This window comes from Oratosquilla oratoria, chromosome 31 (genome assembly GCF_046742065.1).
Source record: "Oratosquilla oratoria isolate Oo_2021 chromosome 31, ASM4674206v1, whole genome shotgun sequence".
Classification (NCBI taxonomy): Eukaryota; Metazoa; Arthropoda; class Malacostraca; order Stomatopoda; family Squillidae; genus Oratosquilla; species Oratosquilla oratoria.
In genome coordinates, this window is record NC_134807.1 from 3,064,453 (window position 1) to 3,136,541 (window position 72,089).

General features: G+C 38.7%; 3 protein-coding genes across 4 annotated transcripts in view; 2 read left to right on the forward strand and 1 right to left on the reverse strand.

Annotated features, from left to right (window-relative positions):
* LOC143041409 (MAPK regulated corepressor interacting protein 2-like) overlaps window positions 1-19,261 on the forward strand; it is a 71,737-nt gene extending 52,476 nt beyond the window's left edge. Inside the window, exons 4-6 of the mRNA XM_076213250.1 lie at window positions 15,601-15,660; window positions 16,969-17,019; window positions 17,482-19,261. Of these exons, the coding sequence (XP_076069365.1) occupies window positions 15,601-15,660; window positions 16,969-17,019; window positions 17,482-17,552 (182 nt within the window). The 3' untranslated portion in view covers window positions 17,553-19,261. The remainder of the gene's footprint in view (window positions 1-15,600; window positions 15,661-16,968; window positions 17,020-17,481) is intronic.
* Window positions 19,262-31,539: 12,278 nt separating this feature from the next.
* Window positions 31,540-58,795, forward strand: LOC143041411 (BOS complex subunit NCLN). Its single transcript, XM_076213251.1, has 12 exons — window positions 31,540-31,816; window positions 35,810-36,000; window positions 36,393-36,537; window positions 37,806-37,900; window positions 39,109-39,192; window positions 39,451-39,603; window positions 39,973-40,137; window positions 40,471-40,614; window positions 40,716-40,865; window positions 46,663-46,784; window positions 48,892-49,069; window positions 49,531-58,795. The coding sequence occupies exons 1-12, from the start codon at window positions 31,645-31,647 to the stop codon at window positions 49,594-49,596; spliced, it is 1,665 nt and encodes a 554-aa protein (XP_076069366.1). The 5' UTR covers window positions 31,540-31,644; the 3' UTR covers window positions 49,597-58,795.
* A 4,737-nt stretch (window positions 58,796-63,532) lies between these two features.
* LOC143041412 (uncharacterized) overlaps window positions 63,533-72,089 on the reverse strand; it is an 11,928-nt gene continuing 3,371 nt past the window's right edge. Inside the window, exons 2-4 of one of the 2 annotated variants that reach the window (XM_076213253.1) lie at window positions 68,858-68,993; window positions 65,904-66,116; window positions 63,533-64,906 (exon numbers count right to left, since the gene is read on the reverse strand). In XM_076213253.1, the coding sequence (XP_076069368.1) occupies window positions 64,721-64,906; window positions 65,904-66,116; window positions 68,858-68,993 (535 nt within the window). In that variant the 3' untranslated portion in view covers window positions 63,533-64,720. Of the gene's footprint in view, window positions 66,117-68,857; window positions 68,994-72,089 lie in introns of both variants that reach the window. The other variant, XM_076213252.1, reaches the window with a different exon arrangement.

A 72,089-nucleotide genomic window follows, 5' to 3' on the forward strand; every position in this document is an offset into this window, starting at 1 on the left:
TACATACGTACACACATACATACATATACACATACGTACACACATACATACATACGTACATACGTACACACATACATACATATACACATACGTACACACATACACACATACGTACATAAACACCAGAGCTTCGTTCATCATCTTCCTCTTAGTACGTAAATGGAATGAGCCCATGGCTTCATCACGTCTGCACTCAATTTCTTTTCATTTGTGTAATAGAGTAGTGACCCTAGTATGGAAACTCCAAGGGCAGGTTATCTCATTTTATTATTAATTTATTAATGTATGTATATATATATTTATATATATATATATATATATATATATATATATATATATATATATATATATATATATATAGCCCCTAAGTATATGGGCTTGAGTTGTGTCTGTTACATCTTGACGCGATGTTTTCGGGTTTCTCCTCCTCCTCCACCTCCTCCTCGCACACCTATGGTATGGCACGGAGGGCGTCACCTTCCCCTCGGGTTCGAACGGTCACGCTTTGGACTCCTATGGCGGGACCCCCGGAGTGCCTCTTGTGTCACGGAAAGTACAAGTGCCACTCCCTCTTCCTCCCTCTCCTCCTCTTCCTCCTATCCTTCCTCTTCCTCCTCTCCCTCTTCTTCCTCCTCTCCCTCTTCTTCCCCCTCCCTCCTCCTCTTCCGCCCCTCCTCCCCTCCTCTTCCTCCTCTTCCTCCTCCACTCCTCGTCCTCCTCTTCCTCTTCCTCCTCCTCCCCTCCTCTTCCTCCTCCTCCTCCTCCTCCTCTCTTCCTCCACCTCCTATTCCTTCTCTTGATCTTCCTCATCCATGTGGCATTTATCATTCTTTAATCCGCGCCTAGATTAATCTGGTTCATTTCGTTCTTCTCCCCCCTGTTCCCACGTTTACCGGTTTTATCCGGTTTCTGACGACGATATGTTCAGAGATGAACATTACTCCCCCGTCTCTCCTAGTGTAGGCCTTATGGTCTCATGCAGTCTCCTTCGTTCTTATGATGTTACATGATCGAAAACAATAGGGTCACTGGTTGTATCGAGGCTGTGATCTTTACTTTTAATTTTATTTTACTTTATTTGATATATATATATATATATATATATATATATATATATATATTGGCGCCGCTCTGGGAGCAAGCGTGGCCATTTTGTGGCCATGAACTTGGACCTTCGCGAGCGGTGCCAGAACCAGGAGCGCCCCCCCCCCCCCCCCGACGCCACAAACCTCTACCAACTGTTTGCATCAACCGGAATAAGATGTAGTTTCAAATATTTCATATGTCGGAGGAACATTATCCATGGAATTCACTCAAAGAAATATTTCTTAATTACCTTGATGATAACGATTTTTTTTTCATTTATATTCGTACGTTTAATTTTACGTGGATATATATAAATTGTGTTTTTGTGTGTCGTCATCAACCCGGGTCTAAAATTATTACCAGAAATAATTTAGCACGGAAATTGGTTATATGTTTATTACAATGAAATTGAAATATATATATTTAAGAGGGATTGTGATCAAGATCTGGAAATTAAGTTTGAATATTGATATTGAAGATGTAGAAAATAGTAATGTAACTGTATGAAGATTGGCCGACGTGATTCGGCCAATTCTCTTTCTAGTTAAATCTAGATATAAGACATTATCCCACGAAATGCGTCAGAAAACAATAAAAGAATGAAAAGAATTAATACGTTGAGAAGGAAGATAACGCCTATCGTAATGTGTGTAGAGATAGGCAGCAAAAACGAGCGGTCTTGGACGAAAGCGGGTGGAAGGAGGAGGAGACATGGGAAAGTGAGAAGAACGTTATCTATAATAATTCGTCATGTAATTTCATGGTCTCCTCCCAGCACGCACACAAGCGTTAATCTGGTAAACTAACATTATTTAAATTGTCATTGCTTTTGTGCATGCCTCAGATTTTGTCGTTATGTTCGTATGCCGTTTTGAATCTTAACGACTCTTGTCGTCTGCTGATGCTACTTGTCCATCTCACGCTTAGCGCCCCCCTTCCCCAAAAAATCGTTGTTCACCCCAGATAAATGTAATAATACTAGTAATATCTTCATTAAAAATAATATAGAACTACTCGTAATAAAAGCATGATTAATGAATAATATTATTTACAATCGCATACTTTGTATAGCAAGACTTGTATTATTACGTATACATACTAGACCTCCGGGTAAAAATATATATTGGGAAATTATTTAAAGTGTTGGCTACATCCCAATTTCCCCCGTCTACCCCCTCTTTTTCACTCTCCACACTTCATTGACCTCCTTCCCCTCCCTCTCCCCCTCTTCTCCTTCATCGCCACGTGGACAAGTGATCAGTTTTGGTGTCGTCACTGGTCGACTTCAGCGTGTGTGTGTGTGTGTGTGTGTGTGTGTGTGTGTGTGTGTGTGTGTGTGTGTGTGTGTGTGTGTGTGTGTGTGTGTGTGTGTGTGTGTGTGTGTGTGTGTGTGTGTGTGTGTGTGTGTGTGTGTGTGTGTGTGTGTGTGTGTGTGTGTGTGTGTGTGTGTGTGTGTGATAACTGATAGCGGGGCCAGCCTCGTGGTATCGTTACTATGGATTAATTTTGTGTGGATATGAATGGTTTTATGAGATGACGGGGTATATGATTTTTATTTTAATAAATTTATTTATTTGTTATTATTTTATTCAATTCTTTATTTTATATTTTCAATGTCCAAAGGCCTTCTGTCGGCATTTCCTTTTTATGATTTATCATTGTAATATCACGGCGAAGAATATTAGACAATCGTGATTTAACTTATCTCGACCGTAAGTACAGATACTAGGCCAGTATGTTGTAGCTACCCTTGCCAAGAGATGTGACGTATTACCACCTCGAAGTCCACTCTAGGACTACCGGGCCATCAATTGGGATACGATACGGCGTTTGTGCGGAGTTGGTAAGACGACATGACGTCACAGCAGATAAAGGCGTCATGAAGTCGACAATAATTTGAAAAGGTTTGGAACAGTTTGCTACCATAGTAAGGTTGATAAACAAAGAAATAGATAAAGGAACAGATAAACAAACAAATTGTTGCGTTCTTGAACACTGTCGGCAAACAAACAAAAAAGGTTGAGTATTGGAACCTCATATGGCCTTTGGTCTTCTACAAACCGGTATGGGCCCCTTCCCGTGGAACGAGTTATGATGATAAAGGCCTACTCGTACCCAACACGAAGCTGCTCGTTCGGTAACATTTGGTCATTTTGAGTTCTGGCGCGTTAATTTAAAATTGGCAAAGAATTAGTTGGAAACAAATCATGGTCTGTTACAAGACATACCTCGTCGAAGTACATACATCTATGCAAGGGAATGTCAAGGAAAATTATGAATCAATTGGAATTTGAAACAAGTGCAGGTAATCGCATCGCAAATAAACGTGATTGACAAAATATAACACGTAGATAAACGAATAATTAAAATGAGAAAATAAAAATACTTAAATGTGTTAGGTGATATATTTATTACACACGACGTCATAGAGGAAAATGGCTCACCCCAGCCCCCCATTTCCTCATCCTTCCCTCCTTCCGTCCCTCCCCTCTTTCCTTTCCTCGCCTACTTCTCCCTGCCTTCTCTTCCTTTCCCTTCTTCCTTTCCTTTCTTTCTTCCTTCCTTCTTTCCCCTCCCTCCATTATTCCTTTTCTCAATTGCAATAACCGTTACACACGATCGACACTCGACATACATCCTCGTTCCAAAACCACACTATCCTTCCCCCCCCAAACACACACACACACACACACACACACACACACACACACACACACACACACACACACACACACACACACACACACACACACACACACACACACACCGTGGTGAGGCTGCTCCGTCTCTCCATGGGATAGTCCGTCGGTCCTGCATTGATCTTTCAAGATTAAACTCTTCACCACAGCAAGACAGAGGTTACGTGTTAGTAAATTTCGTATTGAAGTTGACCATATTTGCTCAGGTTTATCGTCTTTATATATATATATATATATATATATATATATATATATATATATATATATATATATATATATAATATATATATATATATATATATATATATATATATATATATACACACACACACACACACACCATTCTTCGTCAAATATTTATTTTATTACACCAGAGGACCTATCCTTCCACATCAAAACTGAATAAATTCATAAGGGGTCAGCAGGAATAGAACGTATAATTAAAACCGTATTAACGAACAGGAAAAAGCGAAACAGAATTTCATAAGGTCGGCGTAATTCCCGGCTGCTGGGCCGGGCCGGGCATGTCAATTGGGTTCGGTCGCTATTGCTTGGGATTTTAGCTCCGGCCTTTCGTGTGTGCAGGCATGCGCGTGTTTGTGATGGTGATGGTGGCTGTGGTCCTTCGCCACGATCACCAGCGATTCTGTCCTTTTGAGGGGGATAGTGTCTCCAGGAGAGAGATTTAAGGAGGGAAAGTAGATTTTTTTCTTCTTATTCTTCTTCTTCGTCTTCGTCTTCGTCTTTTTCTTCCACTTCTTTTTCTGCTCTTTCTTCTCCTTCTCCTTCTTCTCCTTCTCCTTCTTCCTCCTCCTCCTTCTCCTCCTTCCTCCTCCTCCTCCTCCTCCTCCTCCTTCTCCTCCTCCATCATCTTCCTCTTCCTTCTCCTCCGTGGATATTAGTCCTCAGTCATGAATGAGTGTTGTGCGGCTCTGGTCCGTAGGGGTTACTAAACTTAAGATATGGACTTGGCAATATACAACCCTTTCTGGGGGCTGTACGCATAGGTCTATTGTGTGTGTGTGTGTGTGCGCGTCCGCACGTGTGTAGTTGAGGAGCAGTAAGGAATGTACAAGTTCTCGTTAAGTTATGTGGGGTCAGCCTAATTATGCCAACCGTGGAGCTCAACACTATTTCCCTGGACTTAATGCCATCTTGCGTAATGTACTTAACATTGTATTGACTGCATCCAAGGCACTCCATTGCCCCCAAGGTTCATAATATCCTTCACCCCACGTTGCCCTCCCCACACCTTCCCTTCCTCACAGTCCCGAAACTTGTCCATACAGGAAGAAACTTGGAATAAGGCTGTCGTTTTGTCCTTGGTACGTCTTGGGCCGTTGTTGTTGTTGCTGTTGTCCTTACTTGAGCCTCTCCAGTAACAATCTCCAAATACTGCCGTGCTATTCGACCACTACTCCCCGAGCGTAACCGTCGCCAAATGCTGTCGTGCTGTTCGACCACCACTCCCCGAGCGTATGCAAGCCATCACCGCGACTCACCATGCACGGACATGCACTGTCATATTGTAATTTTCTTCATGCCAAAAGTCCTGCAAACTACCCTGGTTCTTATTCTACCTATTTGTTCGATTATTTAGCAAATGTAGGACTTGGACGTGAATTGGGGTTGAATCTAGAGTATAAAGACACGGTTAGGAAGGAGCTCGATTCCCTTGTATAACAGAATCTAATTGCTTGGTGGTGGGGAAGGAGGAGGAAGAGGAGGTCAACGCTCATTGTTACTTATTTTTAGAGAGTAACTTTCAGCTGTTTTGACTCTCTTTCTCCATCCTCTCCTCTCTGTCTGTCACTTCTCTCGCTCTCCTTCCTCTCCTTCCTTCCTTCCTTCCTTCCTCTCTCTCTCCTTCCTCTCCTCTCCCTCTGTGTCTCTTCTCTCGCTCTCTCTCTCTCTCTCTCTCTCTCTCTCTCTCTCTCTCTCTCTCTCTCTCTCTCTCCCCCCATCCTCTCCTCTATGTCTGTCACTTCTCTCTCTCTCCTTCCTCTCCTCTCTCTCTCTCCTTCCTTTCTTCCTTCCTCTCCTCTCCCTTTCTCCTCCCTCTCCTGTCTCTCTGTCTCTGTCTCTCTTCTCTCCTTCTTTCTCTTTCTCGCCCCTTCCCTCCCCATCCCCTCTCATCAATGTCATCTTGAATTAGCCAGAACCACGTGTGTGAAAGTTGTCAAATACTCAAGTTTCAGTATTGAGTCGTATCTGGGACCACTTTCCTCCGTCTTCTGTTACAGTGGTTCATAAGTTTCTTGTTCTTTTCATCATCATCATCATCATCATCATCTTGGCCTTCGTTGAGCAGACAGGCCCCGTCGTCTTCGAGACAGACTCGGGGGCACCCGTCCTTGGCTTACCACAATGTCCCACCACTTCCACCACTACCACCATTAACAATACCACCAACAGCATTGCCACCATCATCACAGCTACCACCACCACCACTACCACTGCTACAGTAAAATTCCATTTATCCGACCTTCGAACAGGCGATTAGTCCAAACATCCGATTTATTCATTCAATGTTCCAAGTCGGACAAAATGTTGAATTTGTCCAAACATCCTCCGGCCGTCGAGTGGTTGTTTAGTTGCTGTTTTCGCCGCTGTTGACTCGTGGCGCTCAGGTCGGCTGTTATTTTCTCGGGCATTTCACTGTTTGGTTACGTTTGGTCTTTGGTGACTATTTCTCCTCCACGTTGCTCTGTTGTTTATTGTGCTTTTATTGTACCGTAAATGAGTGAAAATGTCTCAAATCAATGAGTTAATATTTTTTTTATTATTATAATTTTCCTTCGTTTTTTTTAGTATGCATACAAACATCCGACCTAGGATAGGTCCCACATAGGTCGGATAAACGGAATTTTACTCTACCACGACCACCATCACCACTATCACCATCATCGCTCTCATCATAGCATCCTGAGGCATTGCACAAGCCACGGTGCCTTGATTGACCTCATAATCCCTCTTTCAAGGCTTGTTTTTGTAACAGAATGAGAACCAGAATGCCTTGCAGCCTAACGCTGTTCACACACATACCGCACACAATTAAGTGGTAGGCATAATAGAATTGCCCAAAGGCGTATCACACTGGACTAGTTTTCGTCCGACTGTTGGAACAAATTTACATCCCGCAGGTCTCGGGAAGGAGTCTGGTATGCTGGAGGAAGTTCATTTTCCTCCAGCTTAGCAGATGACACTCCAAGTATTTTGGTTGGGAAAACAAATTAGTGTTGTAATAATTTGACGGCGGAAAAGGGTCTGGAGGTGTGCGGTACCGTCGACAAATCGGAGGTTGGAGGAAAAATAGCCCAGTGTGATAACACCGTGTTCTGTCGAAGGTAGTGGGCGAGAAGCGAGACTGTTGATCGTTACGATTTCGCGCGGGAAAACAAAGTCGACATAATTTAAAACCACAACGAACTTTTCATTTTTTTTTTTTTTTTAACGGTGACGCCCTTTATACATTTTTTATGACGACTGAGGAAAAGCAATTTGGTTAATTTCAGGGGAGGGACCCCTGACTGAAAGCTGGTTTCAGTGATCGAGACCCCATTGAAATCGGAGCTCTAGTTATCGAATGTATAGAAAATGTGGTTAACGGTATATATATATGTGTATGTATATATATATATATATATATATATATATATATATATATATATATAATATGAGTGGCAGGGTGGTGTGATAAACAACGATTCTCGGTGTTTATCTCACCACCCTGCCACTCATTTTGTCGTCCGTTCCTCAACATATATGTATATATATATATATATATATATATATATATATATGTATATATGTATATATATGTGTTTGTGTGTGTGTGTGTGTATACCAAAGAGAAAAGTCGTATACACGTCCATTTTCCATCCAACCCCTCAATTCTTATTCCCCAACCCTATCTGTGTTTAAGAGTTCATCCTTAATAGTTCTATGCAGGACCACCGGTCTATGTCATGGGAGTGGGGATGGAGAGAGAAGTGTGTGTGTGTGTGTGTGTGTGTCTGTGTTTGCAGCGTTTGTACCTCACCACCTTGTTTTAACCCAGCTTGGAAAGGAGTTTGATAATAAGTGGATGTGACGCCTGGACTGTGCTCTAACGTGATTGTGAATTGAATCAGAAACTAGTGTAATCACCTCGACGATATGGACAAAGTGCTAATCAGTGCGCCTCAAGGAGTCTGTTCAGGATTGGGCATATGTCGCGCCAAATCAACCTTAATACGTGCCTTTCTCTTATTTATTACCTGTGTACTATTTTTTTAAATTCTGTATTTAGTTGAGGAAGCTGTATCTTACAATGAATATCACTTTTTTGGGATTATAATAACAATCCCATCCCGCCTATGTGACGTCGACGTGGCAACATGGGGAGGGAAAAAGCGCTGTTGCCACGTGTCATAGAATTGATTCAAATCGTTATTGTAATCCTAAAAAGTGATACTCATTGTACTATATAGCTTCCTTTACTATATACACAATTTAGAAAAATAAAATAGCACATAGACGGGAAATAATAGAGAGGGAGAGGGAGGGGGGGGTCATGAATTAAGGTTGATTTGGCAGAATGGCTGGAATCACGACGTATGCCTGAACGGACTGCTTGGAGCGTACAGGTTGTAGCGATGAAGTGAGATTGACTACATCATCCACTCAGTCTCGCGTTCCAGCCCCTATGTACAGTCCGAACCCCCCTCCCCCCCCCCACCCGTCGTCCTTAACATGTCTGTACCCTCCGTACACTCTGTCGCATTTAGACAAACCGGTTCACTCCCTGTGGTCCACGACCCCCCTAGTGGGCCATAGAGGGCCACAAATTGGGCCAGAAACCCAAAACTAGTGGTAGTTAGTGGATGCTTAGATAATCCAGTGTTGAAAAGCGTTCTCGAGGAGGTTCATGAACAGCACTTCATAAGTATGGGAATACACGAGGAGAAGGTTTAAGACCTTGGGAGCTGTGGACACGTGGGTGATGATCGTGTGGTAGTAGAGATACTCCAAGAGGAAGTTTTCGAAAGTGAGTATGATGAATTATGGAGGGAATGGGGAGCCGATGGAGGTAGTGGGGGAGGGGGGAGATGTGGGGGAACGGGGGTGGGGGTGTTAGGTCTGGACGTGTGCTGTGATAGCTGCTGCCTACGGTAGGGACAAGGTGTTACGCAATCGTCACCGGGAGCACTGACCAGACAGACTCGTTTTTCTGGTCGCGTTCACTCTCGTGGAGGTGCCAGAGGTTGACCAGGTGGAGGTTGCGTCCGTCAGGTGCATGACCGAACGCATTGAGGTTGTCGGAGTCGGAAATTGGAGCGAGTTTAATGTTCAAAAATTTAAAAACTTTAATCGTGAAAAGTCACGAGGAACTGTGGGAGATGGGTGTCCCCACCTCTCGTCATCAGGTTCTGTCACCATCTGTATCTGTAGGTGCCTCCCCAAGGGGCTGGCATTCGGTCGCCGGAACGGGGCCAAGATATCTGTTTCAGTAGTCTTGCGGTGCCGATGAGAACAGGACTGTGGAGCGGGTGCCAGCCGATGGAGTCTACACTTATTATTAATCACCAATCGTTATTGTTATTATTATTATTATTATTATTATTATTACTATTGTTATGATGTTATTATTAGTTATCAGTCGTTCGTTACGCCAACATGATAAATGTCGACGTTATAACCAGCTAGTACCTTTCCCGTGCATTTTGCCCCCCTTCCCTCCCCTCCCACTCATCTCTCCCAAGAAAGTCCCACGAAGATAATAGAAATATCTTGGCGACAGCCACGATGCTAAGAAAACAAACAAAGAATATCTGGTGAAAAATGGGTATATAATCGGTGTGATAAGATTTATCACATTGTGTTACGTTGCCCATGTTAGATTTGGTGGTTAGCATCACGAATCCTGCCTCCAAGTACCAAGCACGTTGCCCCTTGACACTGTTCAACCGTTTGGCCACTTAAGCCCCGCCTCTTTGATAGATTCCCTTTTCTGATTGGCGGAGGCATTGTTGACATCGTTTATCATTAATATTAATAGCTGGGCGGGGCGTGTGTGTCAGACTTGAGTGGAATGATTATAAGATCTGTAGTTTGTCTTGATAATCTCAAGCTGTTGTTGATGATGATGTAAGTCTCCCGTGGTGTCGATAGACAGCTAAAGAGAGGGTATGAAGCTTTATGCTTGACCCACCAAATCACGTAGATCCTTGGATTTGTTACATTATAAGTGAAGTTGCAATTCTGTGTGACTTAATGGTTTCTTAAGACTCTAGGTCTTCACAGTAGATAAGGATAAGTCTACCCCCTTCAGCGAAGCGGTAGACAGAATAGAAAGATAATGCTCGTCTTGGGTGAAACGGAGATCTGTAACCTTTGAGAAGTGGGTGTGGGGGGATGGGGTGTGGGGGAAAGGGGGGGGAATCCCCCCACAGCACCACCACATGCCCAGAACGACACGGGCTACATCGAGAAGAAATCCCTCAGTCGACACTAGCCCAAGTTGCACTGTGATAGATATTGATATTTTAATGTAATTTATCATTTAATTGATCTACTCATATGTTTATTATAAAACCCAATTACCGAGAACTAACTTCGAGTCGACGAGGTGAAATTTACAACGTTTCTTGACGTCACTGAGGTTGGTACACAAATACTGGTTTTTCAATGTCCAGGGTCCAGTATGTACCGGTTCCTACTCACTGTTCCCTTTCCACACCTGCTTAACCACATCGCTGTGGTGTCTACCAATAGACTCCCATTCACGGTACATTGAAGCTTCACATTGTACATTTTTGCATATATATATATATATATATATATATATATATATATATATATATATATATATATATATATATATATATATATATATATATACATACACTGGTTCCCAGTTAAGATTAACATCTTTTTCAACCACAATTCCTATTTTAATTTTTTAGTTCCATGCCATCGTAGTCGAGACTGATAAGCTCGAAGGAGGCATATATTGGAAATTGAAACGTGGTCGAGCCGACTCGAACTCAGCTCGGACGTGACAATATATAGATATATATATATATATATATATATATATATGTGTGTGTGTGTGTGTGTGTGTGTGTTATGTAGGAAGTAAGTGATGTTTCTTTATGGGGTGAAATAAACGGAGGTAAAAGTTTTCTTTTCTTCCCGAGTAATATTACACCTGGCTTGTCAGTTTACACCAAGGGACTCCAAGGGACTCCCAACTGGGATCCTCAATTTACTCACTAAGCCACTTCTCACCGACGTCACGACTTCCCCAGTCCAATGATCTTTATTCTTACATCTAAGTGCCTCCCCTAAGGGCGTGACTTTACTCCCGTGAACCAATCAAATTTTCTCCTTCACCCTTTCTCCAATCAGAAAGACTGTTACAAACGTCTTAAGCAATACTGTTTACTCAACCAGTCACGATACCGATGCATGACTGGTTTAGTTTACATATTGTTACATCAGCATAATAGAATAATAAAATTTGGTCCCTAGCGGTTGTTTAATAAACTTTAGACAAGGAGCGAGATTATGCAACTCCCTCGCGGCAATTATTTACCAAACATCCAACTCGTAAAAAATAAATTCTCGCCACCTACCCCTCAATCTACCTTACTTGTCTACCTTTATATACCAGCCTCTTACAGTTTGTGTGTGTGTGTGTCCCATTCCCTCTCTCCTATTCTTTCTCACTCCCTCTCCGTCTGTCTCTCGCCGTCTCCCTGTCTGTCTCATAGAATCCCGTTTTCTTTTCACTATCCCATTTTATTCCCTTTACCTTCATAATTTTTGTTATTTTTTTCTCTATATTTGTCCACATTCATTACCTTCCTCATGGCATCCCCTTACTACTGTCCTTTGGTCACTTATTCTACCCCTCTTCTTCCCCACTCTGCGTATCACATTTTGCTCCCTCCCCTGCCTCCGTCTCTTTCCCCTGCATGCATGCAATTGAATAATAATTTTTCTTGTTGCCATTCAACACCGGCAACTGGAATTGTAAACATTAGATTATTCGTACATGTGACTTTGTTTGTTTATATTTCTTCTTTATTTGTTTATTTGTTTATTTATTTGTGTATTCTTGACGCCATTGGTAAAATCTCGGCATCAGCCACAACAAACGTCATTACGTCATGTCGCGCGGAAGAGATTAAATTTGAATTGTGACCAATCGAACGCCCCGTTATGATTGGTAAATTAAGTTTTAATTTGGTGCTAGATTGATTGGCCACACGGTTTAGACACCATAAAAACACGCTCGTCATAATTGGAATATACATTTTTTTCATATTGATATAAACAGCGCTGTCCATGAGGAAAATATCGCACGAAAGGGAAATTCTTTTGAGTGTTGATCTTGGACCGGATGATGATGACCTTCGCAAAACCTTCCTTGTCCCCCACCTTTCTTCTCCCTACTTTCCTCCCCTCCCTTCTGTCTCCCCCTTCCTTCCCACTCCTTCTCTTTCCCCCTTTCCCCTCCCATCTCTCCTCTCCTTCTCTCTCCCTCTTCTCTCTCCTCCTTCTCTCTCCCCTTTCCCTCTCCCCTTTCCCTCTCCCCTTCCCCTCTTTCCCTCTCCCCTTCCCTTTCCCCCTTCCCTCTCCTTCCTTTCCCTCCTCCCCCACCTTTTCCCCCCCACCCATCCTTTCGGGCGCTCATTTCCACAGAATACAACGATTTTTACCTCCCCCCACTCCCGTCATTTCCTCCTCCTCCTCTCACCCCGCATTGCCCAGTCACCCCAATGTCATTTCCCATCACGAAATGTGGGATTTTTACACCCATACCTCTTCATCTCTCCCTGATCCCCCCAAAACTCCCACCTTCCCACAGCTACCCGCGCGCACGCACACACACACACACACACACACACACACACACACAAAACTCGTGGCGCAGTTGGTAGACTTTCCGGCTGCTACTACGGAGGCCCGGGCTCGAATCCCGCCCAGGGCTGAAATAATTTCAGTATCGTTGCGCTGCGGGTTGTTACTCCAACTCTCGTGGGCGGGGAGTTGGGTGTGTGTATGTGCGTGTAAGGTCACAGCATTACCCATAGATCGGTCATATATGAGCTCTGAGCTCTCTTCCGGGAGGGAAATAGCTGTCGATCACGAGTCCAACACGTGATCCAAAGACACACACCATAACCAACCGTAGCTTCTACCCCAGACCCCAGTATCCCCCATCTCACGAACTGGGGAATCAGTCAAGACACTCCAAAGACTCCCAGTAGACTTCCCAAGCGCCCTCCCCCTTCCCCACACACACTTTCCCGCCAAAATAATTTTATTCGAAATTTGTAAATCCCAGACAAAGCCTTGAACTCCACCATAATCTCTTCCTCGTGTTTTCCCTTCCCTCTCTCCAATTAATCCTCTAATTAATCCTCCAATTAATCCTCTAACTCCTACTTCTACTCCTCTTCCTATCTCGAACCTCTTACCTCGCCTCCTCCTCTCCTTTCTCCTCGTCCTCCTCCTTACCTCATTCTCATCCTCTCTCTTTCTCCTCCACCTCCTCGTTCTCCTCCTCTCCTTCCTCCTTTTCCTCTTCCCTCTTCTTCGTCTTACCTCATTCTCCTCCCTCCTCCTCCTCCTCCTCCTCTCCCTCCTCTTCACCCCATCTCACCTCATTCTCAGCCTCCCCTCCTCCTCCTCCTCATCATCATTCACATCCACCTCTTCCTCGTCTTCTTGCTCCTCTTCTTCCTCCCTCTCCTCTTCCTTGTTCTCCTCCAACTCGTCATCTACTCCCTCTTCCTCCTCCCCTTTGCCTCCTTCTCCCCCTCCACCCACCCACCTCCCCCGTTCTCGTCATTGTGTATTCTTCCCATGTCCTAACACAAGCTTGTTCACCCATATCACCATTCTTGTCACCACTACCATCAGTATCACCACCCCATCAGCCGGTCGGCGCAGTGGTAGCGTCCGTAACCACTACTCCATCGGTCCGAGTTCGAATCCCGCCCAGGGCTGAAATAATTTCAGTATCGCTGCACTGCGTAACGCCAACTCTCGAGGGCGGGGAGTTGTGTGTGTTTGTAAGGTGACAGCATTACCCATAGATCGGTCATATAAGCTCTCTCTTGGGAGGGAAATAGCTGTCGATCACGAGTTCAACACGTGATCCAAGATCATGGTGAATCTAAGAGAGAGAGAGAGAGAGAGAGAGAAACTGTATGACCCTCTCCCTCACCCCATCTCGCGGCTTTCTCGCTCCTTCCATTACATGACGTCATGTCGCCGACACTTCCCAATCCCACCACCCCTTACTATTATAGCTATTGGCTTGCTAAATAATTAAAACATGTCTTAAATTTTGTATTTAATGCCCTTATTGGAGAAAAGATAAGGGAAAAATATTTCACATTCTGTTAATTCTAACGCAAAATTCATATATTACGGTTAAATATTCATGTCTCGTTTGACTTTATTTTTTATTATAATTATTTTGTCAGCCTTGTGGGCGGCATGTCCAGACTATAATTGCAACCCCCCCCCACACACACACACACACAAATGTGCCGGCCCAGTGCATATGCAATCTCACACTGGTCGCCGTCACTGAGCCTCGGGAATGTTTCGTCAGCCAGTCAGTCAGTTTGGCGTCTCGCATTGCGTCAGCCGTAGCCAGCTCACTCCTCTCCCCTCACCTCCCGTCCCCTCCAATAATAATTACAGTACTGTTTCACTCTACTGTCCCTCGCTTTACCAGCTACAATCATTTCCACTCCATCCTCTTGCTCTTCCTTATAATTTTCCTCCTATTCGTTGTCTTCGTCTTCTGTTTTGTCTCCCTCTTCTCCTTCTTCCTTATTCAGATCTAGAAGAACGACCCGGGGCATCGAATGATACACTAGGATGCATGCGTCGTGCACATAGTTTGTATTTTACCAAATTGTGATGTTTATGGGGATTTTATTGTTCTTTGTCTTGGGCAACAAGAAAAATGCCTCTGAGGGCCCATGTCTTTTTGTTTATTTATTTATTCTGTTTATTTGTTTATTAATATATTTATTTTTATTTTTTGTTTTTATTTATTCTTTTTAGGGACTTTCAGGTCGACGCATATTTTGATCTGGGGCGAGTTAGGTTCAGTTTCTCCATCATCACATCGTGTATGTGTGTGTGTGCGCGCGCGCGCAATATTAGTACCCAATTAGTATAATTTTAAAGCTATATTGTCCATTGCCATCAAGTAGATGATTTCCATTTTAATTTACTAATGTTACCTTGCTGCTACAGCGCATTTGTGTGGGGTATGTTTTTTTTTTTTTGCGATGGAGCCGGCTTTCTTATTTTCCAGCCCTATACGGGCCACATTAGAGTCGCCGGCAGCTCAGGTAAAACGTGCACATATCGGGGAGTTGGTAGTGTGGCACGCTGATCGAGCGGTAGACGATGGCGTAGCACATACAAACCGACGCACACGCTCTCGCACACCTCCAAAACTCGGACGGTGATTGGTCGACACCTGACTCGTAATCTTACTCTTGGCCGCGCGCCAAGGACATGTTGGTCACGTGGCTCTGGTTTGCATCTCGAAATTGTTTGGTTTAGTTTACTGCAAGTGCAGTAGCAAAGCCGTGTTTTGTTTACGTGGGTGTGTGTATTTGTGTTCACGTTACTGGATAAATTATTCATAGAAAGAAATAGAAATTCCGTATGTTGTACTCGTTGCTTGCACAAACAGTATGTGTGGGGAATTATGTATTTTTATGCCGTTTCTGCATATGTTGTCTCTCGCGTATGTTGTACAAAAATATTGATATACCTGTTCCTATTGCAGCATGGGGGAAGGTGTGCAAGGAACTGGAGATGGGGAGACAGAATGGACACGATTCTAGAGGTACGAGTTTCATCTTTGTTTAATTATTGTTATAATTTTCTTTCTAGTTTGTATGTTGATTGTTATCATCTTCAGTGCATGGCTTGTTTTTTTCAATTGTAACAATTTTCATTGTCTTGCAGAAGAGTGGGGGTGGTTTTTGTACTTTATCTTTCATGTATTTTCAACTGTTTTGCTTCTGACCCAAGGAGTGGGTGATGGAGGGCGGGCGGGAGATGGCCCTTTCATCCACTAAGATGGGGGGATTCTCGATTACAGTGCTACTTGGATGATTAGCGAAAGATTCACTTCTACATGTGTAGTATCACTGTACATTGTTTTTTGTGTTAATGCTTAACTGCTGAACAAAGTCGTTACAATTTGAACTATTTGGTATCCACTGCAGTAACATTGTATATCTAAATAGTCTGAACATACTACCATTCTGCGTTCTGTGTCAGGTTCAGGGAGGTTACGGGTCGATGATCTGATGGGGTGCGTAAATGATTGAGAACTCAACACTATGAGTTTAGATGAAAGGGAAATCAAATGAGTGTTAAATGGAGTGTGGGTGTTATAGAGATGCAGGTGGATGGAGTGGGGGTGCTATAGAGGTGTTGCGTCATGCAAGTCTTGGTCTTAGTAGGGGCAGATATCTTGTGATATGCTAAGATGGGAAAGGTGGTTAATAGATTTTGAATGGGTTGAGGGTTTGTATATGTTTTCACTGGGCACTTTGGTTTCTATTTTTCTTGTATTAACTTCAAGAGTAGTTTTCCTTAGCTGAATAAAAATTAGTAATTAGAAATAAATATTAATGTTGTTCAAAGAGAGGAAGACCAAGAATGAGATGAATTTTTAGCATCCTACTAATGTTGAAACTGCTGTGGTGACATTTCCTAGATAAAATAAAATTTGACATAATGTAAGAGTCAAATTTTGAAAATGTCACCATATTGGAAAAATCTTCACCCTTTTGTTACAGTGGGTGGGTGGTATTCCTTGATGTCAACAAGATGCCCTGAAATTAGTCAGAATAGAATTGTAAATAATAAAGGACCCATCTTTTTAGTGTCATTTGATCTATGAGGAAGACCCATGGAAACCCAAGGCACAAGTTTAATTTATTAATTGTAGTAAAGAAGTCTCTCTTGATACAGGGCATGATAAGTCTTTCTGTAGGTATATACACCAAAAGTCCTCTTCCCACCCATCCTTCACTCATCCCACACCTATCCAACAACCATTTGATTCCCCTTTCGTCTTATGTGTCATATCAAAAGGGAAATATGATGCTATATATTAATTTTTTATTTTTCTTTAACACAGGGAATGGAGTGATTTATTACAAGGATAATGGAGTTCATCCAGCTCTCAAAAGTAAGTCTTTGAATTGATAATTCATGTACAGTACATGGTGCGTGTGTATGCGTGTGCTTTTACCAAATTGTAGTATAAAGGAAAGGAGCAAAGCTTCAAATTCAAATTTTGTTGGTATGTTTCGTGTATTTACCTAGTTGTATTTACCTAGTTGTATTTTACGGGAAGGGGAGCTATGCTCGTGGTGTCCCGTCTTCATATCTCATTTTATCTAAACTATTTTTAAATTCATGTATTGTTTTTGCACACTCCACTTTCTCATCTAACTTGTTCCAACTGTCTATTACTCTGTGAGGAAAGCTGTTCTTTTTCAGATCTCTTCTATAGCTGTCTTTCTTGATTTTCCTTCCGTGTCCTCTTGTATTTGTGTGTGTGTTTTAGTGTTAAAACTTTCTTCTATTACAACCAGGATTGAACCTGGGATCCAGAATCACATGACTAATTTGCAATTATTACTTTCAGATTTTGAACCCTTTGACCTGGAAGCATGGTGGGGAAATAGGTTTTACCAAAATGTGGCCCAGTCTACCTAAGTCTGCCTGAGTCCACTATTCTACCAGCAAGTTCCATCAGCCAAGGATTTTGAAAGTTGTGCATTGTCAAGTTGGAGTGCAGATTGAAGTGGGAGGAAATATCACATCTTTAATATGAAATTAAGGGAAGGCCATAAGTCATTTGAAGGAGTGAAAAGGCAGCTGTGCTGTTCTGCTGGCAAGAATGAGCCCTTTGTTGGTCGTAGCTCTTCTTTGGCCAAATGATTTGTGAGCACGATGAAGTTCATGTTCCCTGTAAGCAGGAATGAGTCAAAAGTTCATAGTTTTGTTGAAAGGAAAGAAGTCGATGACTCGTTTAGGGGGGGTGCAAGAATTTACAACTCTTCAGCTGGCAGGAGTAAGTTATTGACGACTTTTCTTCTAGTAAGAACGAGTCATTGACAACTCTTGTGCTGGTACAAAAAAGTCAGACTATCTTTTACCGGCAAAAGTATTCAACATTGGCTCTGGCAGGAAATGAGAGTCGGTAATGATTTTTTTTGTAAACTGCATGAGAGTGTCCATTGACTTGCACTGGAAAGAGTAAATCAGTGCTAGAGAAGGGTAATCCGTTTGTGCTATTTTGCCAGCAATTGTGCACTGTCATTGACTTGTGCTGGTAATTACTTGACTTGTCATTGACTTGACTGCATTAGTAGGAAGGAAGTTTGTATGGCTTGTCTTCCAGAATGGGTTGGCAAGAATTCTGTATAAGCGGGGAAAAGCTATTGCTGCCACATGATAGCTCCCAAGCAGTCAGGTGTTAGTGGCTTTCCTGTGTGCAAGAACATGTCGGGAAATGGCCAGGCTCAGCCTGCGTGCATAGGTTCGGTGTGATACAACTTTCAATCTTCTTGTTGGTGCCACAGCCTAAGGGTGTACCAGAACTCTTGCAGCTGTTGAGAGCTGTGGGTGATGAGGGCTACAGCTGTTTCCCCTTGTTGTACCTCCAAGGTCTTGGACTTGACTCCTTTGTCTCTTATTTGGACTTCTTTCAATTTCGTATTTTATTATTTAAAAGCTGTTGGTGTTTTTATTCAATTGGCAGAAAATGAAACTTGGTAGGTTGGACTGATTTCTACCACAGTTCTTGGCCAAAGTAATTTGGTTTTGTAAATTGATTGACAAAATTGGTGTAGTTTTCTCCGCACCATGGAGAAATAGCTCTTGGTAGTGCATTTATCTAGTAAAATAACTTGTAAAATTTTAATTGGAATACATAGCATTCCAGGCATTTTTTATTGCTTCTCTCAATTTTCTTGGAAACACTGGGTTGTCTTGCTCAACTGAGTACGAGATAACATTTTCAATGGACTTAAACCTCCCAACAGCTTCACTTGAAAGGATTCATCACATAGTACAAACTCGCTTGAAAGAAACTACTTAACTGGTCAAAGTGAAATTTGTGTATTTTTTGACATATTTTACATCTGTTTAGGTGGGAGAAGGGCCTGACTATTGTTGCAGATTTTGGGGTGCAAGTCAATTCAGATGCATGGGCAGGCAGCGCAAATCTGGCTTGGATTCCGTATGGCTGTATAGGATTATCATTATTATTTTATTATTCTTTCCCGCAAATGTTTGTACCACCCTCTGTCTGGAGAATTGAGTATTCTTATATTTCGAGCCTGTTTCATAAGTGAAAGTATATCTGTATGAATATAATTTTATGAGCCATATTGGAAGGAGAGAAGAAAAAAAAAAGCAAATTGTAAGGGTCCTTGTGCTCATCATGACTGCCAGTGTAAAAAAACAAAAAACAAAAAAACAAAAAAACACAAAAAAAAAAACAAAAATATTGCTTGCACAGCGACTGACGACCCGAAAGTTTGTCAAGCAACATTGAGGCCAACCGCAGCATGTGCAAGGGAGGTGGAAGTCCTTCCCTGCAGAAGCTCAGCTTCCTTCCTGTGCATACATCACACATGTCCGCAGCACCAGAATCACTATGCAAAGATTCCTCTTCTACCCTGTATCCTCTTGGCTTTTGAACAGTCCTTCTTCTCATTAATGCGAGGCTCGTCATCATCTTTTTTGTACAGTAAAGGGCCACATTGGTACAACACTCAAGTGCTGGATAAAAAGCCTAAGACTCAGCTTCTGCAGGGTATGACTTGGTTGTTTAGTCTGTGATATAATTTTGTTTCAAGTTGTGACAACTTCACAAGCTGAGACAAAGAATCTTGAACCAATCCTTATGCTGGATATCATCCTGACATATTTTGTAAAGAAACTTCTGTGACAACACTTCCTTTGTTTCTTTATCCTAGTTCATCAAGTACTGTGAAATGGCGGATTTTCTTTGAGAAAGGGGGCAGTTTGTATAAAATGGGTTTGACACACTCATGCTCTCTCTCTCTCTCTCTCTCTCTCTCTCTCTCTCTCTCTCTCTCTCTCTCTCTCTCCCCCCCCTACCCTGCTCTGCCTTTCATCTCTCTCTCTCTCTTTTTCCTTCTTTTCTCTTTCCCTCTTCTCTCTTTTCCTCCTCTCTTTCCCTCTTTTCTCTTCTCTCTTTCCCTCTTCTCTTCTCTACTGTCTCTACTCTCTGAGAGTAAGGATTTCCATACCTGCTATGAACTGAATTACATTTCAATGTCTTGTAACCCTTTCCTTCTCATTTCCAACTTAGATGATAAGAAGAGGAGCCAAAAGCTACTTAATATTTGAAAGAAGACACAAAAGAAAACAAACTGCCACCTCATCACGACCATCAGGGAGTTAATGCCAAGAATGAGGAAGTGACAAACTGATCGTCCTTGAAGTCCCAGTCAACCTTATTTTCTAATAACAATAACATTCTTCCAACTATGTACATATACCAAAAGTTTTTTCCCCCTTTTAAGGGAGATAGCCAAAAAATAAAGGCATAGAAACCACTCCCACCCATTCCATCCCCTACATCCCCCCACTCCCCCTACCCCCTTCCCTCCCCTTATCTTGGCACCTCTAGGATGATGGGTCATCCCTGCATCTCGCCCACCTCCCTGGGTCAGAAGCGGCATAGTAAGACACAGCACAGCCACAGCAACGCCGCTGCATTAATCAGCGACCCCCCCCTCTCCGTCCACTCATGCAGAAAAAGAAAAGACTGGGAGAAATCTCTTCGGGCTGTGTCAATTTATTTCTCGTACATATTCCCTCATTGCTTATCCCCCACCCACTCCCTCATGCATCACAGCATTGTCCATACACAATCTTTCTCCATTCACCCCTATCTTCTGTCCTCTCCCACCCTTCGTCAACAAAGGATTACAAAGGTGGAGCATGCCGACAGGAGACCTTTTGATCCATATCAAGGTCGGATGCGAAAAAAAAATCATATTAATAATAAAATAATAAATAAAAACTATAACAATGTAAATAACAAATAAAATACATAAATAAATGCATAGGTATAGTTAGATAATAAACAAACAGGTAAATAGTAAATAATAATAAATTGACATAACTAATAATAAATGAAAATCACACAGACAAATAAAACAAAAATAGTATAAGATAAATTATAATCATTACAGCATCTTAGGTATTTATCTAAATGATTCTTAAAGCTTCGAACTGAACTACATTGCACTACCTGTGCAGGAAGTTTATTCCATTCATTAACTACACGGTTGGCAAAGTTGTTTCTACCTACTTCCAAATTGAATCTATTTCTGGACAGTTTGAGACCATTGTTTCTTGTCTGATTTTCATTCAATGTGAAGATTTTGTCACTTTTGATGTCAATTCCCTTTAAAATCTTAACCCATTAAACTCCGATGACAAGACATCTTGTCATCGGAGTTTAATGGGTTAAAGACCTGTATCAAGTCACCTCTGAGTCTACGCTTTTTTAGGGAAAACAGATTCATGTGTTTTAGGCGATTTTCGTATGATTTATTTTTAATATTTGGAATCAGTTTTGTGGCTCGCCGTTGTACTTTTTCCAGTCTGTCAATGTCTTTAATGAGATTCGGTGACCATACGGAAACAGCATATTCCAAATGTGGACGAACTAACGATTTATATAGCTTGTTAATGAGTGATGGACTTTTGAAATCAAAAGATTGCGCAATCAGTCCCAGAAATTTATTTGCTTTCTCAGAGGCTGAAATACACTGCTTGGATGATTTGAGGTCATTACTGATAATTACGCCGAGATCTTTTTCACAATCCACTTTTGTTAACGAATTTCCAAATAACTTGTAATCGTGCTTACAGACATTCCCCTTTCCAAACTAACAACAAAAAATCCATCAATGGTGGGTGATGGTAGGGGTTGGCGATCATCTCTGGAAGCCTTTGTTTACAACTGATATGGCAGGTAGTGTAGGCCTACTGGTCACCCTCAGGCATGACTAGGAAGATACAGTAACCTACATGACTGAGTAGCCCTATCCAGGATCCACTCTGTTGACCCCATGTAAGGAAAGTATTAGAAAAGGTACCTTAAACATTAGCTTGTAAACCTAACCTGGCTGGGGAGCTGCCCTGAGCACCTGAACACATAATGAAAAGCTAAACAACTGGGAGGGAGCAACGGCCTTCCCCAAAACCACAACACTGCACTGTGAGTGGAGCAAAGAACCCTCGCCCCATGTTTTCCAATTATAAAAACAATCTACAACATTGACACTTTAACCCTGGTGAATAGCCCAATCATAACATCACATAAAGTATTTAGCGCTAATGTGAGAACAGTCTACATGCCTCCACTGCAATATCATACACAAGAAATAATTAAGAGAATAATAAAACAAAACTAATGAGTATATTGTGTTAAAAGAAAAAAAAAGTGGATCCTGACTCAAGACTCTTGATCCTGAGATTTATTAACAATGAAATACTTGACGAAAGTGTATGATGAATTTTAAGACGAGTGTGGAATGCCTCTGATACATTGCCTTAAGGAGCAACCCTTATAATAGAGCTAGAATCAACACCTCATTGTGACAAAGTCAAAGCCTCAACTCTAGTAGACAACCCAAACCAAACATCACAAAAGCTTCAAGAGAAACTACCACTACAGAGTATACAAATAATGCATATGCTCAGTGATTAATAATGTGAGTACCGCATGGGCCACTAACCTCCTTGAGACACACCACAACCCTATACAGACTATACAAAACAAAGCCCTAAAGACTATTCCAGGATGCGTAAGTATTACAAATCATCTGTGCCATGAAACGAAAGTCTTCAAAGATCACCTTCACATGAGAGGCACGCAAAAACTAGCCACAGCCCATCCACTACACCACATGGCAGAACATTGATGCACACCAAGAAACATCAAAACAGCACCCAAACACCTATATCACACACAAATACTCTTCTCTTCCTCCACAACCACCAGCTTCCAGAAGCATGTCTGTAATCATACTGTTTACTGTTCCATCATCAAACTGATGGACATTGCTGAATCTTCTACCCCGAATGAAGAGTCCTCCTAGTTAGACTTCGGTACAGCCACCACCCAGCCCTTCTAAGTTACCAAATGAGACTGGATGACTATTCCAGGCACTTCACCCCATACCATACACACATTATGGAAGACTGCATTGTAAACAATCATGCACACCAACAACACATAAAGGATTTGTGGGAAAACCCTGTTCCAATGATGGTATTCCTCAGGGAGACAGGATTGCTCTGCCAAATAATCTAGCAAATGACAACATCATATAACCTTAAATGTCAATGTACAAGTAGTTCAAAGCAACTACAATAACACACAAAAGAAATAATGAAAAAATAGTAAAATGCTTGAAAGTAATGAGTATCAAGTTAAGAAAAGTATAAAGATCAGTATCCCCACAGTTGTAGTGATCTTCAATCAACAACTTTCAGCCTACCTTTATTATCCACACCCACACTGCCACTTCAAATGCCAATACTTTTGATGCGCTAGACAACAATATCGCTATGTAATAGGCATGTGTGCACATTGCTTAGCCCCTTCATGGTTATCCCATGCTCATAACCAGCCATATGTACAAATTGCAACCAAATCCACCCTGGATCATCCACAAACTTACAATATATAAATTTAAACAAGAAGTCCTATATATGTATCGTATTGTCTTGTAGTTTAGGTGTTAACACCATGGCCTGTCTGGGGATAATCTGCCTTATGTATGGTGAAAAGTGCATGTGAGGACTTCTTTGGTATGTTGGAATGATTGAGCTTGTGAATGAAGTCCTTTGTTTCAGAAACTCAGAACACAGCTTCAGAGAAGCTCAGAAACAAGTTGAATAAAGGTTATGATAATTGTCATCAACTTGTACAAATAAAGTATCATAAACCCGAGATGGCCCACATGAAGAATTGTCACCCTGTCAAAGTCTGGGGTGACGATTCTTTGTGTGATCCGAAAATGTACTGGAATACATCAGCAATACCATGCCAGAAAATTCCCCCACCTCAAAAGTGCCAACAAATTCCCTCTAAAAAACTTGAAATAAATCTCTCCTAACTACAGGGCCTATCAAAGCAGTCACAGCCTCAGATCTGGAAGTATGAGTTGAAATGTTGAAAACCATCCTAACTTAATACACCTTTCCAACAAAAGGCACTTAACAGTGGTGAGATGTGGAACTAACAGGTAGTGAAATCATGCAGTGATCACTGATGGAAACGAACATGGTTGAAAAGTGTGTGGTCATCAGGTTCCTAAAGTATATAAGGCATCAGATAACAATGAAAATTACGATGTTATTTACCTTTACTTTAGCAAAGCATTCGACAAGGTGCCACACCAGAGACTACTAAATAAAATCAAAGCCCATGGCATAGTAGGAAAAGTGTTAGAATGGATTAGAGCTTGGATTAGTAACAGAAAACAGCGGGTCACCATAAATGGAATAAAATCTAGGTGGGGCAATGTTACTAGCAGGGTCCCCCCAGGGCTCTGTTTTGGATCCCTTATTGTTCATTATGTACATAAACGACTTAGACGATGGGATAAATAGTGATGTTAGTAAGTTTGTGGACGACACTAAAATAGGACGCCTTATTAGGTCAGGAGACGACGCAGAGATTCTTCAGGATGATCTTAATAAATTGTTAACATGGTCGATAAAATGGCAAATGAACTTCAATATCTCTAAGTGTAGCATGTTAAACATAGGGCTACACAACCCCGAAAATAGATACATCTTAGAGTCCAGACCTTAAAACAAGGAGGCAGTGCATTAGCGCCAGAAATAAAGCAAACAGAGCATTAGGTTTCATTGCTAGGACGGTAACGAATAGAAGTGCAGAGGTAATTATCAAACTCTATCTAGCAATAGACCCATCCTTGACTATGCGGTACAGTTTTGGTCCCCGTCTTACAGAATGGACATAAATTCACTAGATCAGTACAGAGAAGAATGACCAAAATGATACATGGACTCGGAAATTTGCCTTACGAAGACAGGCTTAGGCACCTAAACTTACACTCTCTGGAAAGACGCAGAGTGCAGGGTGACCTAATAGAAGTGTTCAAGTGGATCAAAGGCTACAACAAGGGTGATGCAAACAAGGTCATCATAATAAAACAACAGGGCAGGACTCGCAGTAATGGGTATAAACTGGACAAATTTAAGTTTAAGAAGGAAATAGGCAAGAATTGGTTTACTAATAGGGTGATCGATGAATGGAATAAACTTGGTAACCATGTAGTAAGTGCTGAAACTATCAATTGTTTTAAAAAACGATTAGACAACTTTATGGATGGGGACGACAGGTGGTGATGGATTCGGAGCTGCCTAGTGTAGGCCTTATGGTGTCTTGTAGTCTCCTTTATTATGTTCTTATGTTATGTTCTTTAAATTTGCAAGGCTATTTTAGCAATAAATATGGTAAGTTACAAATTGATATGGTTTAACGTCACACACTCCCCCCCCCCTATCGGGAGGCTAGGACAGTGCCCCTCACAGAGGGCTTTGTACCACAACATTATGATATAGTCTGGTGTTCACTAATGTCAGATATGCATAGCAGTAAATAACTGCAATGATATTAAAACAGCAACAACTGGAGAGGGGAACAGCACTTTTTATTTTTTGTTATATTAATATTTCACTAGAAGAAATTACCCATGTTTTTTCATTTGACATTTCCCAACTCTGATTACCTCTTCATGAATAGACTGAAATACATGTGTACAATGACATACAACAATGATTATGAGAAGTGGAAAAAAAAGAAAATTCGTAGATGGATACTTTGGTCTTTAATGGAAAGCAGAAAATGAACACGGAGTACTAAGTCATGGTTCTCTCTTGGAGGAGACCCACAGCTTCATGTAAACTAGTCATATACATGGGTTGAACCCATAAGTTACTTGACAAATCATGCTGCCCATGAGCAGCCTTTTGCAGGTTCTCTTAAAGAAAGAAAGAAGACATTTTGTGGAGTTGTTGTGAAAGTGCCAAACTGTGTTGGCTGTTTCCCCCTAGGGCAATTGTTTTCTAATATTTTTGGCTTGTTACCCAGTTTAAAATGACACACTAAACCTGTTACCCTCATTGACAAAATCTGTTTAATCATAAACATTGTATAGGTTAGAACCCAAAATATATATTTTTCTATCATCTCTGAATATGTAGTGTTTAACAATACCCTGCTGTAAGGTGTTGCATGATTTTCTCAGAGGTCACTGCCTAAGATTTCGGAGAAACAGAATTGGACAATGTCCAAAGAAGAATGCCTTGTTTCTCACTGATTAGTCCACTATAGAAATGAGGAAATTGTTGTGGATCATTGAGCCTCATCACATCAAACATTGACACTTCCACTTGGAGGACTATGATCACTATGAGACCTGATATTGAGGCAAGACCCATGTGCATGCAACATACCATGTGGAATTGCCCCACCCACTGAGGCCTGCCATTTTTAGTGCATTCACAGGCCTTTATGGACTCAAATATGGTCAATCCTGCTGTTTAAATTACACATCGGTGTCATGCATCAATTTCCCTTTCATGAAGAATTTATCTTAAACTAGGTAGGTATTTGGACTTTCTAAGACCAACAGGCATCAGAACACACTTTGTTTATTTACTAGAATGTCAAAACAAACAAATGCAGCACTTGTTCACTAGAGTTGTGTATATAGTGATTGCAGTATAATTCAAGTTCATAGAAACTGTGCAGTTATGTGCATTTTTGTGCTTCACTAAATCAAGTATGCATTTATGCAAATGTGTCGGTGCTATATGGTACGATGTAATATCACATGCTTGTTATTCTATCTCCACCCAGTTCCTATCTTTTCCTGTATGCACAATAGCATGCTCCATATATGTATTCATGTCCATACTGTAACTCTATTGTGTAGGTATGTTCTATGACAGGGGTTCTTAACATGGGGTTTACAGGGGTACTTAGATGACTAGCAAAAGATTACTTAGATTTAAATCTTCTGAGGGAAAATGAGTTAAAGTATCACTGTACATTGTTTTTATGTTAATGCTTAACTGATGAATAAAGTCATTACAATTTGAGTCATTTGATATCTACTGTGGTAATATTGTATATATAGTTATTCTCAATATATTACAGTTTAATATCCTGTGTCAGTTAATTAATAGGGGTATGGGTCAGTGGTCTGAAGACTCTTGGGGTGCATAATGGGAATAAGGTTGAGAGCCCCTGATCTATAACGTCAGGTTAGATCTGACAATTCTGTATGTCTGGGAGGAAATACTGCATTTTCTATGCCAAAAGTAAATGTGGATAAAAGTACAGGAATAGATGCTGGTGGGTTGGAGGTAAGCTTAAAATATTGAAGGCTGGAGGAAGTGTAGAGCTTTAGATATATGTAATCATATGGCAGTAAATGGAGGAATGAGGTTGAAGTGAATTGTAGAGTAAATGTCTGGGAGGAAATAGAAAGTGTAATAAGAAATAGGTATGTGAAGAGGAGTGGAAGGAGATGGTTACATGAAGAGGGGATTGGGCTCACAATACTATATGGAGTGGAGACTTGGAATTTAAAGAAGGCAAAAAGAAATCCAAGACATGTTTGGGATGAAGTATGGTAGGTGTTACAAGAATGGGTAGAGTGCAAAATGTAGGGTAAGGGAGTAGGAGCAGAAAGAGAGCTGTCAAAGTACCAAGATGATTTGTGTATATAGAGTGAGTTAGGAAGGACTATGTGGTTTGTGTTGTAGATAGCAGTGCACAGTTGGCATCCCTGGCATGGGGTCAAAGGTCATGGTACAGGAAGGAGGGCGAAGGTGTGCGAAGGTGTGTGTATTTACCTAGTTGTATTTACCTAGTTGTATTTTACGGGGAAGGGGAGCTAATGCTCATGGTGTCCCGTCTTCATATCTCATTTTATCTAAACTCTTTTTAAATTCATTTATTGTTTTTGCACACATCACTTTCTCATCTAACTTGTTTCAAATGTCTATTACTCTTTAAGGAAATCTGTTCTTTTTCAGATCTCTTCTATAGCTGTCTTTCTTGATTTTCTTTCCATTCTTGATTTTCTTTCCGTGTGAGTTAGTGCATATGCATGTGGAACGAGAAGCCGCATGTGTAACTTTGATAGGATTAGAGTTAGCAGAGCTAGTGGCTTTAGGTAAGGTAGATTGTAGAGTGAGAGAAGTGAATATGTTGGGGCATGGAAGAGTGAAACAGAAGCAACTGAAGAACCAGGAAATCACAGAAATTAGGTAAGTGAGCTACAAGTATTACAGACTAGCAAAAAGTGTGGAGTGGAATGAACATGAGAGGAAGACCTCAAATTAGGTGGATGGAGAGAAAGAAGGGGTCATTAAATGCAAAAGCAATGTTGAGCAAGGAAGAAAGAATGCAAAAATACAGCAGTGAGTAGAGAATAGTTGTAAATGGATAGATAAGAGATGCGACCAAAAAGGATGTTCTTGTCTACTCCTAAATTTATTTTGAGTGAAAGAGGTGGTCTTTGAAGTGGCAGGATTAAACCTGCTTCTGCTGTTGCAACATAATCTGCTTTGCTTTTGACCCGATCAGTGTGGTGGAGGTACAGGAGTGCCTCTTTATCTAATAGGCATTAATTAAGATGGGAGGAGCAATGAGTGGGCATGGCATGGACGTAGGGTGGATGTACTGTATACTTTGACATGTCCATCACCAGTGGTGGCTCATGTATAGGCATAGCAGACCTGCAGTACCCCCTATTTTCACACAATATTATTGATGACCTTCAATATAAAGTCTTTTTTCTTTAACTATTTCTTTGTATTTGTACATTATATAACCCTTAAGATTAATCAGTAGTCATCCTTTAGTTCATGAAAAAATACAAAAATCTTTGTATGGAACTATGCAGCTCCAGCAACTTGGTGATTGGCTGTTGTGCACATGCGCACATGTTCGAAATAAGAAGTTGCACAATAAGTATAAAGTATTTTTTTTTCATTCACAGTGTAACGTGCTTAAAAACTGTGTACCATATTCTTGAATGATATGCAGTATATATATTTATATATATTTTTTCTTTATACAACTGCATTATATAATCCTTAAGCTTAATGGTCTCCTTGTGGTGATGTTGTCTCAACCGCCGACGCCGACCATGTCTGCTTCTCTGGCTGGTCCAACCAAGACTGATGACGTCACCAACGCGAGACGTGGCGTATTCACTCGTCAAGACTCACAGCTCGGTCACGCGGAGCACAGCCAAAAAGAAGGCGTCCAATCAGAAGCCTTGACGTTAAAACGGGACCCATCCGTGATCCCGCCACGGGGTTTATAAGGACGACCTCTTGCTAACCGTGATCAGAACAGCCTTCATCAATCGCAGTCTCCAACCCCAAGTCTTCCGCCCATACCTCCAAAGCCACGACGCCACGTAATAAATATCCTTAATCGCCCGGTGGCAAAAGCCCTCTTTTATACACTACTATCTTTTCACTTTCTTACAGACATTCTTCCCCTCCCACAAAAACCGATCCCGCGCAAGCGGGTGGTCTTACCTAGCAAATCGCAACAGCCTTCACAATAATCGCAGCAACAACTCGCCTCTAACTCCAAGACCTTCTTCCTCCTATCATCGATCAAGGACATCCAGCTTCAGATTTGAGGCTCGCCATATTCTCAACTGATTCGGTGATTAAAGAGATAAAGATTACACAAGAATACAAGAATGAAGGAGACTGCAAGAGACCACAAGGCCCACACTAGGCAGTTCCATGTCCCCTATCACCTCTCATCCCCATCCCTAACATTATCTAATCCTTTCTCAAAACAACCAATCGTCTTAGCGCTCACCACATGGTTTCGAAGTCCATTCCATTCGTTAACCACTCTGTTGGCAAACCCTATTTCCTTCTTAAACTTATATTTAATTCAGCGTAGTCAGGAGTTTTATTTCTTCCTTGGTTGTCCATACCAGAACACTACATCCTAACACCTTCCACTCACTATTTTAATTCACTGACATAAAAATAGGGGGGGAAATAGCAAATATGTCGTATGGAGAAAGGTTAAGAAAACACCTGTCCTCGTTTAGATATGGCAAGCACTGAAATTTATAAATATCTGGATATTCCTTCATTAAAAGAGTGAAAGGTTAGTAATGACCAGTATCAACAAAAAAGATACTTTAGTATGGGACGACATCTAAGTGTCTCCCTCAAGGGTGTGACTCTACTCCCGCGAACCAATTAAATTTTCTCCAATCAGAAAGACTGTTACAAACGCCTTAAGCAACACTGCTTATTCAAGCAATCTCGAAATCAACGCATCGCTGGCTTAATCTACATATTGTTTCATCAGCATTATACAGCAATAAAATCGGGTCCTTAGCGGTTGATGATATGCTTTAGACGAGGAGCTAGATTATGCCACTCCTTCGCGGTTATTATTTACCAAACATCCAACTCATAAAAATGAATTTCTCGCCACCTACCCCTCTATCTACCTCACTTGTCTACCTTTATCTACCAGCCTCTTACACTTACTGTATTATTTTGTTCTCATTTATTTTCATTTTGGGGAGGGACTAGGCCTACTTCTATTGCAGAGACCTGAAGGCTTCTCTTAAGGTGCGTGCATTTCTACTACCACGTCTTGTATGAACATGTGATTAACTTTTATCATACTAAAATTGACGATGTAATCATATATACAATTAAAGTTATATTTATATTACAACTGTTTTTATTCACCAAGACACTATTATTATTACTTACATGTTTTTCTTAGGACTTCTGTGGGTAATAAATGTTTGATTATGTATGGCAACGAATACAACGAATAGTTGCTAAGAAACTGGAGAAGGCAGGGTCATTGACCAGTAACAAGAAATGAAGTTTTCCGCACAGATGCACCGCCTGGCTAGAAAATTAGTTCAACCAGAAAGAATAAATGAATGTAAATTTTGAACAACAGGAGCAGAGAGGATCCAATCAGCATACCTTAATATTACAATTAGATAAACACTATCCGTGCACCAAGAACTTTTTCCCCCCTAATAAGGAAGGCAGCTAAGTTAAAAGGCACGTAACCACTCTCATCCATTTCACATCAGGTGCTTATTTATAAGATACCTCAATTTCTACAATTTATTCCACTACCATCCGCCACCATTTAGTCCCTTTAGATAATCACAATTGGGAAAATACATGGTAGAAACTAAGAAAGTGAGAACATATACAAGCGCCTCCTGTCGTAAGCTACTCAGTTCTTAGTCATCATTCTCGGTGCAGTTTGCAATACTGTTGGTTGAAATCCACTTTATGAGGGTTTATAATGGCGCAAGAATCGGGGCATTAGTCACTCAAAAAAAAAAAAAATCCTGTCATTGGCAAGTCTAAATGTCATCGCTGCAGTTCTGTCAATTACAAACAAAATATTAGTTATGAATAATCTGATTATATTTTTGTCGTAAATTTCGATTAATTATTTTTAATTGTAAACCTAAAATGAATAATTTTTCTATTGCCGCAGAGCTTTCCACCGCGAGATATGCTAGTGGTAACGATTCTCAATTGTTTTTGTGTGCGATAGACAGTTTACCCCCTGCGGTATCTATACTTTCGTCTGCATATACTTAGTGTTGCAATTGCAGAGTCGGGGAGGAGTGGACTAGTGTTTTTGTCTTAACAAGGAGCACTCAGTTTATTGAAAATGTGGTCAGATCCGGCCAACGAGTTAGTAGAGATGCTCCGAAATAGTGTCCCGTACTACTTGGTGGTAGCACTTCCTATACTCATAATGATAAGCCCAATGCCAGTTGATGCAGCAGCTGAATTCACAGTATACCGGCTTCAACAATATGATATTCACGGAAGTCCACATGGTATGATTCTTATTATTGGTTCCCGTCATAATATATTACATTTTGGACGTACAGATTTAGTTTCGTTTATATTAATCTAGAGTGAAAGGTCGTAGAAAGACGGAGAGACAGTGCGCGGGTGGTGGGTATTACTAGGGCTTCCCCAGTCGATGGGGGTTGACAGTTCTTGTCGTGGCCTAAATACTCGGAACTGTATTAGGCTTACTGAAACTGACTTGAATTAATGTATTTATGACCGCTTATAAGTACGTGAACAAGTATTGGATGGTCTGCATCTATTCTAGTATCATGCAAACATGTTTTTCACTTCTTTTTTGTATTTGAAAAATATATTTTTTCTATGGAATGGTTATATTAGTTTTAGTTAGGTTAGGAGCAATTGGACATCGTAAGTTTCATGTCAGATATCCATGTTTGCATGATTCTGGCATTTTACTACAATTTTGAATGCCAAATGTCAGTGTTTTATTTGACATGTATACTTTTAATGACGTAAGCCTGTATATTGGTGCAAAAGTTTATAAAACAGTGTTAACTCATACAGATTAAACTAGAAGTCATATGAAATTATTAAAAGGTGCATGGAACAAGGGTCACAGTTTGTGTGGTCTAATAGTGATGTCCTAATTTTGGTAATTATTTACTTGAGAATGGCAAAGGGTTATAAAGAATAATAATTATAATACTATTGTTTTTAAGAATTACAAATCACTCGCTAGAGAACTTTCTATTTTTGCCATCTGTGGTGTTCAAGAAAGTAGTCCAGCCTGACTTAATCTTATCTAGGACATGCCTAATATAGAGAAGAGTTGTCAGTGTATTCTATCTATAACCATGAGGGATTAGAAAGTAAAGGTTTGTTATTTGTCCTACAGGCTTTATTCTGTGAAAAATGTATTTTTCTAATCCTTTTAGTTTTGTTGATATAGGGGAATTTGATGATTGTATAGATTTTTTTTTTTTTCACTTACCTCTATTACTCAGTCAAGGAAAGATGATGGGAATATCAAAATAGGAGTGGGGAAAGCATGTAAAATTTGTGATTTCCAATAGAAATAAAAGTTAACTTTGTTCAAGTCTATAAGAAAAGTAGCCAGGAACCTTTGATGGGGTGCATATTGTCCAGCCAGGGGGCGAACCTCCAAGTGGCGTGCTTGTTCCCCAACCAGGTGGGCCCTTCCCAGCCCAACAACCCCAGACTCCCTCCCCCATTGACAATAGGAACAGGGGTATTATTTTAGTTGTGTACACCTATGTGATATAGTATTAGAAAATTAAATATTAATTTTGTAAATTATAATACATGAACATAATGTGCTATTTTCTTGGTGGAAATAAAAAACAAAAACAACAGGTTTATCATGTGCAATTTCATAAATTATAATACATGAACATAATGTGCGATTTTCTTGGCAGAAATAAAAACAAAAACAAAAATTGAACAGGTTTTTATCATGTGCAGTTTCATAGGACTGCCATTATCATTATGTTATGTTATAAAGAGGTAATACAAGAATAATATATTCTTCGAAGAAAGTTTCTAGAGGTGAGCGTAAAAAGATTGATGACATAAGTAAGGAAAACCTCCATTGATGAAATGTAAAACTAAAATGTTCTTCCAATTTAGGTTTTGCATAATATAAAATTTTGAATGTGATTAGCTGAAGTGGAGGAGACAGGATTTAAATTTGATTAGTTTATGAAAAGACAAATGCCCACTTGTTTGACATTGATGTCATATTCTGTCATCCAATTGGTAAATTGTAAATGGAGTTGAGTGAGCGGGGTGGATGAATGAATGCAAGGTGCGAGTTTATTCTATTTTTTAAGTTTATTTATTTATTTATTTATTTATTTTACACCCAAAGTAAAACTGAGGTAAATTTGGTTATAAGGATTTTGTAAAGATTATTTATGGGGATGAAAATTATTGTACAGGTCTAGATATTAAATATTAAAAAAAAATCAAAGGTTGAGGGTAAATAATGAGTTTTTTTACCAATTTTCCCTTTACTACGGAATTATTTGTAAGAATTTGGGCCTGCTCCACGGACCAAGCACCAGCCCCGTAAGGTTGCACCTCCAAGTGGAGGTTGTGGGGTGGGGGAGGTGGCTTCCTGTCACTGTCTCTTTCTTCTTCTTTATCGTTATTGTCATCATTGCCATCTGCGTCTTCTTCAAGGGTTTCTGCTGCCCACTCTGTAAGTGATGAATCATCTCTCTAACACAGAGACGTCAAACTCAAATCCTTTTGAGGGCCAGTTATGTACTTGGTTATGGTTTCAAGGGACATAAAAGTTGAAAATGAATAGAAAAAAATAATAGTAAAAAATAAGAATAGATTAATAAATAAAAAGTAAAGGTTACTATGTCTCATCTTAACAGTTTAGTCACATTTTCCTCAGTTATAGCAATTATAGTAGAGTTGAAAAATCTTCACCTCACAGGGCAATTATGACCATCTTGTTTTCAAGATATAGTAATTTCATAGCCACCTTATTGTGAAAAAATTGTAAGCTATATTTATTCCTTTATATTTAATGTAATCAACCTATTAACTTTCAACTTCATTGGAGATAAATATTTGTTGATATAGAAAAAAAGTTGTTCATAATTAATCGTAAAATTCTCTTTGTGAGCTTTTGTCCTACATCACTTCTTAATAGCCCAGTACAATGTATGAGTGTGAGAGGGACTTGGGAGTTCTGGTGAGTCCGGACCTTAAAACCAGGAAGCAGTGCATTAGTGCCAGAAATAAAGATAACAGAGCATTAGGTTTCATTGCTAGGACGGTAACGAATAGAAGTGCAGAGGTAATTATTAAACTCTATCTAGCGATAGACCCATCCTTGACTATGCGGTACAGTTTTGGTCTCCGTCCTACAGAATGAACATAAATTCACTACAACCAGTACAGCGAAGAATGACCAAAATAATACATGGATTCAGGAATTTGCCTTACGAAGAGAGGCTTAGGCACCTATACATACACTCTCTGGAAAGAGGTAGAGTGCGGGGTGATCTAATAGAAGTGTTCAAGTGGATCAAAGGTTATAACAAGGGTGATGCAAACAAGGTCATCATAATAAAACAAGAGGGCAGGATTTGCAGTAAAGGGTATTAACTGGACAAATTTAGATTTAAGAAGGAAATAGGCAAGAATTGGTTTACCAAAAGGGTGGTCGATGAATGGAATAAATTTAGTAACCATGTAGTAAGTGCTGAAACTATCAGTTGTTTTAAAAAACGATTAGACAACTTTATGGATGGGGATGACAGGTGGTGATGGATACGGAGCTGCCTAGTGTAGGCCTCATGGTCTCTTGCAGTCGCCTTTATTATGTTCTTATATTTGTAAATGCATTCTAAATATGAAGAATTGTACATATATCATGTATTTTATATGCTGCAGTAAGATATGTTCAATAGTGATCTCTTTCCACATTAAGAGTCTCTTTATGACAACATTCATTGACTCAGAAGCATTGGTTGTTATGCCTGGGTATGGATTGTACATTTTAAGTGGTTCTAAAACCCATTTCCTAGCATGGTTTACAATGTCATCTCATAAGTCCGAATTGAAATATTCAATTATTGTCTGACTCCATTTGGATGTCAAGATTACGATTTCTCTTTGAATTTCTCAATGGAATTAACAGCAAACAGTATACACATCAAACATCATGTTTTGAAGTACATATTATATTCTCTTGTAGACAGACAAGGCTGAAGGCTAAATATTTTATTGTGTGTAGTTTCTCTGTAGTGCCATGAAATAATTGGAAGTGAATCCTTGTTAGCCTTCAACTTCAGAATATATTACCTGGCTATACAGGATATATATATATATATATATATATCAATGTATAAACTAATTTATATTGATTAGGGATATAGACACATAATTTTCTTTTGTGTTTTCATGTCTTATTTTGAAAGTTCTGCCCATGTCTTGTACCTGCATTTTCAGTTCCTATTCTAATTCCCCTGTAGGAAGTCGCAACAGTTTGGTAAATGTGGAAGCACGAACTCTGGACGCTTCTGCGCTGGGCAGACGATGTGTGCTGGCACGGTTAACAGACCTCACTCCAGCTCATTATCATCGACTGATATCACAGGGGGCAAGTGCCCTCCTTGTCCTTTTACCTCCAGAGCTGAAATCACTCAGTGAGGAGCAAAGAAAAGTAAGTACCATGCTATGGTTGCTGATGAACTGTTATACATTCCATGTATTTACAGTACATTCTTGTTCTTGTAAGCATAGATCATACAAATAGATATCCGCTTCACTCGCACGTTGATCCCCCTCTCTGTCCCCTGATGCAGAAATTAGAGAAGATGGGAAGAAGTCCCTTTGAGCTGCATCAAAATATCATCCATACACAACCATTCTCTACTCACCCCTATCCCCTGCCTCCATGATTTTCAATATTTTAATGTATTTCTCCAAGGATTTCATTTCATCTTTTAGTCTAAACTTTTATATAAATTTTTGTCATGTTGGTTTGAATCCTATATTTAGATACATCTTTTATGCAGTTTTGATGGTTACCATGGTGTGATTTTATGATTACAGTTAGTTCATGATGTGGAGGCGGCCATGTTGGAGACGGAAACAAGTCTTGCCGTTTACTTCACAACAGAAACTGAAGAGATGACAGAGATATATGAATCCGTGCGAACAGCTGCTAATACAGATTCAGCGGGATCTGCTGCTGCAGGTATGTGTTTTTTGAGGTCGTGATTAAGCAGTTGTTATTCCTACACTTTTTGGTATAAATACCTTGATACTAATTTTTTTTAAGATGTAGGAAGGAAAATGTTTTAAGCATTATAACTATATGAATGCTTGAAGGCCAAGCAAGTTAGAGCATCGCTACTTGTGGCAGAAGTTGAGGTGACAGCAGTTTGAATTCTGCCACCAGCTAGTTGGACCAAGGGCATGGTTCATTTAATTCTACATTACAAAGTTCTCTGTTAGGTGCATCGTGTAGGAAGGGGGACTTTATGATGTTAAGCTAAATCATCATCATTCTTATAACTATTTAGATTTGAAATGTCACAAATAGGTAGATAGCTAGACTTTCACTACTGTAAAGTGTAGATTTAATTAATCAGAATTGCCTGAGGACTCTGGTAGGAAGCTCATGGCTCCCAGGTAACTGGCAACAGCAATTGGATTGGCCCACATGCTGCTCATGAAAGAGATAGTGTGTTGTCTGAGTAAGACTAGAATAGGGCAACATAAGATGAGGTGATCATTGTGTGGTGATTGCATCTGGGGCAGTTTGCCTTTTTAACTAGGCACATTCTTTGTATTCTTTTAAAGCTGGTTGGTGGCCTAGACACAAACATGTGGGTGTAATTCTTGCTTGTTTTGGGAGTAATTTCTTTGTAGGTATGGTATTGTAGTAGGGAGATTGGTGGTGGTTTTTGGAGTGTTTGTGATGTTTTGATATAACAAAATGGTCACTGTCACTGAAAATTAATAAGAAAATAAAAATACTAAAATCAGCCACAAGTATGAAGTTTTGATAACAGACAGTAACTCTTTTTATGATCTCCAAACAATTCATTAGAATTACACTCAATTATTCCTCCACAGCCACAGCACATATGATATGTTGCAAGTATGTGTACACTAGTGTCAAAAAAATAAATTAATAAATAAGTAAATCAGTGAACTGGCACTGCAATATTACTTACCAATGATGTAAGTTTCGTAATACAACATACTTCAAATTCAGTTTACTAAATGTTGTTTCATTATATTTATTTTCATCACAGCACTTGAGCAAGCCACTTCACTGCACCACCAATATTTCTACACAGTACTGTCAATTTGTGCATGCTTTTGAGAATATTCTCAAAAGATCGTGCAAATTTTTCCGTGTATGATTTCACTCATGGTGGTGCTGTGACTACACTTGGGCATCATACGAGGTCATCTGTGGTCAAGGGTTTAATTTCTTCTTTTTTCTTCTTTTAGCACTTGCTGGCTCTCTATCTTCAAGTGGATATCAGGTCTTAGTGAGTGGGAGTCAGTCAAAAGTCACAACTGACTTGTCCATCGCAAACATCCAGGTAATAGTTTGTTTTATAAATTCTATTTGTTAAGCATATTCAACATGAAATATAGAAAGAGGAGCTTGTTGTGATTATATTATATTCAGACTCAAATAAGTACATACATATACCAAAGGCTTTTCCCCCCTTACACGGGAAGTAGCCAAAAAACAAAGGCATAGAAACCACTCCCACCCATTCCATCCCCTACATACTCCATTTCCCTCTACCCTCTTCCCTCCCTCTTATCTTGGCACCTCCCCTCCCTCTTATCTTGGCACCTCCCCTCCCTCTTATCTTTGGCACACAATTATGCCAAAAGGCCTTTTTCCTGTCATAAAGGGATGGCAGAGTCAAAGCACACACCTAACTACATCCACTTTGCACCTGTCCAAAACCCATTCATTGTCCCTCCCTGCCTTAACCAAATTATGTAATACATACATTATTTGTGAATCTAAAATTGATATGTAATGTTTGTCACCAGTTGAAAATGTTGATTTGTTAACTTATTGTGTTGATGGAAAGTTATCTTGCTTGGAAGCTACTTTTGTGATAAACAGTTGACTTCAGCACATGTTGCACTAATGTGACTGATGTCTTGTCTGCAACATGTTGTGAGAGGGGCAATGAATTGGTTTTTAATGGGCGTGGGAGTTAGCTTTGACTTGGAGACTCCCCTTAGAAAGAGGAAAATGCCTTTTGGTGGGTATGAATATGTATAGATATTAATCTTTCTCAACCACATTAATTTTTCACTTTAATTCTATGCCATCACGATCGAGACTGACAAGGAGCTCGACAGAGGCATATATGGAAACTGGTACGTAGTCAAGCCAAGGACTCGAACCCGGCTGAGACATGACAAATGAACATTGACTTAGACCATTACACTATCAAGAGAGATAGTGTAATGGTCTAAGTCAATGTTCACTTGTCACGTCTTGGCCGGGTTCGAGTCAGTCTCGATCGTGATGGCATGGAATTAAAGAGAAAAATTAATGTGGTTGAGAAAGATTGATATATATATATATATATGTATTGTGTCAGTGTGAATGGTGCACACAGGATTTAACTTTCAGTTAACACCAGATAATTCAATCCCTTTGCTACCTAGGGATGTCACATTTCAAATTTGGCAGAATGGTTTATAGTTACTGAAACTTGTATTTACAAAAAAGTTTGGTAAATATATCAGTAAATTGGTAATTTTTTGTATTTGGCAGGGAAAATTGAGTGGGCACGGAGTAGAAGAGCAGCTGCCAACCATCGTGCTGGTGGCGCATTATGATGCCTTTGGAGCCGCACCAGTGAGTTACAGAAAGAATTAGTTGTGATAGACAATACTTCAACTTGGTCCACAACTTGGGTTGTTGACAAAATAATAGTAACAATTACTCATGTTTATATCTTCATAAAGTATAGAAAAAACTGAATCATGGCCCATATAGTACAATTATATTATTAAAAGATTTCTTTTTAATTCCTTTTCTTTAAATGTGGTTAGATATGATACAGTGTTGACAACTCAGTTTTTTTTTTTTATATACTCTTGTTTTGTACTTCAGGAACTATCATTTGGAGGTGACAGCAATGGGTCTGGTGTAGTGGTTTTGTTGGAGTTGGCACGTCTGTTGCACCGTCTGTACTCCTCACACCGAACACGCCCACGCATTAATGTGGCCTTCCTTCTGTCTGCAGGAGGTTACATAAATTATCAAGTGTGTTTGTGTTTCTTTCCCAGATGTATAGATTATAGGAAGACCATAGTTTGTGAAATGATGGATATTTGAAATAACCTTAACAGTTTTATGTTTATAGAATTATGTTGGATTTTGTTTTGAGCAATTATGGGTGTAAATAGGATTAGTTGTACATTTGCAGGGTTCTAGTCATTAAAACTTGAACTCTTATCAATGTTCATTTTATCTAATTTGTCTTTTTTGCTTTCATTCTTTATGAACATTTGTCAATTTTATTCATATCACATAGCTTTTATATACTATTTTCCCTTTCCTTAGAAAAAAATAGTTGTGAATTTTATGTAATCATCCATATTACAACTATATTTTTCCTTTTCAATTTCACAGGGATCCAAGCGATTTCTTGAGGACCATCTTGACGCAACAGATTCTGCGCTGTTAAGTGAGACTCACTTTGCCCTGTGCCTTGATACGTTAGCCAATGGGGACACGCTACACCTTCATGTGTCCAAGAAACCCAAAGAAACTTCAGCAGGACACAACTTCTTTCAAGTGAGTGTGTAGAGATGTTTTCGCTGATGATGATGGTGATACATACATATGCCAAAGGCCCCTTCCTTGGAAGGGGCCTTTGGTATATGTAGGTTAGGTTATTGTACATTTCATCCAGACTGCTGACCCTGCTGTTAACCTCAGACTTGTATGCGACCTAACCTGTGGGTCACATACCTCTCTCCATGACCTGACCTTGTTCTAGACACCTGACTGCACTAAGGATTGATGGGCTGGTAGATAAATAGAATAACAAGACTGTCTTGAATTTGATCTTGAGTATGGTTTCAAATGATTGCTGGGCTGGTAGGTTGATCTTGAGTATGTTTTCAGGCATTAGAAGAAGCTGGAGCATCTCTGGGCCGCAAAGTTGTGATGGTTCACAAGAAGATCAACCTTCAGGAAGATACTCAAGCATGGGAGCATGAAAAGTTCAGTATGAGGAGGTTACCAGCATTCACTCTCTCTAGACTGCCCGTAAGTCATGTACCAATACTAGCATCATGTTTGAATGATCAAAGATGAATATTTTGTATTTATACAAGTCATTTTACTAATCACATGATTGTTTCTTACAGAGTCATAGGACAGGTGAGCGAGGAAGCGTCCTTGACACTCACAATGTAGTTGATGTGGCGTCACTCACTGCAAATACTCAAATTGTTTCCCAGGCACTCCTTAAACACATCTACAATGCCTCTGTTGAAGACTTGCTCGACAATGGACTTGTGAGTTTGAATTTGGTTTTTACTTATATGGGTTGTCGGGACAGGTTTTGAGGAATAGTAGCATTACTGGTTTTGGGCTTGGTAGATTGTGAATGAAGAGCTTAAACACATAACAATGGGAGGACCTGTTGGGTGGTGAAAGGAATAGGTTAACTGGAAAATATTGAAAAAAAAAAAAAAATCCATCAGTTTCACTGACTGGAAACCTGCTACCCCATAGCGGCTGGCATCAATCCTTGGGATCTCTGGGAAGAAATGTATATATGTGTATGCAGAAAAACAACCAAGGAAAATAACAGAATGATGACTGAGTGCTTTCATGTATTTAGACATCCTCAGGTTACATACAATGAATAATACATGAGTATGTAGATATACTCGTGTATGTATTTTACCTAGTTGTATTTACCTAGTTGTATTTTGCGGGAAGGGGAGCTATGCTCGTGTTGTCCCGCCTTTGTATCTTGCAGTGTCTAGTTTGTTTTTAAACTCATGAATGGTTTTTGCGCATACTATTTCATTGTCCAGTTTGTTCCAAGTGTCCAAAACTCTATGAGGAAAACTGTTTTTCTTCAGTTCTCTTCTATAGCTATGTTTTTTTATTTTCTTTCCATGTCCTCTTGTGTTTCTTTTGTCCCAGTTAAGTAAGTTCTCACTATCGAGTACCTCTGTGCCTTTCATGATTCTGTAGATGGTCAATAGGTCACCTCTCTCTCTTCTTTGCTCCAGTGTCGGTAACTCCAGTTTAGCCAATCTCTCTTCGTATGATAGGTTTGCAAGTGCAGGTGCCATTTTTGTAGCTGCTCTTTGGATTCTTTCTATTTTCTTTATATTCTTTTTGGTACTGGGGGACCACAATGTCGCTGCATACTCTAATCTAGGCCTTATCAATGTAACCAATATTTTTTTCATCATGTCTTCGTCCAAGTATGTAAACGCCACTTTTATTGATCTTAGCAAATTGTAAGTCTCCCCGACAATTTTGTTAATCTGTATATCATAGGACAAGTCGTTCGTGATAATTACTCCCAAATCTTTTTCGGATCCTACTTTCTTTACTTCTTTGGTTCCAATTGTATATTTTCCTGATATTCTGTTTTTGCTTTTTCCAAACTCCATTATGCTACACTTCTTAGTATTAAAGTCCACTTCCCATTTCTGACTCCAGTTCCATACCCTATTTAGGTCTTCTTGCAGTGCTTCACAGTCCTCATCAGTTTCTATTTTCCTTAGCAGTTTGGCGTCATCGGCAAAGAAGCTCATGTAGCAGTTCACGTCCTCATCCATGTCATTCATATAGATAGCAAACATTATTGGTGCCAGCACAGATCCTTGCGGTACTCCACTGATCACCTCTTTCCAGTCTGAATATTTTTCTCTGAGCACTACTCTCATCTTTCTACCAGTCAGAAAGTCCTCTATCCATTTTAGTAGGTTTCCCTGTATTCCTCCTATGTGTTCCAGTTTTTTTAGTAGTTTTCTGTGTGGTACTTTGTCAAAGGCTTTTTGCAAGTCTAGGAATGCACAATCAGCCCATCCATTTCTTTCTTGCACTATGTCTATTAGTCTTGAGTAAAAGCATATTAAGTTTGTGGAGCATGATCTTCCTTGTCTGAATCCGAATTGTCTTGGGTTTAATATGTCATTGTCTTCCAGATGTTTTACCCATCTATTCTTGATTATTTTCTCACAAATTTTGGCAATGGTGCTTGTTAGTGATACTGGCCTATAGTTGGTGGGTTCTTCTTTGTTTCCTCCTTTGTGTATTGGTACAATGTTAGCGTTTTTCCAGTCCTCGGGTATCTTTCCTTCTTTGAGTGAGCTGTTTATTAAGATGTGTATTTTGTCTGTTAGTTCTTCTTTGCACTCCTTTAGAATCCAATTTGCAATACCGTCCGGGCCATGTGATTTTCTGACATCCAGCCTTGATAAATGTTCTGATATTTCCTTTAGTGATGCTGTAAACTCATTCATGAGGGGAGATTTCTTGTTTTTGTCTATGTCACAATTCGGTATTTTCTCTCTGAAAACAGATTTAAAGTGATTGTTAATGACTTCGGCCATCTCTAAATCTTCTGTGTATTCTATGTTTCCTTGGCATAGTTTCACCAATTCCTGTTTGTTTTTAAGTTTACCATTCACATACCGATAGAATAGTTTGGGTTGCTCTTTGCATTTGTCTATAATATCCTTCTCATGGTTCCTTTTCTCCTCTCTTCTCACATTAACATACTCATTTCTATAGTTAACATAAATTTGCCATTTGCTTTGTTTTTTGTCTTTTCTCCACTTTTTCCAAGCTTTGTCCCTTCTGTCTTTTGCCTCACTGCATCTTTTGTTGAACCAACATTTAATGTACTCTCTCTCTCGCTTTTGTCTTGGTACATGCCTGTTTACCCCTTCATTGTAGTTTTCCATCAATATATTCCATTTCTCTTCCACTGCTGTTTCTTCCCTGTAAAATATTTCCCAGTTTGCATTCCGGAAGAATGTCTTTAGTTTTGTAAAGTCTGTTTTGTTGTACCTCAGTCTTCCTTTCCTATGCTTTTCGTTCCTCTCTATGTCTATTTCTTCCTTTAGTATAGTTTCGATGAGTACATGGTCACTCTTTCCAATTGGTGTCTCATACTGGACTTTATGCACTATTTCAGGCTCTGTTGTAAATATTAGATCTAGTTTCGATGGCTCTTCATTATTTCTGTACCTTGTGTTTTCATGGACCCATTGGGTCATTGTGTACTCCATGGTCATATCTAGCAGTACATTGCCCCACGAGTCATCTCCTCCTTGCACTGTCATGCTGTCCCAACAAATTTCTTTGCAATTGAAGTCCCCCATAACTACCAGATTACCCTTACCCATTAGTATCTCATTGAGTGATTTTCTTGTGTCATCTAGCATTTTTTTATGTTCAATTTCTTTCCAAGCGCTTGTTTTTGGAGGCACATAAGTCACCACAAACTTTCTACTTTTCATATTCTTGCCTTCGACTTTTATCATGATCAATTCAGCATTACCTTTGCCCTCTGCAATTTTTGTCACCTTTAGGTCTTTCTTGGCCAAGAACATGATTCCCCCTCCCTGTTTCTTGTCCCTGTTTTTTATCCAGTAGTTGTATAAACCTTGTCCGATAACAGTGGATGGTATTTCACCTCTTAGTTTAGTCTCTACAATTCCCATTATGTCTGGTTTTGCTTCTAACAGATAATCATTGAGTTCGTTCAGTCCCGAAATTAGTCCGTCAATGTTGGTATAGGCCACTTTTAATTTTCTTCCTTCTCCCTGGTTACTTCTTCCCTTGTTTTGTTCGTTTTGAAGCGCCATTGTCTTAATCTCAAGTCTATTACTCTCCACTGGAATTCTTTGCATTCTGTCTCCGATCTTTTCAAGTTTTTTTTCCTTTGCTTCTTCTCTTAGCGCCCTTTCTTTTTCTAATTCCTCAGTACTCATTTCTCTTTTTATCCATATCTTATTGTATTTTTCACTCTTTGCCAAGTTACCTACTTTTTCAAATATGTCTTCTACTACCACTTGTGACCTTAGTTTTATCTTTAGAGGTCGATTCCTATCCTTAGTATAGCGACCAATTCTGTAAGTCTCTTCTAAGTCTGTGCCTGAATCACTATCTCCCCCCTGAATTTCATTAAGGATTTCTACTGCTGTCTCTTTTTCTTCTTTTTCTCTCATGTACCTCGCCAATCCTTGTTTTTCTTTAAGCCCATAAACCACAATACATTTCTACCTATCTACTGTGTCCCTGACCCAATTTGCTTTTTCGTTAATCACTTGAATGATTGTGTCTTTTGCATTATCTTGCATTTGCTGCTTGACTATTTCTTTGAAAGCAATTTCTTTATTTTCAATATTTTCTTTCCACTTCTTAATTTCCTGGATACTGTCCCCACCTAAGTTTTCTTCGATCTTTTGTGTCAATTCTTGGAATTTGTTGTTCACTTCTTGCTTTAGATTTTCGCTATTATTATCATTAGTTTTCTTCTTTTCATTTTCATTCTTCAGTTCATTTATGTCTCTTTTCATTTCTTTAATTTCGTTTGTAAGATCCAAGTTAGCTTTTTTCAGGTCAGAAATTTCGTGGTTAGTCTTAGATAAACAATCAATTAAACCAATGACCTCTTTTCTTAAGTCCATGATTTCATTTTCCCACCGAGTCCTATTTTTGCTCATCTCTCTCTCTATCTCTAATAATCTACTTAAGTTCTTTCTTTCGTACTTACCAAACCCTAAGAAATCATTGTCGTAACACGTGGTGCTTTGTTTATTGTTTACATCGCGGTTCAGTGGATTGCCTCCAGATGGCTCTGATTCGCAACTGGCTTTCGAGTCGTTTTAATTAATTTTTTCTAATTTAGAGTTAAAACAAATAAAAATCACTGCATAGATACCAATTCGGGCACTCACGTTCACTCCCCACCCCTACAGTACAAACCAGGTTTTCCTTTTTCGTCGTAAATCCTCTCCTTCTTGGTCGCGCGACGACGAGCGACGACGAGCGGTGTTGCTTCGATGAGCGTGTATGTATATTCATTGTATGTAGCCTGAGGATGCCTAAACAGACGAAAGCACTCAGTCATCATTCTTTTATTTTTCTTGGTGGTTTTTCTGCATATTTAGAATCACAAGTTCCTGTGATTTCTCATGCATATATATGTATACTAAAAGGCTCCTCCATCATATCCACCTTCTCCTCCTCCTCCTCTTCCTCATGATTGTTGTTATCTGGTGGTGGTAGTTGGTGACATAGAAAGAGGCTCACAGCATAACATACATACATACATTTACCTAGGCTTTTTCCCCCTTTCAAGGGAGGTAGCCAAAAAGGAAAAGGCATAAAATCATTCCCACCCATTCCATCCCTGAATACACTCCACACCCCTCCACCCTCCCTCCCATCTTAGCACCTCCTGGATGACGGGTCATCCCTGCACCTTGTCCCCACAGCATTTAAAGATTTCTTCTCAGTGAGATCTCTAGGATAGTCCTTAGACTATTTCCAGCAGTATCCAGTCAATGAAACTCAAGATAACAATTAAAATTATTATTATGTGTTGGGGTATTCACATAAATGAAGCTGTCCTGCAGTGGATGTGCTGTGTCTTGCTGCATTGCTTCTGGCCGGGGTAGAGGACATGAGACAGGGATGACCTTTCATCCAGGAGGAGCCAGGATGAGAGGGAAACGGTGGATGGTGGATGAGAGTGGATGCATGCCTTGACTTGGCTACCTCACTTATAAAGGGGAAAAGGCCCATAGTATATAATTGGTGAGGAAGGGAACAGGTGCATGCCTTGACTGGCTACCTCACTTATTAAGGGGAAGAGCCCCTTGGTATATAGACACAATCAGTGCGAAAGGGAACAGAGGTTGGGTGAAGAAATATATAAAGTATTGTATGCATCTTGAAGGGAGAGTATGCATACAAAGAGGAAGACAAGGAAAGGAAAGTATTCCTATGTGTAGTTCCTCATAAAATTAGTAATACCCTTTTCTTCTCTTTCGGTTTTTAGAGCCTACTGATGGGTAGAGTCACCCTTGATGGCAGGGGAAACTGTTGTAAACAGAAAAAAAAAAGGTATTGTGTTATTGCAAGTGGATGGCCCGTTATCCAGGAGGAGCAGAGATAAGAGGGAGTGAGGGGTGGTGAATGGGAGTGGAGTATGTGGGGGATGAAATGGGTGGGAGTGGATTTATGCCTTTGACTTTGGCTACCTCCCTGGTAAGGGGAAAAAAGTCTTTGGTATATGTATGCAAGTAGTAAATTATAAGTTCCATTTTGCAGGCTGTGAAAGAAGAAAATATTAGATCCTGGTTAGAACTTGTGTCATCTCAGCCAAGATCTCCGCAACTTCTGTCAGGAAAGAGCAATCCATTTGTCGGCAATCTGCATCATGTTCTTTCCAGGTAATTTCCTTTTTTTTTTTTTTTTTTAAACAAGTTTGCCAAGTAGTATGTGTGAGAAATAATTTGATGCAGCCTGAAGGGATTTCTCCCCATCTTCTCCTTTTCTGCATGAGGGGACAGAGAGGGGAGGTCGCTGATTTAATGAAGCGGCCTTGCTGTGGATGTGCTGTCTTGTGACACTGCTTCTGACCCAGGGCAGTGGACAAAATGCAGGGATGACCCGTCATCCAGGAGGTGCCAAGATAAGAGGGAGGAAAGAGGGTGGTGGGGAGTGGAGTGTATTGGGGATGGAATGGGTGGGAATGTTTTTTTATGTATTTGTTTTTTGACTACCTCCCTTGTAAGTTTGCCAAGATATTTAATTAAATTCTTCAGCAGACAGCACCATTTATGGTTGTCACAGGCTGATGAAATTGTAGGGTACTCCGCACTAAAGGGAAATTTATAAGTGCTTTCAAGTTATAAGCAGTAATGGACATTTGTGTTTAATTATCATTCTGTATAATAAAATCAAATGTATGGAAAATAGGATCATGCATACTTTATATAGCTGTTTATTAGAGGAGTGGATTATTGATTATCTGTGTGGTGAACAAATGTAGACTAAAGAGAATTTGTAGAGGATTAATTTTTATTTATTTTATTATATTTTTTCCCCCTTGTTAAGGTGATGTAACAGTATACATATACAAATGTGTATGTGTATATATGTGTACAGGGTCTAACAGATAAATCCGTACAAACTTTGAAGAGGTTTTAAGCACTTAAAAAGTAACATATGGCAATTCTGATTGTTTCCAGATACTTCCATTTGTCTAATAATTTAGCCAGTTGTATACTAGCACCGGTGCAATAAACATTAAGCAATGGAACAAGCCAAACGTTCAGCCATATGCGAACTTCGTCGCGCGGGTCACACTCCTAGCGCCATAATAAGGATGCTAAAATACTCCAGACAAACTGTTTACGATGTTTGTAAACGTTTTGATGAGACCGGCGAAGACCAACGAGCTGCTCACAAGCCCAGAAGGGGCAGAATTCTAACACCTCGCTTTTTAGCTGGTCTCAAGAGAAGTGTCAATGCAAATCCAGCCTTACCATTATCAACATTGGCAAAGAAGAGAGGTGTCAGCACAATGACAATTCACAGAGCATTAAAGAAATTGGGATTAACCTCATTCTCACAAGGAAAAAGACATCTTTTGACACGAAAAATGAAAGAAATCCGCTTGACCAGGTGCCAAAAGCTGTTGAACTGGATGAAGTCGAATGGCTCAGTCATCAAGTTTTTTTCCGACGAGAAGATTTTCACGGTTGATGCGACTTTCAATAAGCAGAATGATCGCTGGATAGCCTCCTCATCCTCAGAGGTTCAACACAAGACAACGACGAAGAAACCAGCAAGTGTCATGGTGCTCTGTGTGGTGTCAACTGAGGGGGACGTCTTCACTCACTTCTTCAACAACAAGGAGAAAGTCAATGCCGTTGTCTATTGCAAAGTTCTAGAAGAGAAAATAATACCCTGGATGAAAGATAAGGCTAGTGGCAACCAGTTTGTCTTCCAACAAGACTCGGCTCCAGCCCACACAGCGAAGAGGACCACCAACCTTCTCGAAGGGTCAAATGTGCAGTTCTGGAACAAAGAGTTGTGGCCCTCAAATTCGCCAGACCTAAACCCTTTAGATTATTATTTTTGGGCGCGAATTGAGGCCAAGGCATGTGACAAGCCACACAGAAGTATAACAACCCTGAAGACAGACATCAAGAAGGCTGTGGGTTCATTATCAAAGTCTGAGATCATCAACGCTGTATCCAAGTTTCGTAAACACGTTGAAAGCGTCATAACAGCTGAAGGTGGTTACATTGAATGAAATCATTGTTCATATTGCCTTTTCTAAATATACTGAAAATTTCATAACTCTCTGTTTATTACAACCCGAGATATTAATCTTAAAACATGTGATAAGAAGTTGTACGGATTTTTCTGTATATATATGTGTGTGTATATATATATATATAAATACATATATACGTAAATATATATATATATATATATATATGTATATATATATATATATAAAATATTTCTCTTTACTTAAATTTTCAGATTCACCTCTGAGGCCAAGGTGACTCATATTCGTGCAGACAAGCGTGACCCAGAATGGGCGTTCTACGATGTCACGAAGGCTGTTATGTCCGCTTACAGTGTGAAGCCAGCAGCATTTGATTTTGTCTTGACTCTTGCCATCATTGCTTATTTGGGAGTCATCTATGCCTTCCTTCAGGTGAGAAAGAACTCAAATTAATTTTCAGGTGCATGTGGCAGTTCGAATAATTGTATAGTAATGAACAAAAGTTTTAACCTATACTGCAGTTCTCGCAACATCAGTATGATTTTTTTTTTCGAGTACATGATATGTTTTCCTGTGTAGTACTTAGCTTACAGTTGGTAATTTTCTTAAATAGATAAAAAAAATTAGACAAAGAATTTGAATTTTGTATCATGAGAAACATAGAATAGTTTTCTTGCCCCCCCCTCTCTCTCCCTCTCTCTCTGTACCTATTTCTACTTTTCTCTACCTGTCTCTTTTTCTGTTTTGAGAAATTACAGAAAATATAAAAAAAGGAAATGTGTAATATGTTCTAGAAAATATAAAAAAAAGGAAATGTGTAATATGTGTTCTAGAAAATATAAAAAAAAGGAAATGTGTAATATGTTCTGTTATATTTAATTTCTTTCTTTCAGTACTTCCCCCTTATGTACAACCTGATGGTAAGACTTCTTGCCCCACAGAAGAGTAAGATCCTATAAGTGTGTAAGAAATGTTGAATATCAAGATGTATACATTCATGAGCATGAATGGGAAAGATGTTAATGTTAAGGGGATGTCAAGGTACAGGTATGTGCAATATGTTTTAAGCCACATGTTTGCCATCTTGTAACAAACCTGCCACGATATCCTTTGAGACCTGGAGAAACATCGTTGATGCTGCTGGTAGCATTTTTAATTTTCACCTAATTGTGTGTGAACAGTGAATCTGTGGTTACTTGTTTTTCTTTTGTTTTTGTTCAGCCATCTTGTGTATGTCAACTTCATGGCTTGATTAACATGACACAGAATGCCAGTTGGTACTGTTATTGCACTTGTGTTCCAATAATATACATTGTCAAGGTGGAATTAATTTTTTGGTTTGTCACAAGCAGTCTACAACAAAACAGATGCAAAAAAATATTTTGTGTTGGCAAATTGTTTTACATCATAATGAAAGGATATGAAAAGTCAAGCCATTGAAGAGTATAAAAAAGTTATGTGAAAGATACATAATCATTTGTTCCTTGTTATCCTATTTTCCTTTCCACTAAGCTTAACAGTATTAGTAATTATCATTATCATAATTTATTCTTGCCTCATTTGTGACTTGTTAATTATCTGACAGATATTTGATGAATTATTTGAACTCCATGTCTGATAAAGTTTTTGTTGAGATCATCTGGAAATTTTGTGAAAAAACTGCTAGTCAGTTATGAATGGTTTGAAATGGGAGTATTTATGAAGTAGAAGTTAACACAAAGAGTAAAATCTTTGCCACATAAATTAATGTTTCCATGTTTTTCAAAATTTTATATTCACTGCCTTCCTCAATTGCTTCCATGGGTAATTGATCAAGAGTAATGTCCAAAGAATTTTGATATTTCTAGGTAAAAATGTATTTCGAACTTTACAGGATTCAGAACGCTGAAATTCAGTCTCTTCTGGTCATTATTAAAACCTGTAATTCCTACCGCAATGTAACTGGAGCTCGTTTTTGTTTTGGATCAAATTGATTTAGTGTATTTCTTATCTTCATCAAGAAATGGATTGAGTACATGAACTGTTTCTATATTATGAGTGCCCTTTTGTGGTCACTGAGATAATGTGCTTCCTATGGATGAAGTAGGTGTCTTTTGCGAGTCCAATAATCATAGAGGATAAACTGGCAATCACGTAAACACGGCTTGTGTAGATTGGACATCACATGGTAGTCATTGTCTCAAGCTTTTTTTTCTCAACATAAAACTTGTCACTATCTTGAAGTCTTTGACAGATCATAATCTTGATCACGAGCATTGACTGGTTACGTCAGTCTCCGTCTCAAGCTTTTTCTTTACATAGCACTTTTCACTTTCTTGAAGCCTTTGACAGATCATTATCTTGATCACGAGAATTGACTGGTTACATCAGTCTCTGTCTCAAGCTTTTTCCTTACATAGTACTTTTCAATTTCTTGAAGCCTTTGAAAGATCATTGTCTTGATCATGGAAATTGACTGGTTATGTCACTCTTTGTCTCAAGCTTTTTCTTTACACAGTACTTTTCACTTTCTTGAAGCCTTTGAAAGATCATTATCTTGATCATGGAAATTGACTGGTTTTATATATTTTTTTTTATGCTAGCTTAGCCAGAGGGTCCTCATAAGCTGAATAAAGCCAATTGGTATCAGACAGAACAAAATATTGAGATATCCTGATTGGGATATTTATCCTAGGGAGTTAGTCGAGATAATTTCAGCTAGAGGTTCCTCTGAGCAGATTAAAATTGTCAGATGTTAGGTGAAGCAAAATCTTGCAAGCCTCACTTTGGATAGTTATAGAATATCTAGTGCTGCCGGTAAGATAAATTAATATTTACAACTGTTGTAAATTGTCTTAGAAGTGTAACCATAATCTAAGTATTCTCAAGACCAAATTTATTAAATTTATTATGGTTTATATACCTCCTTTACAAGGGGGGAAAGGCCATTGGTATGTACATACACATACCAACCAGATTATATTTTTAGATTGTCACATTTGTAGATTTTATGAAAAATTATGAGAGATTAAATGCTTGGATGAACTATGTATGTTCAAAACAAAATAATATCAAGTGAATTGAAAAGAAAAATGACAAATCATTTATGTAAATATTTGTGTCCAGTCCAGATGATTTTTATTACCAAAGGGTTTGATCTAAATCTTTTCTGTAGCTTCAATATTTCTTGAAATTGAATTTAAGTGTCGATTTTTACTTGGTGGAATTTTCATTGATGTGTTCTGCTTGACATGCACCCGTTAGAAGTGGTAATAGAACTCGGCGATGGTTGCAGTAAATCCTTTGCTTTAGTATAAACCCCGTGAACTTTGAGGTTTTGTAAGCAGTAACTGTGAAGCAAGCAGGAAACTAAAAACAAATTACATAAAATACTTTACACACACACAGACTGTCAAGATGCTTGATGTACAATGAAAGTGACACGATAAGTCCTTGTGGGAGATTAATTGCAAAGAGGTTGTTTGGGAGGCATGTGGTTACAAAGATGTATGGAAAAGAAGATGAGGTACTTGTGAGTGGTACATTGAGGCACAGAGAAAGGATTCCAGTCTAATAGTAAATGGTGACGTATTTCAAGAAGTAGAAACTATCTTGCTTCATTGCCTCATAAGAATGAAGGAGACTGCAAGAGACCATGAGGCCTACACTAGGGAGTTCCATGTCCATTACCACCTGTCATCCCCTTCCATAAAGTTGTCTAACCACTTCTCAAAACAACTGATAGTTTCAGCACTCACTACATGGTTACTAAGTCTATTCTATTTGTTGGCCACCCTATTGGTAAATCAGTACTTGCCTATTTCCTTCTTAAATCTAAATTTGTCCAGTTTAAGTCCATTACTACGAGTCCTGCCCTGTTGTCTTAATATGATGACCTTGTTTGCATCACCCTTGTTAAAGCCTCTAACCTGAGTAATGGGTGGGTGACAGGGATGGCCCTTCATTCACAAGGATGGGGTAAGGGTCGTTCTTGATTAGGCCTTCCTCATTTCAAAAGGGAAAGGTCCTTCTTAGTATGGAGGGAAGGGTGTGGATGGGACTGGAGTATGTGGGGATGGAATGGGTGGGAGTGGTTTTATGCACTTTTTTTTTTTTTCTACCTCCCTTGTAAGGGGGAAAAGGTCGTTGGTGTATGTATGTATGTATGTATATATGAATTCAGGCTGAAATAACAAGTGAAAGTTTCCAATATGTTTTCACTGAGGAGTGATGATGTTGATAATGATGATTTTTTTTTTTTTTAGTGGGTTAGAGGATATAAATGTTGAAGTGAAGAAAGCGTTCATTCTTATAATCACTGGATGTAATAAAAGCCTCTGGGTCCAATGGATGCGCTGAATGGCCTACTGGCTCCAGTGCTTGGCCTCCAAGCCAAAAATTTCATAAATCAAACCTGGGTCCAATGGGATCTCAAACTAAATACTTAAAGAATGCAGGAAGCAATTGCCAGACATTCAGCCTCATTGTCATTGAAAGTAGTGCCACAGGGTTGGAAGAAAGCTAATGTAGTACCAGTCCATCAAGGAGGAAGTAAAGAGATATGATTGAGTTATAAATTGTTGTCCGTGGCCAGAGGAGGGTGAGGAGCTTATGCCAGGAGGCGCATTGCTGTGGCTAAAGCCATCACCTCCTGACCTATGTGGTTTAACTGTTGGAGCAGGTGATCGTCACTGTTGGTAGCGCGAGAGGTACGGGCTTTGAACACAAATGAATTATATGATACCAATGCACTTCAGATTACGTCACCAGTGTGTTCTTGTCCAGCATGGTAGTGACAAGAGATTTGTTAAAATTTGGCGGGTGGATGATCTTAAAGAATTGAACAATTCGATTGACAATCATTTCAGTTTCAGGGAATGTTTGTCAAATTCTTTAAGCTTTTACTGAAGATTGATAGATATGCTGTAAGAAAGAGAGGGTTAAGTGAATTGTGCATACCTAGATGTAGAGAAGACCTTTAACAAAGTGTCTCACAATCAACTATGATGGAAATTAGAACACATTGAAGGACCAAGAGGTAAAATTGAATGAATGGAAATTTTCCATAAGGGCAGGTTTAACATCACACACTCCCCCCCCCTATCATGAGGCTACGATGGTGCCCCTCACAGAGGGCTTTGTAGCATGGAATTTAATGAACCGTGCCCTTGGTTCAACTTCGCCATTAGCAGGATTCGAACCTCCATCTCCTCGACCTTTGCCGCAAATAACGATGGCCTAAACCGCTCAGCCAGCAAGCTTGCCTTTCTAACAGTATCTTTATGCTGTCTGGCATCTCATAGTGGCATCCCAGCAATGAATGGGCTAGCAAGGCAGCCCAAGATATGGCATCAATCCTCTTTTATGTCTCTACCCCACAGCTTGTGAGAGACTACAATCTAACCCATGGGCCTTGTTCCATGAGCATAACTGATGTTTTGAGACAGATTTGATACACAAAAGAAGATATTTTCATCTCACGTATGGCCATCTTGTGAGCAGATGTGATCCTCCTCCTCCTAGACTCTGACTTGCCACTTATACCACACATTCTACTGGAATACCTTACACAACCCCATGCAAAAACCTCCTGATCCCCCATCTACCTCTTCAAAAAGCAATCTCAGTACATTGGGTCTATAACGACACAACACTAGCCCTATCATGTCTCCACACATTTTTTTTTTTTTTTGCAAAAGAGAGGACTCTTTTTCCAAATTCTTTCCTCACAACACGAAACCTTTCAACATGAAACATCAATATATACATATATCCACCTACTACTAGCTGAACCAACAACTTGAACACAAAAGGTCTCTTGGCAGCACCACAATATGGTCCAAATGGATAGACGTACCAATGAATTGTTGATGCTGATACCTACCTACCCCATTCGATGGCCCACACTACAAAACTCGGGGCACTAAAGCTGGGAAGAACACCCGACGCCATTTTCAAAATGTCCGACACTAAACAAGATTATAAGACCATTTGGATATCATATGTAACATGGTCAGCATTAGGACATATGAAGGAATTACCCATAATGATATGCAGTGTTTGTTGATAGTTTTTTGTGTTTTTGCTGAAAATTACAATCTTTTAAGTGGACTGTTGATGGGGATTAGTAATCACTCTATCTCTTCTATAGCAAGTGTCACTTCAGCATTTATTCAGGCAGTTGCTAAATTTTATTTAGCTGAAGAATGATGAAATAAATTTCGTTCAAACCCTTCCTGAGAGAATGCCACTTATTTAAACATTTCTTGTAGCTCACATGAGGGAGTGATTGTGCCCAAGGAACTTTTTGAAATGGAGACTTGGAATTTGAGACAGGCAGAAAGGAAGAAAAATAAATATGTTTGAGATGAAGTGTTTAAGAAGTATTCTTGGTGTTCAGGGAGGGATATAAAGAGAAATGTAGAGGTGGAATTTGAGATCTGGGATGGAAAGAGGGCTGGCAGATGGGTTTGATCAAAGAATGCCAAGATTGGGTGTATGGAAAGAATGAGTGAAGTAAGGCTTAGAAAAAGGGTCGGGACAGCAGCAGTGGGTGGAGTGAACTTAAGGGGAGGACAGAATGAAATAGATGGGTGCAGGGGGCACTGTATGCAAGAGGAATGTCCATCAGGCAAGAGTTTAAAGATAGAAGTGAATGGAATGGGGTTATAAATGAACGAGGAAAAAATGTCACCCAAAGGGATTTTGTTCTTGTGTGGTCAATAAATTCGAATGGATGACAGAGGGGGAGGTCAAAGCTTTGGATGTCAGGTCCTGGTGTAGAAATGCTGCATTGCCTATGATTCATAGTGGTGGAAAATGGAGGTGAACCTTTATCTCTAAGGTGCCAAGATGGAAGGGACAACAGATGGGTGAAGGGCGGATGTAGGCTTTGACTTGACTGATCTTCTTGTAAGGGAGAGAAGAACTTTTGGTATATGTAATGGTATGTCCCCTAAAATTATCTTATTTAGAAGTGCACTACACCTTTAGCAATTGAAGAATTAAAGTCCTTTAAATCTTTGTTTTGGACAGAAATCTAGTTAATTACACTGGACAATATTAAAATTTTTGTTAAAAATAAAATGAGGTGATGCAAGTCTCTGCCATACAAATGCCCTCGGTTGATGTCTATAAACCAGACATGTGGGGCATTAGCTTCACAACTGTGGTTTTCATCAGTAGTTGTCATTGTTTTGCAACTTCCCATGCTTTGCTCTAGATTGTTATTCACATGGCCTTTATATAATCTTTTCTTGATTACAAAGTGCATTTACTGAATTATAATACACAGAGTTGAGCCAGGTTTCAGAACTATGTCTCATTATCTCCATTGTCAAACTTTGTCCGAAATTAATTCCTGGCATCAGCCTGGTATACTTTCCATCACTTTAATAATGATGGTAAATGACCAAATATATAAACTGCAAGATAATTATAATTGTGAACTCTCGAGACTGGAAAATTCATATCCATTGACCAAAGGAAGTAAAATCATAATTGTATTGTTTCTAGTGCCTGTAGTTGAAGTAGACAGCGTAAAGGCATCATTGTTACAAGGCTAGCCTCCCATGTATTCTCAAAAACTTGTTTTAAAATTCAGCTTCCCAAGGTTCTCCATTAGTGCTCACGAACCTCACTAATACCCTTGAGTATTTTCCTATGCATATCTTTCGGGAAATAGAAAAAATATGCATCCAGACATTACATTCATTGTATCTTTATTTGTAGTTCAGTCTGAAAATTAGTTTACAATTTACATATCTATTTTAATATCTTTCAGTAGAAATACTCTTCTTTAAAAGCTCTTGCTTACATTTTGTACCTGGAATAGAAGAGTTTGTGGCTGATGGTCAGACGTGCAAAATATCCCCATTGTTTAAGAAACTGAAAATTTGTTGTAGAGTGAAACATAAATTAATATATACATCATCATCTATCAGAACTGAAACAGGTGATACCTCAAATGCTTGGATTTTTTTTTATTCATCTATCAACAAAATAGCATATCCAAAGTAGAACTACATGATTTAGTGCGAAGAAAATTAAAAATCTACATTTGGTATACTTTACATAAAAATGTAACTTGATTCATCTAAAACAAATTAAGCTATTACTTTGTGGGACAGGGAAGAGGTAGTACAGTACAAATGAGAATTGGAAAAGAAAATATTATTGAGGCGGGATCAGACTTGACCAATGCGACTGAAAAAGTTGCACAAATTCCTCCCATGAGAAAATAAATACTGTTTGCATTTTCTTTTCCCAGAAGTACAGTATGAACATATCCATCTTCGAAAATATGGAGAGCACATATACAATAAACATAAGCATGCCATCAAGCAAAGACAGCAATTTCCACTTACATCTATTTTGTAACAATTTTTTTTTTCATTTTTTTAATTAAATGTTAGCAATAAATAATGATAATGTATATGAGCTAGTTGATGTAATTTGTTCCTCATGTTTGTTCATGTAAGTAATTTCCTTCCTTAATTGGGTCGTGTGATGTACAAGACTATCATTTTGCCAAGTGCCTCGAGATGCTGCATGTACTTTGGCTGCTTGATTGAAGCAAGGTGGAAATATTCTCGATATAAATATGCTCCACTTTCAAAAAGACCAAAATAGTATCTGAAGTATTATGCAGTAACTATGTATTCTCGGATTCCCACAAAAGTATAATTCCTAGTAGATTTTGTTACGTAGTATGTCGTTGAAATGCAGTTTTCATTTTTAAGTCCATAACTTCATAGTCATGATATGGCCATATTGTATTCATGGGATCAATGTTTTGTGCCTAAAAATGATTTACCACTAAACACAGCTTCCTGTAGAGATTTTGTAGATATTTATCAGCCTTTAATTCTTGGTTTTTGTATTTTGGAAATACTATTTCTGATGCAATAAATTTTGTTAATGTTAGTGTTGAACTTGTAAATAAAATCTTTCAACTCGCTCAGGTTATGTGTTTCAGCCTAACTAGGTCAAGACAAAGGCTGATGGTAAACTATTAGTTTTTTGTAAGTTACTCTCTTCCAGAGCTCGAGTATGTAGTGTTTACATTTTTCATTATTTTTATTTGTCAACAAATCTGGTCTGACTGAAGGATTGTATAGTTTGAATAAATACGAAAACATGTCCGTAATTGTTTTAAAACTGACTTTATACATTACAAAAAATTTGACCCTTAATGTTTGCTTCATTACATTGAAGATTTTGTTTGTAATTGTACCGAAATGTAAAGCATCCATCAGGATGCTGAACTAACATCAACATTTTGGTGTTGCATGAGTGTATCAGGATAAAACCCAGACAAAGCCTGGATCCTGAGAAGATGAACACATTAGATTTTGCCCAACAAACTAGGGAACAAGATGCATAGACCTAAAGTGTTATATTCAACATAATTTACTATTTTATTTATGAAAGTCTAAATGATTATGGTTATTTGCCAATTAGTCCAATAGTATTTTAAGAGGGTTGAATGTGATTCACTTGCTGATGATGTGGGTGTGTAGTTCAACATGGCCACCCTCCTATAAGGGACAAAGGGTCTTCAGTGTGTATATGTATTTTAAATTTCATGATAAATGGTATTATATTAACCCATCAACTTGTTTTGACCATCAAATTTCCGAATGTAAATAGAGGGGAAAACTGCAGTAAAGATTGTTTATATTTCTGCCCTTCTATTCTTTACTCTGCAGACATATCTGCTTCTAGAATTTTCTCCCATTATCTTGAGTCAGTGCGGAAGAAACAGTAGAAAAATATATAAATAAATGTGGTGTATCTGAGTAGAACTTGGCTACAACAATTACTTGCATATAACAGGATGTTTCCAGTGACAAAAACACTTCATTTGGATAAAATCCTGACCACTTGTTCCGACATATACGGGCATCCCAAGCAAGACAAATTTAGTAATGTACAGTACAACATGATGAAACCTTGCAAAAGTTTGTCAAAAATGTTGGGCAATTTACAAGGGTTTCACCGATGAAGCAATGAAAAGGTTGGACCAGACGGATGAGTATCAGTTTTGCAAGTATGTTCTGTCCTGCCACCTTATGTTGTGCATAATTATGCAGTCTTGTGCAATCCATTTTAGGATTTAAGTATCAAATTTGGGCTCATACATGTAATGGGGTCATGAAAATAAATTAATATAATCAAGTTCACAATTTCTATTACATCCTCAAGGTTTTCCAATTTCTTGATTTTGCATAAAACTGGGGGAAACCAGCAACCATATTACATTATTACATTTTGCACTAATTATAAAATAATGTAAATATTCTAAATTCACGCCAATATTATGTTCACCTTTCAAAAGTTAAATACAATCTCACAAAATTCAGAACCAGATCATGTGTTTACTATAATTTGAGAAATCCACCTAACACGACTTTACAGGCAAGTGTGATTAACAGTGTGTGAAAGGGAGGAACAAAAAAATGTCAGTTTTTACAATGTTCAAGAACATTTCCAAGATTCTACTGCATGCTTGGAATAAAGTTACTTCTAAGGCAGTTGTGACATTTCCCCCCCCTAAATTTTGAAGCAATTGGGCAACATACTGAAAAAAACAATACAATGCAATAGATTTCCTTTGGGGAATGTCTTTATAGTAACGGGTGTTGCATACCAGTACAACAGGCATCATCATAAGGTAATTCTCAATAAGACAAAAAAATAAATAAATTAATAAAAAAAAATAATAAAGCAACACCTACATGGTAAATATTTAAAAAACATGCAGTCTTCTTTATTTCGTATCACTTAATTCAATACTACTGCTTACTCAAACAAGACTATAATCTGACGGAAACAAAAACTTCACAAACTTTCTTGGCACTTTTAGATCATCTAATTCAACTAATTCCACCTTGGCCCATTATCATAATCTACTCTATACTACAATGAACACACCCTATTCACTTACCCTAAATACCCCTTTAAGATGTAACCAAATTATTCATCCCATTTCAGCTACTAGTGTGTGCGTATGAAACAGATGGAATGTTTGTATATGTGTTTGAAGAACTTTGTATGATATGTACTTTTTACAGTATTTCTTTGTGCAACAGGGTAATGCTACAAACTGAGGAATTACCAGACAAAAGTTCTTGATAGTATGCATTAAGAAATAAAATAATAATGAAATAATAATTATATAATGAAAATTTTTTAATAAAAAATATCACCCAATGTGGTCTTTTATCAACAGTAAAAACACTAAATTTACTAATTACTTTTCAGTAACTTTCTGTATTTAACACAGACATGAAATACCATAAGAATATGAATAAATAAAAATGGGAAAAATTGCAGCGGCACCTCTGCACGACAGGTCCACTCTTAGTATGACATTAGTACACTTTTCTTTGACATTTTTTCCCATTCACAGTGGGAGACTCCTTAAGACTAAATACAGTTCACTGGTAAAATTAAATCTGATCTCTACAAAAGAAACTGTGTATGAAACTGTACAGTTTGTTATAATCTACATAATAACATTTAAAATATTTACTAAATCCTGCTTCTGTGAAGTGTATCTGCTGAGTATAACTCAGACGATCTACACAAAATAATAATTCAATTCTCAAAATGACCTATCTATACAAAAGAATAAAGCATTGAAAATAATATAAGTTAGAAAAACATAGCCCCCATTATTGATTCAAGGCTTACTGAAGGCCACAACGCCCATCACAATACCATATGTATTAGTGCATGTATGTTCTTGTACTTATTAGTTTTGTTAGGCTCCCACACTCAAATGAAATACCTAACCTAATCTAACCAAGCATACTACAATACCTTTGTGCACCTTAACAAACCAGCCAGCCAACCTAAACAAACTTCAAGCTTCATTAATACTCGAGTTTTCTCAGGGAAATTACAGTGTGGAACAGAAAGAAAAAAAGAGTATGTAATACAGGTAGTTCTCTCTATTCAGAATCTCAAAAATTCTGAAATCATCAATATTTGGAACAGAAATGTATTTCCGATATATTAAAACATACAGGCATTTTTTCCTGAATACAGTAGTCTTCATCTGCCTTTGGTCCGTTACTTGTATTTACAATTGCATAAGTTTACCCCAGGGTTGGGAGAGGAAGGAGGCTCCCTAAATGATAGTAAAAACTCGCACAATTTCATGTCTAAAGTGCCATTATTGGCCTGAAATAACTATGTTCAGGAAAAGCCACCTGTATATTAGAATTCTCCAGATTCAAGTTTCCGTGTTTATTCTAAAATACCACAAACTTCCCCAACTTCCCACTAACGGAGAGTAATTGCCATATATATTTTTCTGTGGGTCATACTTTTTCCCCTACCTGGAAGAATATTAGTATTTTGTCACTTGGGGACAATATCACAATGAACAGATTGAGTGGGAAATGTGAGATTTAAGAAACGTAGCAGCATTAGGTAGAAAAGATAAATAATCTTTCACAAATGGAGAAAAGTCTCTGATTGCTAAAGAATGCCTTGTGACCCTAATCTGTATGGGGCTCAATAAATTCCCTTCACAACTGATGGCGTAAAACTTGCAGTCAATACCTCATACAGCCTACCTGACAGACTTAACATAAAGGTGCATTACAAGAAAGGAAGAGAGAAAATAAATAAATAAATTATATATATAATACATGCCAGAAGCTCTCTCTCCCTTATTAAGGGGATGGCGGAGTCAGAGCACACACCCATTTCATCCAAATTAAAATCACCATCATCATTATTATTATTATTTACTTTAATAAGCAAATGATAATGACGAAGCCAAATACATATACACTAAAGGCCTTTCCCTCTTATAAAGTGGGTGGCCAAGTCAAAGCACACTCACTTAATACATTCTAAAACATATTTTTATGCCCCTTCCATCTCAACAACTAATTGAAGGGCCCTCCCTTTCCCCGACCATACAGTTTGGGTCAAAGGCAACGCAGCAAAACAATGGTTCTACAGCATGACTTGACAGGTGCAGCTTGTTTACCTCTACCAGTTGCACAACCTGCATTCACCTCCCTTACTATCTTATCCAAATATACATTGAACAATCACGGTGACATCACACAACCCTAACATAGTCGCATCTTCACCTCACCATTCACTCCCTCTCTTCCCGAGGATCATACATGCCCAATATTCAAGTAAAAAATTTTTTTACTTCTTTCAACAGGCTGTCCCTTGTCCCACACATTTGCAACACCTCACAATGTATTCTTATCCATTCTTTCACTAAATACTTCTCGCATCTCTAACTACAAACAATTCATATATACAGCCTCTTCCTTTCCTTCACCCATACAACTCTTCACCGATACTACATACTACTCTTCACCTTCTGTTCCCCTCCTAATTCTTTCAATGCATTTTGCTAACCATACTAAATATACTGATCCATCTAAAACTTCTACATTCATATTTGTCCTTCACTACCCTGATCTCTAAAATTACTGCATTCATACTTTCCCTCCCCTCCAGTGGTTTCTCTGAAATTACAACATTTATACTTGTCTCCCCCCTTGCATAATGAAAATATGCATTCACATCATAACACACAAACTAAAAGCCCTGATGAAGGGGTGGCTGTGTCTAGGCATCCATCCACCCATCCCATATCCACCATAAAACCCATTCACTGTCTCTCCCACCTTTGATCCACCTGGATGACTGTATATCTCCACTGCCCTGGGTCAAAGACAACACAGCAAGACACAGTACTTCCACAGGAGGGCCTAACAGCCAAGGATGATCTATTTCCACCAGTTCATTACACAATGACCACTCTTTGTCCACTAGAATGCTTGAACTGCATCCTTTCATCCATTTATTCATATCTTTTCCATTCTCTTCCCTGCTCCATATGCATCCAAGAGTCCTTTTATCCGCTCCACAGACACTGTATGCATCCAAGGCTCCTTTTACCCAGGCCATCCACCTCATTTTTGGTCTTCAAATATTCTACTTTCCAGTCTTTTTAGTAATCTTTCCTTTCATTCTCATCATATACCTGGACCACCATAACACTTTTTTATCTACATTCTCTGGATGATGATAATAAATACATATATCAAACAACCTTTCCCCCCTTATAAGGGGTGTAGCCCAGCCAAGGTACACTTGCACATCAACCCCACATCCGTACAAATCCATTTGTTGGACCTTTTTGTCTTAACTCCTTCTGGATAAGGGGTTGCCCCTATCACCCACCCACTGCTCAGGTCAGAAGCAATGCAGCCAGACAAAGCACCTCCACATTAGGGCCCAACAGCCAAAGCTAGTAAACCTCTCCCCCCATTTCATTACAAGGTAACACTCACCTCTCAAGAATTTACTGAGTAGACGAGAAATCCCTTTGGGCTGTGTCAATAATAATTATTTGTATTGTTATTGCTCAAGAGGTCCCAGCGAAAAATCATTCTGTCACAACTGTTGCCTCGAGATTTACAGAATGGAAGCCCTCAGCCCTAGAGAAACCAGCAACATTCCTCACAAAGACCTCTCTGTTGTCTTGTATTATTGTTAGTTTGTACATCACTAAATAACAGGAGTTACTGGTTGTCAGTTATCTTGTACTGGAAAACAGGAGGAGGGGAGGAATGGTCAAAGTTTAGTGACATCTTGACCCCGGAGGTGAACGGTCATTGGTTTCGAACACAAGCAGTGGGAGGTGGTTCTTTCTCAGGTCATAAGACCACAACTAACAGGAACCTATTACTGTGTAAGTGATCTCCAACATTCCACCTATTTGATCATTGATCAAAATTTAACACCACACATTATACATCAATGCGTTGGGAATTCATCAAACTACGTAACATTGCCATGAAAACAAATAACCCCATTTTTAATAGTTTTTAAAGGAGGAATTTGTTTTTTTTTATGACAAGATGGTGATATTTGCTATTGGCCTTTCCAAATATACAAATTACTGCCTTCAATTTCATTGACTGAAAAAGCACAGCCCCACAGTGGCTATCAGTGTTCCTCAGGCCCTCCTACAGGTCTATCCGAGAAATGTACGACTATTATCTGTTTTATTTGTTTCATTAACGTGGGACTGTTACTATGTCACCGGCTTAGGTAGAAGATATATGGGTGCAGTTCCCCGTTGCCCACTTTCCTAATGTGAAAAGGTGGAGGAGTTACGGAGGTGGCAGACGGCCCATTCCAAAGACCAAATGTCAGCCCCCTGGGGTTGCCCCTCCATATGGATACAATATAGTTGACTGGGATTCTCTCTAGCATCACCTTCTATGCCCACCACTTGCAGGTCCTTTCCAAATACCCTATGCTTACGTAACACTTCACCTTAACAAAAGACCAGATTCAGTACTCTGTGATAAAAAATAAAAGTTAAAAAATCAATAAATAAATCAGAAATTGACTGACACACATTTTTCCAATGACCTGATATTTAAAAGTTTGAAAAAAAAAAAAAGTTTGTTCTAAATAAGTAGATAAATCACATCTTTGGTGCAGATGTAACACACAGTGTAGCATTTGTTATAGATCCTTGGTGGCAATTCAAGATGATTACAAATGCAGATGTGGTTTCGTTGCTGCTGTTTAAACTGATGATGTGTATACTCTCCAATTCCACAATTTAGATGTTCTTTTGTGTAAAAAAAAATTGGTACATGAGTGTTGTTGTGTTAACTGTGTTGCTGCAGATTAACTGTAACATGTGTCGTACCGTGTAAACATGACCACGTCAATGGAAGAGTGACATTTTACAGTTCACAGCCTTTATAATAAATATTCTGAACTCATAGTAAATCTCTCTAAATTACAGAAAATTATTGTTACGAAAACTCCAAATATTAGGCAGCGTTTCTGGTTTCCAGAATTGTTCAGATTTCAGAACTATTTTTACACCAATTGTTCTGAATAACAGAGAACTATCTGTACTAATAATAATTCAAGCCAACTCCTGTACAGCTATTCGACATCCACCTAATAAATAATGTAATATTACACATCTAGCCCGTACATAAAAAAGCAAAAAGGCTTCTGCCGGACCACATAAGATAATGTAATGCCACAGCATAAGTTCGAGCTGGTGAGTAAATATATGTCCCGTTTTTATTTGCGTGTATGCTTTAGAGTACCACTTTCAATCAGATCCATCATCTTTTTCTTTAAGAGCATATTATTATTCATGATGTGTACCATAGTGACACAATTCAGGTGCATGGTAGCATTATTTTTCATTAGTTGATAATACATAAGGAAAATTTCCTGTGGCAAACGCTCCCTGGCCAACGCATCCTGCAATGGAAAGAATGCAATCTGTGTATACATCGACCTTGTCTCCATGCAGTACACATCTGATTCAACCGTTTCTTATCAAAATAAATCCTACATTTTCTTTTAAATCTACACTTAAAAAAAAGGGATAAATAAATAATAATAATAATAAAAAAAAATTTGTATGTATAAAAATAATAAGTTACCAAAAGCTAATACGCTTCAATACAACTAAACCATAACAAGAATCTTGGTGAAATAATCTCATAATTATCAATTAGGATATCTTCTCTCCCACACTTTGCCACCTCGCTTTGCGGGTAACGGCATTTGAGGGGATCGGTCATTATTAACAGCTTCGTCTGAATGTTCATCTCTTATTTGGCCTATGACTTGAAAGGGTTAACCATGTAAGGACTGGACAAGTCACGTGGCAATAGCGTCTTGCCAAGTAACTCTTCATATCAAATCAAGGAAGACAACTTGTCTAGCTACTTGTTTTAACAATTAAAATTCAGTACATAAAAACTACTAATTCAACCTTGTTATCTTTACTGAACCTGTCTCCACATCCAGTAAAAGTAGTCTGATTAAACATCAAAAGAAATGCCCCCACATCCTCAATTATACTAGCTACGATCACCCTCAATGTTGTAAAACATATAATCATCACTGACATGTAAAGGCTAACACCTCTAAGTCATCTTTACAATACCATATCAAGAAATGTTGTTTTCCAACACACATCTCAAAACAATGTAAACTCAAAGTAACACCATCTTTGTGCTGTAGTTTCGAATTATCTTTGGCTATATTGAGCGAGTACCTGAACTAACTGCTTTTGGAGAATTAGGTTTTCTCTACTCAATTCAAGTTGTTGTTTCATTATAACTTCGAGTGTTTCATTGTTGGCTTTGATCATTTTATTTGTCTCCCGCATCTCCTCTAACTTGCACTTCTCAATCTCCAACACAGCTTCGCTTATGGATCGTTTCCTTGTTGATCTGTCCTGACATACCTGGGGATCTTGATGTCCATTAGAGAGCACTTGTGGTGGGAGACAGATTTCATCACTTGAGCTAGAATAACTTGTACTGGGTTCTTCAACAGAAACTTCTGGAATCAACAGAGAATCGTAGTAATCTGGAGACGGGCAGGATTCTGACACTGGGGAAGCTTTTAGACGTTCATTTGCAAGTATAGACATTACTCTCGACTCTTCAGGATCCATCTGTATGTGAAAAGACGAAAGAAAAAATCAGCCATGACAACAAAATGCAACTACTTTAGGTAGAGGTCTGTATGAATATCACTAAATTATTCTCTGAGGTGTACTCGCCAAATTTACCTACCATACTTGATGACATATTAACCCCTAGCTCTTTCAGCAGGAAATATCAGATACTGTACTGATTTAGTACTACAATCTGCATTGTACAGGTAGCCTACCCCAAACATAGTGGTTTTGTACCAACCACAGCATATTACACACAATTTCACATCTAACATGCTAAGGTCTGCACAAAACATTTTGGGCAATCTATCCAAACTAAGCAGCTCATGTTGTGGAAAATACCACATACACAACATAACAATGGCTCATGGAGATGTCTAGAAATTTTCTATATGCAACAATAGGCAGCAATTATTCTACTGACCCATGAGGAAAGGATCAACATAAAGTCGAAAGGTAAGCATGAATGGAAAGTGGTTGATAATGGATGAGGCAATTAGCATATAGGATGTTTTTGTCTGTTCTATATATTTTTTTTTCTGAATTGCAAGGGTAAAGCTGTTGTTGTATTCCACTGCATTGTTCTCTTAACTTCAAAAAATCTTTCATCCATTCTAATAGTCTGCCTCTCAGTCCTCCAATTTCCACATAAGTTAACTGTTAGGTATTTTATCAAATGCCCTCTCTAGGTTGAGGTATATACAGTCCACCCACCCCTTTCTCTCTTGCAGCACACCAATCACCCTTGAGTAAAAGATTAAAAGGTTCCACACACACAACCTTCCAGATCTGAAGCCAAACTGACTGTCAGAATGTTCATCTTTTCAAGATATTTGGTCCATCGATCTTTCACACTCCTTTCACATAATTTCACTATTGTGCTGGTAAGTGATATAGGTTTATAATTTAGTGGTGTCTCCTTGTTTCTACTTTTTGTGAATTGGCACCACATTTGGTCTTTTTCCATCAATTGGCACAATGTCTTCTTTCAATGAACATTAACCTCTTTACTCCGGGGCACATCGCACGTCAGGCAGCGACGTGCGATGTTGCGTCATAATAATCGCATTATAAAAAATAAAGACAGTGCTCAATCGTTCGTTCTCTTTCACCCGTGAATTTTGATAACCATAGAAAATATGATAAAGCCAGTTTAGAGAGAATGGAGGTTACGTAGGTACGACTGTAATAAATATAATCAAGATGCCGATGTTGGCATAATCGCGTACCCACTTGCTCTTCATGACACCTACGTAGGCGTCACCGTATGGAAATGGTTAATAAGACTATGAATCTTGTCAGCCAGTTGTTCCTTACATTTCTTGAAGGCAACTATCTGGGCTATGATTTCTGCACTCAGATCTTTAGGTGGTTCAGAAGATGTTGTGGTCAGGTTCAAGAGGGCCCTGGAAGGAGGGGTCGCTATAGGCGGACTGTTTTTTTGGGCGCAAAACCATGCCACTTGTATGGGTCTTTTCAGATTTGACAAAAGTATTGTCTGCCTCAACTCAGGCAGACAGTACCCTTGTTGAGCACTGTATCCAGTTTGAGTCCCCATCAAGTCCTGAAGCTTTTGTCACATACAATGATCCCAAGAGATTGACCACTTCACTCACCTCCACATTTAAATCTTCTAAACCTTTTTGTTATCCCCTCACTTTCCTCCAAAATATTACTCTCTTCTGTGGAGACCAGTTGGAAACTTTCGTTCATTATTTCTGCCTGAGCTAAGGCTTTTTCAGACCTCACCACCCACTATTACTTCCCTGTGTGTCAATTTACCTTTTATAAACCTGTAAAACAGATTTGGTCCATCTTAGCATTTATCTACCACGCCTCTTTCAAAATTGCTTTCTTCCTTGCAAATTCTTGTAGCCATTCCTAGCTTGTTTGTAAGCCTCTTTTGTTTTATTGCTGCTGCTCTTATTCTCTTCCCTTATTGCTTCTCTTCTTCCCTTTTTCCTAAGCCATATCCCTGGCCTTCTTTTGCAATCTCACACTTTTTACTAAACCAGTCCTGTTTCTGTTTCTTCCTTCTCGTCTTTGGGAGGGAAGAGGGTGGAGGGGGGGTGGAGTATGATGGGGATGGATTGGGTGGGAGTGGTTATTATGCCTTTGTTTTTTGGGTACCTCCCTTGTAAGGGAAAAAAAAAAAACCTTTGGTATATGTATGTATGTACTAGTCTTTGGTACATTTCTGTTCACTTCCAAGTTGTAAATGTCAAGAAAAGTTTTCCCATTTCCTCCTTATCCCATAGCATTCATGAATTTCTTCCAGTTTGCTTCTTTGAAGGATTTTTTCAACACTATGTAATCTGCTTCCCTAAAATATAGTCCCCCTTACCTGTTTGATTAATTTCTTGGCTCTATTTCATCCTCCTGTTGAAATTCAATTGTTACATGGTCACTTTTTCCTATTTGGGCAAAGGTAGTTCAATGAGCTGATGATGTCTGGCTCTTTGGTTAGTAACTGATCTAATCTTGTGGGAATGTCATCTTCTCTTATCCAGGTCACTTCCTTTACCCACTGAGTCATTGTATCCTCCATTGTTATGCTTAACAGGGTGTATGTGTGTGTATATATGAAATACTATATCAAGGTTTGTTGATTTCACTAAATCTTTAATTACCTAGTTTCAAACTACTCATGCTATTACTCTATATGGGCATTTTCCCACTAAGAACTGAAATTGTGCCCACTACGTAAATGTAAGTAAATGAGGTTAATCTTTTATTACCTTTACTGATGCAGTGCAATGCTCCTCTCCTTCTGCGGAATGATTAATGTACGGGATAGCCATTACTTCACTGATCATATTGAAGAATGGCCACGTGGAGGGTATTAAAGTCGCATCCATTTTCGATCTTTCGTTTCTGAAATAAAAAATAAACAAACACATAAATAGAAATAAATAAAACAAAGTAAGAAATAAAAATAAACATATATTTATGCTCCATACTGTAAAGTTACAATAATGGTCATCCCTACAACATCACCTTCATTTGCAGCTGCCTGTTTTCTCACTCCTATTAACCAGGCACAGAAACCAATCCAGGCCCACACACTTGTCTAACATGCACAAAATCTTATAAACTTCTAACACGCACTAATGAAGTGCAACACGTTACACGTCATTCCACCTTACCTGCATCATACTCACCTACTCGTACATAAACCAGTACAAAGAATTAGACATCCCACCATCACCACCACATATCATGATCCATACCCTATAATATTCCAGAACAAATAGACCCTACACATATAACAAATGAGCATCAATTGTATTACTAACAAATACAAGGAGAAGATTTATTTCCTACATAAATATAACATTTACATGGCACTTCTACATGAAACAAAACTAACATCACAATTCACGCTACCCACATCCACAGAATACACAACAGTTAGGAAAGAAAATACCGAACACAATGATGGACTTGTCCACAACAGTATACCTTTCTACAACAAAACAAAACAAATTAAATAAACACAAAACAACTGAAATAATAATTACATAATAATAACAAAAGTAATCAATGATCATACCTTCCTACAACAAAACAAAAACTAAAACACAAAACAACTGAAATAATCAGAATTCAAACTCGGATAAGGAAAACAACATAAATCGCAAATATTTACCTATGACCCACCGCATCAGCACTCCACCAAAGGTACAACCCTAAACTCAAACCTCTCAATTCACTAACAAACCACATACTGGAAGATGAAGCGAATATGCATAATCCAATCTGGCTACATACATATACCAACAGCTTTTTCCCCTTACAAGGGAGAAGTAGCCAAAAACAAAGACACAAAATCCACTCCCACCCATTCCATCCCCACATACTCCACTCCCATTCACCCCCTCCCTCCCTCTTATCTTGACTCCTCCTGGATGACAGGTCATCCCTGCATCTTGTCCACTGCCCTGGGTCAGAAGCCAGTCTGGCTAAACAAAGAAATAGCAGATCAATGAGAACACAAAATACAAGAACAACTTCCCAACCTAAACACATCAAACTCCAGTAACCATTCCATCAGACACTCCTCACCATAATAAATGAGCATCTTCCCCCAATTCAACAATGTGTCACCTTCTCTACAAATACAAATAATCATAAGAAACAATACATGGCTTTCCCTCAGACCTTTTCCCAATAGATTACTAATGAACTAGAAAGGTAAACAAAGCCTATTGACAAGAAAAGATTCATAAACCACAAAAAATATATACATACATATACCAACAGCTTTTTCCCCCTTACACGGGTGGAGGGGGGGTTGCCAAAAAGAAAAATGCATAGAAACAACTAAAAAAAAAAAAAAAAAAAATATCATAGAAACCACTTCCACAAAAAAATAAATAACAATACAAATATATATAATAAAAATAAAAATGCCAAAAATATACAAAAGAAATTGAAAATAACTTAACCTTTGCTATGGATAAATTGTCACCCATTAATGGACATGGAAAAATTAGTCATGGATGGCCATTCAGAAAACAATCAAAATATTAAAAAAAAAAAAAAAACCAAAAAAAAAAAAAAATAAATTTAAAAAAACTTTACTTAAAAAAAAAAAAAAAAAAAAAAAAAACACAGAAGAATGAAAAAATTGCTACAGCAACTAAACAAAGACATAAACACGGATAGAAACAACTTTGCCAACCATGTAGTAAATGAACTGAATAGAATTCCTGTAGGGGCAGTGAATATAGTACAGTTTAAAGTTTTAAGATTCATTCAGAAAAACACCTAAGCAATATGCTGTAATGACTGCCTTTACTTTATCTTTTATCATGATCTATATACCACTTATTTGTTAATTTATCTTTTATCTATCAATTATTTATTATAACATCATTATTCATGTTTGCATAATATTCATCATTATCTATTTAATTTAATTTTTAATATATATATATGACGTAAGTGGAGTAGGAAACACAGGAGTCTAGTCTTGACTTTATTCCTGACTAGTTTCACAGGTATGCTTTTTCAAAGGAATGGTGTACAAATAAGCTGTGTGCATTCTATACATGGGGTGGACCTCACTACCTCTCCGTGTTACCATAGTTGGCGACTAGTGAGAACATTACATATTCATTGTAGCAAATGTAATACTAATGATTAGCATGTGGAGATGATGACAATAATAACACTGAAAATAAAAGTAATTGTAACAGTGATAATAACAAAAATAGTAATAATAATAATAATATTAATAACAAAAATAGTAATAATAATAACAAAAAGTAATAATAAAAAAATAAAATAATAAAATAAAAATAGTAATATTGAAAATAAATTACTAATAATAGCAAATATAACAATATTATTGACCATTACTCATTTTCAATATCATTATTATTATCATTAATATTATCATTACTATTTCTATTATTATTACTATTTTTCTTACTATTTTTATCATTAATAATTATTATTATTATTACTATTTTTGTTATTATTATCACTGATACAATTACTTTTATTTTCATTGTTATTATTGTCATCATCATCTTTACCACTTGCTAATCATTAGTATTACATTTGCTACAATGAATATGTAATGTTTTCACTTGTCACCAACTATGGTAACACGGAGAGGTAGTGAGGTCCACCCCATGTATAAAATGCTCACAGCTTATTTGTACACCATTCCTTTGAAAAAGCATACCTGCAAAACTAGTCAGGAATAAACTCAAGACTAAGACTCCTGTGTTTCCTACTCCACTTATGTCAACCTGTCAGAATGTCTCAATATATATATATATTTTGATTGAAGTTCACAGCAGCTTCTGCGTTCACAACTTTTTTGCTGAGTAATTCTACATATCTGACGATGGAACGGTGAGCAATGGGTAGCTCCCATAAAAGATGTCCGAAAGACATTGAAAGTTCTTGTAGACGAAGAACACTTTATTATAACAAGCTTTTGACCAACATAGGTCA

Bases quoted from the DNA above. Each gene is read 5' to 3' on its own strand.
- LOC143041411 (XM_076213251.1), top strand. From the start codon at position 31,645: ATGTGGTCAGATCCGGCCAACGAGTTAGTAGAGATGCTCCGAAATAGT. The intron at 46,785-48,891 runs GTAATTTCCTTT...TTAAATTTTCAG, and splicing joins CTGCATCATGTTCTTTCCAG to ATTCACCTCTGAGGCCAAGG. The intron at 49,070-49,530 runs GTGAGAAAGAAC...TCTTTCTTTCAG, and splicing joins TCATCTATGCCTTCCTTCAG to TACTTCCCCCTTATGTACAA.